Consider the following 59,457-nt stretch of genomic DNA (forward strand, 5'->3'; position numbering starts at 1 on the left):
TTTTTCTTTGTATTTGAATTCAGTGTGCTTTTAGTCATTGCATAGAATTAAGTGGTACTTGTATATGTCCAGTGGTACCAAGTACTTGTATGTGTTCAGTGTGCTAATCTGGAGAACCTGAAATCTAGCTAGATTTGTGACTATTTATGGGCATTTGATCACAAGTCCTGCTCTGGTTCCTTGGAGTCTTGGACCATTTGAACAACAAAATGGAAGAATTGTGTCTTTTTTGGTCAGCAAGATGGAGTTCAAAGCAACCCACATTTTCAGTGAAGGTAATGCAGTTGTGGGCAAACTAGCAAGAATGCTCTACTCTCCCAATGCTTGGTGGTCACATGTACTCGGTTTAGATTTATACAAACTTTCGTAGAGTTTTTTTTAAGTGATAGACTTTCATAGTATTAGTTCATGCTTCATGTATTCTCTCTAGTAAAGTTCATGGTATTGGCTTGGGGGATGTTTACATTAATGACAATGTGAACATCCCATTTGAGAAAAAGTTGAATCAAATTTTAGCCACTTGCATGTAGATTTCATAGATCCATAGCGGTTGTCTTCTGGTTGTTTGGATGCAAACTAGTTGAGGTGTCCATGAAACAGTAACTACACAAACTAATAAAAGGCACATTAGAGCCAGTGGACCTGAGTCTTTGTTTTCAAACTGCCCAATTAATAATAATATTAGTACTTCTGATTTCTCAACAAAATTTAAACTATGTAGAATGTCTCCCATCATATTACTTGTGTTGCAAATGATATGATTAGTAGGTCTATGTTCTTGCGAGGTGAGGTCAGAACCATCTCCCCCCCACCACCAAAAAAAAAAAAGGAAAAGTAATTCAAACGAATTGCAGCTTATCTGATTTTCATTCTTCAAGGGGAAAAGAAAAGATAATGAAACTTTCAGCAAATCTGCTGGTCTTTGATGGTGAGACTCTATATGAACGTCTAGGTCAGACTCCTAGAAAGCCTTAGTGAGATTCTTATGAACCCTAACACAATCCATAATCAATTTGCAATTAACTTTACAGAAGAATTAAATTACTACTCTTGGGTCACTGTTCATAATGCAGAACAGCAGCCCATACTTTCATCACTAAAAACCTTACATCCACATATTTTTCGAACCCTTTCCCTTCCAGCAAATCCTACATCCTAACACTAAGCTTCTCAGACGTCCAAGTTGTAGCTGCTGTCCACATTCCAGATTTTATTTTTTAACTTAGTTTCTGGCCATACCATGTTCCATCTTGTTCTCACCCTTTCTCTTCTCCCCTTAGTTGTATGACGGTGTATGACAAAGAAGAAATCATATACAGAACAGAACTTCAAAAAATAATAATAACAACAATGAAAAGAGCCCTCTTAGTTGTCATGAATGAGAGGGGATTAAACAACTGTCTGCAAGTCAATTGAAAGAACCAATTGAAAGTGGAGTTAAACTTCTGCATAATTCAAATAAAACCAACCATATTTTCAATTTATATATTAATGTTGTTGTCAACACTGGCACTTCAAACTAGGCAGCCCCTGAGTGTGAGAGACAGAGTCCATATCAATCCATATTGTTGAAAGTCGGAAAAATTAGGTGGCCCTTATCTCATAGTAAGTGTAGCACATAAATGTGCATTAACGCATTGCCCCAGTTCTGGCAGTTGATTGTGCATATTTCACCAGTTGACCTCATACAAACCCAAATACAAACATGATTTACATAAACTAATCTCAAATTATATATGAATTTAGTGAGAAAATATGTAATTAGATGCTCACATCCCATGTTTGGTTTGATTGTGAAGCACCACTTTACTAGTAGAAGACATACTGAAGAATAAATTTGCCTATCTTTAATTATAGTTCAATATTACCATTTATTCAAGACGTACGACAAATTATATTATAGTTAATCTTAGTTTTAATTATAGTTAGTTTTTATAACACATGACACGCACTTATTGTATTGAGTGAAAGTGATGACGCTAGATATTATGGTGCATTGCATGTACATAATGTCATAAACATCATATGATTTCCCTATTTTTGTTCACTCTATAAATATATTTGTATCCTCATAAGTACATAGATAGAAGTAAGGCAAATAGGAGAGGAACATAAACCAGAAATGAAAGCAAACACAGTAATCAGTGTTATTCTCTTAGCATTGCTACTGATCACCCAAACAATCACAGAAGCCCAACACAATCCCACACCCCAACACCAGCAATTAGGCAGAGAAGAAGAACAAAAGAGATCAAGAAGCAGTAGAAGCAGCAGAAGCAGAGGCAGATCAAGTTCTAGAAGAAGAGGCAGCCATGGTGGAAGATCATCAAGATCAAATTGTGACCCATTATTCCAATTCCTATTTGGAACCTGTGGCCAATGGCCTTTTCCTACTTACCCTTCCCCAAATAACCCATTTGCACCAACACCAAGACCATCTCCAAGGCCACCACAAATCCCTTCTCCACCACCTTTACCCCCATTGCTACCTTCACCACCACCACTTCTACCATCACCCCCACCCTTCATTATTTCTCCACCGCCATCCTTGCCGCCACCAATTCCTCCACCGCCATCAGCGCCGCCACCAATTCCTCCACCGCCATCAGCGCCACCACCAATTCCTCCACCGCCATCCGCACCTCCGCCAACTGCTCCACCGCCATCATCGCCGCCGCCAATTCCTCCACCGCCGCCGCCTTTAGTTCCTTCACCACCTCCACCATCTCCTCCACCACCAGCACTCCTACCGCCACCAATACCATTCATACTACCACCACCACCACCAGAAATGATAGAACCACCCACACTTCCATGGTTGTCACCTCCTGATGCTGTCCCTGACCCAGCACCCTTTCCACCATTAGTACCTACCACACCACAGCAACCAGATTTCAATCTTCCTCCACCCACACCAGACTTATTACCACCACCAGTTGATGATCAGTCCACCCCATCACCACCACTTGTTCCAATATTCACATCACCACCATCTGGTGATGATCAGCCTCCACAGATTCCACTACTACCACCCCAAGATCCATTTCCATTTACACCAACCCCAACTGCACCAACTGAAGATCAGCCTCCACAGATTCCACTATTACCACCCCAAGATCCATTTTCATTTACACCACCTGCACCAGACATTGGTGATGGTGGTGTGATTGATCAGCCACCATCTCTTCCCATTCCACAGTCACCAGAAATCTTTCTGCCACCTCCAATTCCTGAAGTGCCCCAAAATACACAGGAACCGCTTCCATTAGCATCTACACCACCAGCACCGGATGCAGGTTTCAATGAGGCATTGGAGCAGCCATTAATGTCACCCCCAGTTCTCCCTTAAAATTAAGAGCTAATTAAATTGTTAACTTTCTCTGTTTCTTATATATGTTTTTTTTTTTCTCTGTTTCTTATATATGCTTGTTGAGTCGAGTTAATTGAAATAATTGCTACCAAATGTGAATTACATTTTGTTTTGTAATGTATGAATATGATATCGCTTTAATTTTGATCATCCATTGTGTCCTTGAAAAAACTTAGATGATTATATATATACTTGCACAACTTGCCTTTGCATAATTCTATTTTTCTCTGTTGGACTTTCCTGCCTTATAATATTCTTTCGCATTATTTTTATTTTTGAGTTATGTAATTGGATATGATAATATTAGAAGGAATTGAAGGGAATGGAATTGAGTTATTGTTGGACTGACCTACTTTACCAAATATGAGAATGCAATTGATTTCTTAAACTTCCAAAATTTGAATCAAACCAGCCTTAAAAGTGGTCGTCTTTGTAATTTATATTTTCATTTATAAATATAGATATAAAGAAATAGAGAAAATTACAGATTAGGTCCACTTATTTTATACCTAGTTCAATTTTGGTCCATAATCTTTTTTAAGTTCTGTTTTGGTCCACTAATTGTTTCATTTGTTCAGTAAAGGTCCAGATTTGTGAATTTAAATCCTTTGGGTTGTGTTTTCTTCAATTATAATTGAACTATAAGTTATATTTCATCATTTCTTAGTCATAAAAACAAATTTGGAGTATTATAATCTAAAAGAATTGAGATTGGGTGAAGTTTGAAAAATTGGCAGTTTCGGGTACCCTACTTTGGGGTCAATTATCTTGAGTTTTAGAACTCCAATTTGAATGATTTTTATATGGTTGTAAAGAAGAAATACATAGCTTTAAAACAAGTATATGTTCGCTGAATTTGGGTGAGATTTGATAGGATAAAAAGCATGCCAAATTTGAGAAAACAAATATGGACCTTTACTGAACAAGTGGAACATTTAGTGGACCAAAACAGAACTTAAAAAAGATTGTGGACCAAAATTGAACTAGGTATAAAATAACTGGACTAAATCTGTAATTTCCTCAAAGAAATATATTCATCATTTACCATATAACGGAGAATTTTATGTTTAACTATTGTTGGATTAGAATTTTATACTTAACTACTTTTGGATTAAATCCACTCAACTATGTCGGATTAAATCTAATAAAAATTGTTTATCATGTTACAAACAGCCTAGAATGTTATATATTAATTAAGCCCATGGATTAAGCGAAATAACTTATAAAAAGAAGGTAAAAAAAGAACTTTTTTCCAGATTGCACTCTATCTTATCAAGTGTACTGAAGAAGCGTGAATCCTCCGAGGACAGCTGGGGTCAACACACTTGCAAAGGGACCCCCATTTGCTCCCATTGTTTACCCTATGCAAAATACCCCAAAATAAATCACTCATGATGACATGGTCATAACTCATAAAGAACCAATGGTCAATATTGTCAAAACCAGACCTTTCTACAAAATAATATGCCCATCACCAGATTCACCACTAGGTTTGAATTCCAAAGTCCAAACCCTTCATTGTATCATTCTCTTCATCATAATAAATTAATAATTTGATTAATAGCCAACTGAGATTGTTAGGAGAAAGTGGATATATGCTATATATGTTGACCGAAAATTGAATCGAAAAGTGAAAATGTAAATCAAAATTCATTTACTTCCACAAACAAGTTGAAGCTGTACATTCTTAAGTTTTAACCACAAAATGCAAGATTTTTTTCTCAACTGTATCTTATATATACTATATTGTGTATTTATGTTGCTTTTTTACTTTTTATATAAGGAAAAAATGTTTTCAAAGAAAGAAAGGTACCTTGAACCCTGCATACCCGACGTGGCAAGAATGGTAATGATAAATCTTACCTTGTATTATTGCCATTCTTAAAAATAAACAATCCAAAAGCGACATTCCAAAATGGAAATCTTTGCCATTTCAAAGTCAAAGACTACAAATGCGCCCAACAAAATAATTTGTGGAACATTTTCACATTGTGATGTAGTAAAATCCAATTAAAAGATGGCATATGTTGAAATTTGATGATAATTCTTTTATTTTTTAAACACATGTCACATTGTGACGTAGAAAAAATCCAATTAAAAAATGACATGCGTTTAAAATTATAGAAAATTAGGATTAAATACCAAATGTCAATAGTTTTTTAATAAAGCAGTAAAATACTAATTTTTTTTAGTTTAGGTACTAACCTAGAGTAAAACATTTTGGATTAGGTCACAAATCAGTTTGTTATACAGTTGTGACTGTTGAACATTTACAGTTGTAATTGTCGAACAGTCACAGTTGTGACTATTTAAAATTTAGAAAAAATCTAAATTTTTAAGGGTTTCATACTTTTGATTTAGGTTTGGGAGATGAAATCCTGTAACCCAAAAACTAAATATTAAAGTTTAAGCCTTGCAAATATTGAAAAAACAACAAATCAATAAAAAAGTTATGACTGTTAGATAGTCACAGTTCGATATAACTATGTTTTTTTAAGTTGGTACCTAAATTGAAATTTAGTACCTAAAGTGAAATGACATAAATGTTTTAGTAGTTGAAATGAAAAAACATTATAATTTGGTACCTAAAGTCAATGGACCTTTAAAATTAACGTAAATTTTTAGGCATAAATTCAATTTAGACACATAACTATATAAGCTATTTCAACGGGGTCCATGAACTTTAAAATATTTCAAATATACACCTGATCTATTATCTAAATTGAAAAATGAATTTATGTCCATTGATTCGTTGAGAGATCAGTTAAATGATAGCTTGGCTTTTGCTGACCGGGATTACTTGACGACGTGGTGCTATCTCAGCAAACATTTCCCGCCAAATGAGCGACACGAGCCCACAATTTAATAATAATAGAGAGAGTGAGAGTTTGTAGGCCCGTGCCAGGGGTTAGGTGGACCCGTGTCACTCATTTCCCGCCAAATGAGCGACACAGGTCCACCTAACCCCTGACACGGGTCCACAAAGTCACCATCTATTTCTCGCTCGTTGAACACAAATGAGATATTTATATTCGAATTTGGGGGAAACGTGATATTTTTTGGAAACTAAATAGTCAGAAGAGCGTTCGACGAGTGAGAAAAAGGTGATGGGTGTGTGGGCCCATGTCAAGTGGACATGTGTTGCTCATTTGGCAGAAAATCTATGCTAAGTTGGTGCCACGTCGCCAATTAATCCCCGTTAGCAAAAGCCAAGCTGACATTTAACTGATCTCTCAATAAATTGATAGACGAAATTTTATTTTTTAATTTACATAATAAATCAGGTGTATATTTAAAATATTTAAAAATTCGTAGATCCTGTTAAAATAGTATATATAGTTCCGTGTTTAAATTAAATTTATGCCTAATTTTTATATTTGTTAAACACATGTCATCTTTTTAAGTGGACGGTTCTACCATTCAACACTGTCAATGGCCAGTCACACAAGTTGTATGAGTACCCAGCCACCCACAAATCCAATGTACCTATCATGACCCCCTGACTAAAACAAAAAAATCTACCAACACCCCAAACCCCATCCTTCTCTCAATTGAGTTTTTGCAAATCTCGAAAGACTTGAAGTAATGGCAGAAAAAGTTGCAGATTTGCCAGAGGAATGCTGGGCAAACATAATCAGTCAAATTGACCAACACACTCACTTGGACTCACTCTCTCTGGTCTCCAAGCAATTCCTGTCACTCACGAATCACCGTTTATTCACTCTCAAACTCTCTGACCCAACAGCTCAAGCAGTCCTGCCTCGTCTTCTTCAGAGGTTCAGACGACTCAAGCACATAGACCTCGCTGAGTTCCGCGGTGAATTGAATTCCCTTCTGTATCAAATTGCGCGTTCTGGGTTGGACTTGGAATCGCTCAACGTTTCCAATCAAACGACTTTTCCAGCTAATGGGTTACGAGTGTTGGGGTCCAAAATGACGAATTTGAAGCATTTGAACTGCTCGAGAATCAGCGGCTTACAGGACTGTCATCTGAACGAACTAGCCCAATCATTTTCATATCTCGAAGAGCTTGACATCAGCTACTCTAGCATATCTGATAAAGGAATCTTTTCCTTGTCGTCCAAGCTCAAATTGCTGAAGAAGATCAACCTTTCTGGTAATGACTTTATCACTGATCAGTCCCTTGTGTCTCTGTCTATGCACTGTGTGTTGTTAACCCAAGTTGTGATTCACTTTTGTAACTTCATAACACATAATGGTATAGCTAAGCTGATCCGTGACTCTGGTCGCTTGAATTCTGTTTCGGTTTGTGGAATTGGGGTTCCTTTGGCTAGTTCAGGGTTCAAAGACTCATTAGTATTCTCGAAAGCCTTGTCGACTATTGATTTTTCGGATTCTGATATTTCGGATGAGTTCCTGTATTCAGTAGCAGAGGCACAGTTCCCTTTGAAGAAGCTCATTCTTTCTAATTGTACAAGCTATAGTTTTTCTGGGATTTCATTTCTGTTGAGACGGTGCCAGTTCCTTGTTGAGTACTTAGATCTTGAAGGGGCATATTTCCTCACAGACAAGGACATGGCTGAGATATCTTGGGTCCTCCATAGTATCACTTATATAAACCTTAGCTTTTGCAGTAGGCTGACCAATATCACCTTGTACCTCCTCTCGATAAGCTGTCCGATTTTAAATGAGATCGAAATGGTAGGAACAGAGATTGGGGATGAAAGCCTTCAAACCAATTGTGAGAAGAACCTTGGGGTCATATCTCTAAACTTGGCTCAAAATACTTCAATGGGCGATTTCTGTATAATGAATTATGCATCTGTCTTTCCCAATTTGGAACTGCTCAATTTGAGTCATTGTGTGAACATTACAGAAGAAGGCATTGTGGAAGTTCTGAAGAGATGCTCTAAGATTAGGCATTTGGAGATAAGCCAATGTAGTGTGATGAAGAATCTTTTGATAGGCTTTGAACTTCCCAAGTTGGAGGTATTGTGCGTAAAGGGATTGAGAATTGATGATTATGCATTGGGTATGATTGGGAAAAGATGTTGCAGGCTGCTGCAATTGGATTTGGCAGGCTGCTTGAACGTGACGGCGAAGGGAGTGAAGGAAGTGGTGGAGAACTGCAAAGAATTGAAGGAGATAAATTTGAAGTGGTGTAATAATGTCAGTGCTGATATTGTTCCTTGGATGGTGTTTTCCAGGCCTTCACTGAAGAAAATAGTCCCTCCTTGTGGTTTTGTTCCTACTGAAAGCCAAAGGAACCTTTTTTTGCGCCATGGGTGTCTTATTTGTGAGGACTAGCTTTTACATGATCAAGCATTCTCTTGCACACAGAATTTGTATTTTTCTGCATCTTATGGTTTTAACTCAATAAATTATGCAGCAACTATGTTTACTGCCAATGGAAATTGTGGACGATGCTTTCAGATGTTGGTATTAGTTGTATCTTGAATCTTGCTATTTAGTTGTCTTTGTTGTATCACACAATCAAGCATAGATATATAGTTATCAAAACAGGACACAGAATTTTCATCTAAATTCTCTTCAGAAACATGCAATTCCTCACATACAGTTTAGGAAAATTACTTCAAATTCGCACACATTTCTCACAAATTTTGTTCCCATAGCTACCATGAATTTGGATTCAATTGCAAGAAATGGTTCAACTACAATTAGATTTAGGCAGTTTACTTATGCTAAAAGCAGAGCATCCCAAATTTTAGCCACTTGCATGCAGATTTCATAGATCCATAGCGGTTGTCTTCTGGTTGTTTGGATGCAAACTAGTTGAGGTGTCCATGAAACAGTAACTACACAAACTAATAAAAGGCACATTAGAGCCAGTGGACCTGAGTCTTTGTTTTCAAACTGCCCACTTAATAATAATATTAATACTTCTGATTTCTCAACAAAATTTAAACTATGTAGAATGTCTCTCATCATATTACTTGTGTTGCAAATGATATGATTAGTAGGTCTGTGTTCTTGCGAGGTGAGGTCAGAACCATCTCCCCACCACCCCCCCTCCCCCACCACCAAAAAAAAGGATACACAAAGAAACAGAATGGTAATGCACGAGGTGAAATTAATGGAGCTCAAAATCTAGGAACTTCTCTATTTTACAATTTGCAGTATCTGCAATTGGAAGAGGTCCGAGAGGATACCAAAACAAAAGGAAAAAGAACATGACTTTACAATAAGTTTTTACCAACACAATCCATTGGAACAAAATACAGCAATGGTTGCGTTAGTTTGGTGTTGTATAACTTCGGAATTTAACAATCATGTCTCAAGAGAAATTTGGACCAAAAAAAAAATCTTAACAGAAAAATACATAAGTAACATATTTATTCAATTTCCTTCCCTTACAAAATTGGAACAAAGTTATAGTTGACCAGACAAAAACCAAAATGCTGAAGAAACAGAGACCAAAAAAATGTCTGACAGGTCTAATTCCTGTAAGCTGACTTGCCCTTCTTTCTTTTTGATATGATTGGCCTGTCCCTCTTGTTATCTGGCTTGTCCCGGAGGCCAAGTTTAGAGAGAACAAGGCAGTAAGAATCCCAGTCAGTTCTTCGAAGATATTTCAATAGCTTCTTCCTGTTCTGCACCATTGCTTGAAGACCTTTAAGAGAATGCTTATCCTACAGAAAATAAAGAAAATAAGCTGTTACTTATGGTCACAGAAACTTGTAACTGATTTAAAAGGTTAAACCCACCCATGTTACGCACATGTTTAACAAGTCACAACCTAGAACACATTGAGCATATCCCAAGTTCATAACAATCCAAAAGACCAGCTTATGGATTTCCTTGAAACATTCTCCATAAAACATTACAACTTCTAGGTTGTTACTGACCCGACCTCACAGAAGAAATTGCAAGCTTAAGTTGTGAGTTCTAGGTTCAAATGTCACCTTTTTGTGTAAAACTGAAGATAGATGTTTGATCCTAGTTGTGAGTTGTGCCACTGCAAGACAGTCAGGAGAAAAAGGTTAATAAACATTCACAACAAGTACAACATATAGCAAACATACGTTAGGGAATGGAAATGCTCAAAAGGAAAAATAATTCAAACGAATTGCAGCTTATCTGATTTTCATTCTTCAAGGGGAAAAAGAAAAGATAATGAAACTTTAAGCAAATTTGCTGTTCTTTGATGGTGAGACTCTATATGAACGTCTAGGTCAGACTCCTAGAAAGCCTTAGTGAGATTCTAAATCATACGGTATCCTAGCATTCCTATTTTATGAACCCTAACACAATCCATAATCAATTTGCAATTAACTTTACAGAAGAATCAAATTACTATTCTTGGGTCACTGTTCATAATGCAGAACAGCAGCCCATACTTTCAATTTCCTTTCCCAATTTGGATCTCCAAACCCTCTCCCACTTCTTACATTACTAAAAGCCTTACATCCACATATTTTTCGAACCCTTTCCCTTCCAGCAAATCCTACATCCTAACACTAAGCTTCTCAGACGTCCAAGTTGTAGCTGCTGTCCACATTCCAGATTTTATTTTTTAACTTAGTTTCTGGCCATACCATGTGTTCCATCTTGTTCTCACCCTTTCTCTTCTCCTCTAGTTGTGTGACGGTGTATGACAAAGAAGAAATCATATACAGAACGGAACTTCAAAAAATAATAATAATAACAATGAAAAGAGCCCTCTTAGTTGTCATGGATGAGAGGGGATTAAACAAGCAAGTCAATTGAAAGAACCAAATGAAAGTGGAGTTAAACTTCTGCATAATTCAAAAATCAGTATGTGCATGCCAAATATAAAGATAGAACACTTGTATCATAGAAAAGAAATTCAGAAAAAAGCATTGCTCTACAAATAAATAAGTGTAATGAAACTAAAATCAAAACCTATACCTTGAACTCGTGCAGAACCACAATCTGATTCTGACATTTTAAATTCATCTCTAACTTTGGCAAGCTCAATTTTCAGTTTTTCTGCAGACGACATGTTATCTGGATGGAAATACTGCATCAAACATATTATTAAATATATTAGTCACCAAAGTACAGTACAATTACTTCATGTAAGAACTACAACAATTCAAGCATCTATAAGTGCACACCAAAATTTCTGAGAAAGAACATGAGCTATAGACAGATAGGATACAATATGAACTTAATTTTACCTCAACTAACAAAATATATATCAATGACAACATCAAGACCAAAAGTCTGAGTTACATCTTCCAAGAAACGTAGCAATGCATCAATGTATATGTAATGACTGTCTCCATTTCTATCAGGATAACATATGCAATCTTCAATGCCCAGAAACTTTTAAATTAAAAAAAATTCTGAAACTTCATTCCATTTGGACCCTTATTTATAGTAGTTCCATATCCAAGATAAAAGAAAAATCAACTAGAAAATTCACAAATATCATCTTTTCAATTCATTAATGAATTTTTTAGATTGTAGGTTGTAATTTTTGAGCCATTCCGCTGTACACTACTTATGTACTAGGATCATGTGTACTTTGAGAAAGACGAAAAAAGTTGAATTTCTAAGCCTTACCTAATTTTTTTTTTCAACAGCAAAGGAACAAATATTTGACATAGTATATATTCATGCTATAGTCATAATACCAAAAAAAAATCCAGCAGAGCTATCTAATGATCATATATAACATCTGTCTTCTTACCATATAAAATCTCATAGTTTTTCCTATAACCTATTAGAAACTTGCAAGAACTTCAGTTTTTTATGATTAAAAAACGTATCTGATGAAACTGATATTATAAAGATACTTATACGGCTTACATTTAACCCTTTTGAAAAAAGTAAGCACCTGCCCTATAATTCTCCTCAAAGCCACATTCCTTTGGATATAAAGACAAACTGGACCTGGAACGCATAGTTTAAATTAACTAATTCCACCAAACTTGGAGCAAAACAAATCATCTAATGCCATTGATTGCATCATTATTGAAGCAAAATATGGCCTCATACAACTGATTAATGCCACTGATCACGTCAATGTTTAAGTACCAATATGGATCACAAAATTTTGAAATCTGGTCAACCAATCAACAAGTTTGAAAACTCTATAAAAACTTGAGTAAAATAATAGAGTTAAATTTTTAAAGAACTTTACATCAACATTTATAAAGAAGGACAATTTGAAGATTATTTAGTTCATGAGGCCACATTAGCAACACTACCATCTACTGTTCTGCACATTGTATAAATAAACCATGCAAGAGGTACACGCATTTTCAAACCATGCAAGAGTTACATGCATACTTTATAATGTGTATATACAATTTACCCACACAATAAATAAATTGTTTAACATATTTTGGTTGACTAATATTGAGTGCAACATCAAATCAAATGGTGGGGTATGGACAATTTAGTATCGTAAATTCAAGAATCTTGCGAGAATTCACAAGTGAGGCATAAAGTTAACAAAAAAGCTATACTTGCCTTTTCAACCAATTCTTCCTTTGGAGGTTGCAGCATAAAGTTAGGAGTTCGACCTAACTGGCCCAAGATATCAAGCCTCTGGACTGAAACAATATAATCGATCAATAATTTCATAAGACAATCTCTTAAAGCAAGCAAATCAAATATGAAACTTCTATGGGGTGAGGTACTACAGAGCATTGAACAAACATTTCAGACACTGGTAAATTAAAAGTATAAAACCCACAAACTAAATTTATTAACTCCCTTTCTTATTCTACATTGTGATAAACCCAGGATTTTTCTTTGGAAAGAAACCAGGAAATGATCCCAGTCCCCCAGAAGCTATAACTTGAGCCAATTGCCATGTTTTCAAAGTTTAATCTAACTGGGGATAAGAGCTTATATGTTTCAGTTGGGGAAGATAACTATTTATGCTGCATAACTAACTTTCTGTATAAATAAAAATCTTCATTTGTTACATTCAAGCTAAACAATAAGCTTATAACTTCTATACACTGAAAAATTCAAGTTTTACTCCACATTGTCAGCAAACAGAGCATTAGACTTGAACTTGTCATAAAGCCTGAAATGGAGACTATGCTATCTTCTTTAAAGTGATAACCAAATATTGGAACCAAATAAGAATATAAGATGGTATATCAAGATTCAAGTGGTAAAACAATAGTTAATTGTTCTGTTGAATAATTAGCGATACAGAAACATGGCTACTATGTAGCAAGTAGCACTGAAGTTTTCTTCAGTAAATCACTTTTGTAGCAACCATTTGAAAAAGTTCAAAGAGGAAAAAAAAAAAAGAGAGAGTACTCATTACTCTAGGCCCTTTCATCATTTCAGAAAATTAGAAAGGTTCTCACCTAGAAATGGGAGGGGCTTTCACAAAACTTCAAAATGCAAGCCTCACAAAAACTCTAAATGTCAAAATGATAGGTACTGATATCTTTTCACAAAAGAAAGAATTAGGCATCCTTTTAATCACCTATTTGCTTAATAGATCACTCATTTTACATTTTCTTCATCTTATCAAGAAGGCATTTGTTTTGGTCCCAATTTTCATCCCATTTCATAGACTACAATTTCTCAGCAAACAAACTGTATATTTCTATAAAAGTGAACCATTCAAATAACATGAGAAATTACACATATAATCAACCAAAATATCACAAAACTGCTTACTCACTCGAAGTTTTCATCGCCTTCTCCTCGTCGGCTGTCTTCAACTTCGCCAAGCTGTCCCTCAAATCTCTAAACGAAATGCCGCTGATGTTACTCTCAGTCTCCTTCTCTTCCATCTCCCTCAACTTCATCAACCTCTCATTCAACTCCTCCAACGAAAACCAGTTGTCCCCCTTGGGCTCCGGCCTCAACTTCTTCAACTTCTCCCCCAACTCTTCATGGCTATACATCTTCACAAACTCCGTCTTCATCGCACTTGACCTCTCCCCTTCCTTCTTCCCCATCAGCTCCTTCCCGAACACCGACGCCGGCAACGTGTCCGTCCCACCAATCACATTCGGCTTCAGCTTCAAGCTATTGGTAAATGCGGATAAAGACATTGGGTCCCCAACCTTCCTCTCGTTCTGCACATTCGAAGTCAGCCTTATTTTCTTCAAACTCTCTCGAATCGCATCAAAAGAGAGCTCCCCACTGCTCACACCCTTTTCAGCATTGGAGTCCTCAGCCTTGGCAAGCACATTTCTCTTATACAGCTCCTGAAAAGAGATGTGCTGCTGCGAGGGATTTGGAGCAGTTGAAGACTGTTGCGGAGGTGCAGAGTTTGAGTTAGTCTGGTCTGACACAGAGGTTCGGCGCCTACTCTCCGCGAGCTTCTGGCGGATTTCTTCCAAGGAAGCGACTTTGGAGGGTCTAGGAGGAGCAGGGTTGGAAAAGGAGGGAGTTTGAGAAGTGGGTCTTCTTGTTTGTTGTTGTTGCCGTTGTTTGAGGCTGGCCTTGACATCGCTGAAATAGGAAGAGAGGGATTGGGGATTTGGGTCAGCTGGGTCCGCCGGGTCAGATGGGTCTCTGGAGGAAGAGGTAGAGAAGAGGTGGACGAAAGATGGGTTGGTTAGGGTTCGGTGTCTGGATCTCCAAGAGGAAGAGGTAGAGAAGAGGTCGACGACAGATGGGTTGGTTAGGGTTCGGTGTCTGGATCTCAGTTGGAGAGCCATTGTTGTCGAAACTGAGGAAAGCCTAGGTTTTGGAATTTGAGGAAGACGAACATGAAGAAGGAATCGGGGTTTACTTGGGTTTTAGGAACCGGGTTTTGTTGGGTTGGACCGGGTCTGTTTATGGGGAGCGGTTTTGCTAGGAGTACTACTTGGTTGGTTCATTCGGAAAAGAGAAAAATTTTGTGGCCAAAAGAAGAAAGAAAAAGAGAAAAACTTACTAAAAGACTTAAAACATTGGGTCACGTGAAACACAAGGCCAAAGTTTATTTTGTATGCATTTCATCTAAGGAGTGAAATTTCAAAAATTTCGGTGAAATTTTGTCAAAATTTTCGTTTTTTTGGGATTCTGAAATTTTATCACATAACCCTTAATTTTTGGTAATTTTTCGGCGAAATTTCGATCCCCCTTCAAGTGCATTTCTATGAAATTTCGACAAAATTTCACTGTAAATTTTGAAATTTCGCTGTACCTCATTACTCGGATCTCTCTCTCTTTTTCATCCACACACTCAGATCTCTCCTTCAGTTCTTCTCTCTGTCTTCTCCCCTGCGCAAAACATTTCTCTCCCTTTGCCTCCTTCTCCGACGTGACTCTCTCTCTCTTCACTCTGTCTTCTCCGCCTGCGACAGCCCCTTGCTTCCTTCTCCGGCGTGACTCTCTCTCTCTCTTCACTCTGTCTTCTCCGCCTGCGACAGCGCCTTGCCTCCTTCTACGGCGTGACTCCCTGCAAAGTCTGCAACTTTCTTCCCCGGCGAGACCCCTGCAAAGTTTGTACTACAAATCTAAACTCAGTTAGTTGGATACGTGTATGTTGAGTATTGAATTCAATTTGCAGTTTTGAACTGTGATCTACATTTTTGGCTTGTTTTTGCCTATTTAGATTCGGGATATTGGTAATTTGTGGAATGCATAACAACATTTTCGCAGTTTGATGTGAGTTTGAAGTGGGTTGTGTACTAAATTTATGGTTCTTCCTCTGAATAGTCGCTAGGGGTCAGTCTGATTCGGAAGTGGATGTTTCTGACTCTGTGGAAGAAAGTCTGGAACTTTTTTTTTTTTTATTGTTTTTATGGCATGCTTCTGAATAATTTTTTGAAGTAACGAATCTGAATGTTTTGTGTAGTTTCAGTGCATTTCTCAGTTTGTATGTATAGTAGTATATGAATTGAAATTTGTTTTGTCAAAAAGCTTGATTCTATTATCGATTTTGTTCATATCATGCTATATAATACAGGCTGTGGTGGAGAAACTGGAGATATTATAATGATTTTATCAAATAAATTTATCACCTTTTTTATCACTTATTTGGTAATATAATGATTATACAACCACTTCTTAATTTCTTATAGAAACAAATTTATTTATTTTATTTTATTTTGCTATGGTCGGGATTGTTGCTTCTTGTTCTATAACAAGGTTGAGGAGGCAATTAATCTTATATTCTTATCTAAGAAATGGATGATTTGTTTTATTAGATTCTTTTATTTCTTAATTTATTTTTGTGAAAGGATTTATTGTTAATTAAGTGTTCCACAGTTATTAATGTATATTTGATTATGATTTTTCATATTTGATTGTGATTGTGTATTTTTGTATATTTGATTGTTATTATGATGATTGTGAATTTGTGATTGTGTATGTCTTTTGTTATTAGGTACTAATATGGACAGTGGAGGAAGAGTACGTGATTCAGCTTGGGAGCATACATTTCCAAATCCGGCTAGTAAACAAGGTTCAATATGCAAATATTGTGGCCTTTTAATGAATGGTGGTGGAGTGACAAGACTGAAATACCACCTTGCAGGTATGGATCCTGGAAGCAATGTGAAACGTTGCACTAGTGTCCCACCAGAGGTGAAAGAATACATTGCAAACACCTTGAGATATAAACAACAACAAAGGAACAAGAAAGCACAACAAATAGAGAGATTTAAGCAGAACTTCGTGGAGAAGGTCATATAAACTTGAGTGACAGTGACGACGACGATGATGATGATTATAATGATGATATGGGGCCTGAAGAGCGAAGAAATTTTCGAACTGCAATTCGACAATCCAAAGCAGCACAATGGGATAGGGAACACCTACATAAAGTCCCAAATAGGGGACAATGTTCTGGGTCTAGTAGTGGTTCACAGTTGAGAAAAGGATCAAGCATGAGGGAATCACAACCAACACCCCCAGTAGCACCAAGCCTCTACAAGTCATCTAAAACATGCCAAAAGAGTGCTAAAAATCTCTTTTCTTGAGGGTCAATCAAAGAGAAGATGCAGGGCTTGATAGCCAAGTTCTTCATCTACGAAAATGTTCCTCCTTCAAAAGCAGCATCTCATCATTTAAAAAACTTGGTGATAGAATGTTAACAGGCAGGAGAAAGAGTGGAACCTCCATCACCCTATCAGATACGGAATGTATATTTGGAAAATGAATTTAATGAAATGCAAGAGCATGTCAACAACTTGAAGAAGGATTAGGCAACTTATGGTTGCACAATCATGTCCGATGGTTGGACAAGTTGTCTATTATAAACTTCATGGTATACTCAAGAGGTAAGACTATATTCCTTAAGTCCGTTGATTCTTCAAATTGCATAAAGGATGCAAGATATATATATATGGGCTACTGAAGGATGTAATGGAGGAGGTTGGACCGGACAATGTTGTTCAAGTTGTCACTGACAATGGTTCCGCATATGTCGCCGTAGGGAAGAAGTTAATGAAAAAATATAATGTGTACTGGACGTCGTGTGAGGCACATTGCATTGATCTCATGTTCGAAGAGATTGGGAAGAACCAGTCGGTTGCTAAGGTGATAAAAAAGGCTCAAAAGATCACAAATTTTATTTACAACCATAACTGGTTGTTGGCAAAGATGCGTGAGATTTGTGGTGGAGATATTATTCGTCCTGGTCCCACTCGATTTGCTACCCACTATCTTGCATTGGATAGTTTATATCGAAAGATGATTGGGTTGAAGCAATTGTTCACTTGTACTGATTGGGGCAATAGCAACTTCCGACGAGGAGAAGCAGGACAACAGGTGGAATCCATAGTACTTGATCACTCATTTGGGCAACAGGTGCTTAAGATTTGCGGTTTGTTAGAACCTCTATACCTAGTTTTACGTGTTGTCGATACAGAGGTGTATCCTACTATAGGATTCATTTATGAGTTGATACGTCGTGTAAAGGAAGAATTATTACTTAAACACGGTGCACGGTGGGTGGTAAAAATCATCGATGATCGATGGTTTAAAACATTACAACACGATTTGCATGCAACAGGTAACCTAAATATGTTTAATTTAAATTTAGTTCCGCATGTTTTTTCATTGATCTAAGTTATCTAACTTTAAATTATTGTTACTAAATATGTATTTCAATATTTACTTGATGCAGCCCACTATTTAAATCCTCGCTACCAATATAAAGAAGGCGTGGCAAATGATGGTGAACTTATTCGGACTGTGCATAATGTATATAAAACATTAGATCCTTATTCAACAGAAGTTGCCCAATTTGGAAATGAGGTGAAAATAACTTGCCATAACACTTTAGTTTACTTTGTGAAAATAACTTGCCATAACACTTTAAAAAATTTAATTGTCTTAAGTTTTATATTTTGATGGATATTGTATGATTTGTATCTAGCTAACTTATTTCAAAGATGCAAAAAGAATGCTCGGAGAGCGAGCTGCAATTGCCGCTAGATCAAAAATGTCTCCTAATGAGTATACACCGTACTTTTATTAGTTAGATCAATTGAATGGTTGAACTTACACTCATAATTTTGTACAATTCAGGTGAATGGTGGATCATGTATGGGACTGATGCGCCTACTGTAAGAAAATTAGCCATTAAAGTTCTTTCACAAACAGCGTCATCATCCGCTTGTGAAAGAAACTGGAGCACTTTCGCTCTCATACACACCAAGCAAAGCAATAGGCTTTCTTATAATAGGTTAGAAAAGATGGTCTATTGCTACTATAATATGAAGCTTGCAATTCGAGACAAACAAGCTGAGGAAGATCGCGTCGACAACTATGATCCGCTGGATATGTTTGAAAATTGTATGGGGGATGATGATGCAGAGGAAAACCAGCTTTATCAGTGGATCAGACCCATCCATCTAGATGATGACGCAGACAATCCAGATCCTGATGTTGCAGCCCAAGCACGCCAAGAAAGTATCAATGTGAAAAGAGTTCTTAATGAGGAGGTGGGCCCTACTGAGAGTTTTGAGGAACTTATGCGAGGTCCAATAAATCGCAACGAAAATGTTCCCACTAATCCTTCTCGATCAGGCAACTCTGACACAGGATCAGACACACCTACCAACAGTGAAAGTAGAGGTGGTGGTGAGGGTGGTGGTGGTGGTGGTGGTGGTGGTGGTGGTGGTGGTGGTGGTGGTGGAAGAAATGAAGATAACACTGGAGATGATCAATACGATATCATTCGATTTACTGGCGAAGAAAACTACACCCATACAACACAAGATGAGGATCATGGGAGTAGGCGTGCAAGACGGAGAATTGGTGCCATTGGAAAGGACTACAATCCCAAGAAAAAAGGTAATGTGGGTATGATACCAGAAGAAGATGATTCGTTATCCACCACTTTTGGTTCTATGAGGGTAGCATATGATAATTACAATTATGGGCAAAACCCTCCAATAGTCTACCCACCATATCCCTTTTACTTAGATGAGTCTGGCAGTAGCTCTTCAAATGAGTATGGCTATGGGCAAATCCCACCACAAATACCACCTCCTGATCCATACGGTTGGCATGTTGGGAATTATATGCAAAGTTATGCTGGAGATGTATCTTGGGATAATTATTCTTCGCAATTCACCTACTCTGGATATGATAATACTGAAGACAGTGAAAATTTTGAACCTGCTAGAAACTCTATGTGGTATTGAATACTTATTTAATTCATGATTTAAAATTGTAATATAAATAAATTTGAGGTGTTATTTATATAATTATTAATTAGTGACCCATTTTTTTAACAGTATTTACCATCAGCGCACATTATATTCATCTTATATTACATAAAACTTACTATATAATTTGGTTTCTTCAATGTTTTTTATCAATATAGTAGATAATATGTCAAATAAGCATATGGTCAAGTTTCATTCAAAATTTCCGTATTTTGATAGCAATTTCCGTCGTTTTTATCTAATTTTATCGAAATCGAAATTTTAATCGAAATTTCCACGAAAATTTCTATCGAAAATTTCCTCGAAACCGAAATTTTACTCCTTGATTTCATCAACTCAATTATATTTTGTCAAAAACAGACCATATGTGTGAGTCGTGTGACAAGTGGGTATTTGGACTTCACTTATTGTGATGTTGATCGACGAATTTCTCCTGAAAAAATAAGAGGGCTGCTATTTGCACTCCCTTTTTTTTCTTTTTGCAAATTTTTCTTTAAAAAAAAAAACACTTAGAAAAAGACTTTATATCTCATTTCTTTTTTTTTTTTTGCACACCCCTCTTAAACAAAAGAAATGAAAAAAAAAACAAACACCCAACACACACACCTCATCCCGACCACGCCGAGCAACCCACCACCGTCGAAGCCCACCACTGCCGGCGACCACCCCACCCCCTCTGCTCTCTCCCTTTCTCTGTTTGTCCAGCCCCTGCAATTTTTTTTTTTGTGAAGATTTTGGTTGTCTGCGGGGCGAGAAGAGAGAGGGAAGGAGAGAAAGATGAGGGGCTGGCTTGGGGGGAGGCGGCAGGGACAGAGGAGCCGAAGAGGAGGGGAGGGCTCAGGGGGAGGTGGTCGGGGTGGGGGAAGAAGAAGAGAAAGGTGCAGGTGGGGGTGGGGGTGGGGGGAAGAAGAAGAAGAGAAATGGTGCAGGTGAGGGTGGAGGAAAGAAGAAGAAGAAGAAATGGTGCAGGTGGGATGAGGATGAGGGAAGAAGAAGAAGGAAAAAAAATGGGGATGGGGATAGGGTGTGTGTGTACGGGGGAGGGGGAGGGGGGAATGGGGTGTGTGGGTGAGGGAAGGAGAAAGAGAGGAAATTAAAGAGAGGTAAAGTGGTCTTTTTCTTTGGATTTTTTTTCTTTTTTCCTTGAAAGGGTGTGCAAAAAGAAAAAAAAATGTGTGCAAATAGCAGCCCTAAAAAATAATCACATGGTTTATTTTTGAAGAAATATAACACGTTAACACAAAATGTTTATATACTATAATAACACAAAACAAAATTCTTATCCTAAAATAACACAAATCTCAAAGTTTAAGTTCTTTTGATAAATTTCTCTCTTCAAAAAACACAATTGATTGATTGGTTCAATCTGAAATTGTGCCAACCTAACTCAAACAGTCATGTTTGAATTAAAGGGTTAGGCTCAAATTTTTTGGTCTATATAGATAAGGGTGGGCATGATTCTGTTAATCGAGCTGGTAGGTTCAAATTGGTAACTAAATCAGTAGGTTTGGTATGGTTGTTTTGCTAACCGTAACCAAATCAATTAAGGTCTTAACTGATAGGTTAAGTTATATGAACTTATTAGTCTGGATTAGTTCAATTATTAGTTTTAACCGACCCAATAGCCTTTAAAATAACAAAAGTAAAAAGCCCAAATTTATATAGGTTTTTAGGCCCAAAATTTATATATTTCCAATGACCGCGGCTATTCTGACCACCTTTACTTTGTTCGCCATCCACAAATTTGAATTTTTCAATTTATGCTAAGTTGATTACCCTAATATGACACAAAATACCCCTAATTTCTTAAAAAGACCATCTTTACTCTTTAAACCCACCAATCAATCCTACCTTATCTCGTAGAGATCGAAAGTTTTGGTCGGTGCTTCCATTCGTCGTCGCTTCCTCTGTCGCCGGTGCTTTCTTCCACCGCCGATTCCTCTGTCTCCAGTGCCAAAAAAAAAATTTTGGACCCAAAAATTTTGGGTCTCAATATTCGACGGGAAACTACTTAATATATCATATATATTTGGTGGCAAACTACTGAATATACTTATATAGTTCGATAAATCACTACCAAATGAAACAATAAAAAAATGATATGTTTATTCGTTTGACAAGTCACTACCGAAATATATATGTTTATTTGGTGATCATCTACCGTCAGTACTGGTTTACCAAATAAAAACGCTAGCTGATAGTTTTGAAACACAAAAAAGTTTATGAAAACTAAAAAAAAAAAAAAAGACTAAACTTTCTTCATTTGATAGATGACTCCAAATTGTTGTTATGGGTGTCCATTAGTCAAAAGTAGGTGATTTTGGTACAATGAGATTGTTTAAAGCAACAATCTGTGTCTAGAGTTTTGGTTGAAGAGGATGAAGGTTGAAGATGGTGGTGGTGGAAGAAAGTGAAGTGTTGTTTGAAGATGGTGGTGTACGTGGGTGGAGCCAACTGGTGGTGGAAGAGTGTAGGGGGATTAGGGAGAAAACAGGTTCTAAAAAAATAAGATGTCCTTTATAGTTCATTTGTTATGGAATATATATGTCTTTTATTAAATTAAAAATAAGTTGTCAACTCAGCAGTTTAGGGTAGTCGAAATAGCGCCAGTCATTTCTAATAGACAATAAAAGGGCTTTAGGGCCTAAACAAACTTTAGGCTCATTTCCTCAAAGATTCATATATTAATTGCATACTCCTACTAACTGTTAAAATCCTACATTCCACAAAGTCACACATTAAATAAATAAAAAAAATACAAGACCATATGCATTAAAATATAATATTATATTAATAAGGATCAGCCAATTCAATTTTAGCCATCAGTATTAAGTATTAACATTTCAAACTAGTTATTTTGGTTTGGTTTGGTTACTTCACTGATCAGTGAAACAAAACAAACCAAACAAGACCTTAAGTTTTGGTTCGGGTGGTTTTTGTTTAGGAATGTCTACCTTTGTCATGCATTATTCTTTTGATCTAACAACAACGAATCCAAACTTGAAATTGAAATACCACTAAATCATTAGTTAACTACTTAACTGATAAATTAAATAGATGAAATTTGTTCAACCTGAGTTGATAAACTCGAGTTAAAGGCTACGCAAAGTATCTTTGACATGAATGCGCTCAAAATTCTTAACCTTTTGTTTTTTGCCAACAAAATTCTTAACCTTAACTTACTATTAACTTAATAATGGAGGATCAACATTACAATGTTTTCCAAACATTAGATTTAACGTCCATAGAGTTTTTGTTTAGAAGTAAAAGACAAAACACTAATGAAAATGGAAAACTTGACTCCACCTTATCCTGTTACTCTTGCTGCATACACAAATACCACTTCAACCATGTGACTATGTCATGTTCATTTAGTAATTTACCCATCATACACAAATGCATCAAATGCAAAGGCATGGAATTAAGGTAGCATAAGGCACATAGTTTATGAACTTATTTATGGTATTATTTGTTTTTATGAGATATAAGTTGTGATATTAGTTTAGACAGTCCAATTAATACGAGAGACAACACATTTAAAGCTGATTGTGTTAAATCTAATCATTGGATGTGTTATCCCTCACTTTTCACTCATATTTTGTCACTTATATTAGCCGGATTGTTAGTTTAGGCATGATCGCTCTAGATCTAATTAATTAATAAGTTAATACGAGACTAATTAACTATCATTTTGGGCTACCATGCAGTGTATTTCATAATATGAATCGTTCATTTTTAAGGTCCTATTTAAAAAATTATTTTTGCAAACAATCCATCAAATTGAAAATTGTTTAACCATTTGATTATAATTACAACTTTTTAAAAGTTTTTATCGAAAAAATTGTGTTTGTTTGTATTCGATCATAGTTAAATGACTAAACCGCATCTAATTTAGTTAATTTTTTGGAAAAATATAATCTTTGAAATGGTGCCTATAAATAAAAAGTTCAGATGATGAAATTACATTATAAAGCGAGAAAAAAGAGAGTAATTAGCTTCTAACTAATTATGCTCATGTTAGTTTAGTTCCTTCTTATGAGATGGCGGGCTAGAGCAGCCCAAAAATACAGCAAAAAATCACATCAAGATGGACAATGACAAAGGGGACCTTACCAAGCAAGCCGAGGACCAGAAGCCACTAGCCATTAACCCAAAGTCTCCTTTAACGGGCTTACCAGATGAATGCACGCAAGCCCATTTACTGCACCCACCCATTATACCCACATAGCCCACACAATCATTCACACGCGTGACACGTGGGACGTGTGAAGCAAATGTCAAGGACTCTCAAACTTGGATTGGAAATTTGGAATTGGAGTGGGCACTGGGCAGTCAGTCAGACTCGGTCAGTCACGCTCTTCATATATTACCAACTTAATTTTCATAAATCTGATCTCCACGCGCTGTGACAGGCGCGTCTGAGTTTGCTTCTTACAGTGGGAGTGGGATGGTTGTTGACATGGCATTCATGGAGGTGAAGATGGGTGGAGAATTTGTTGCAGATATGGAGGTTTTGCAGGGGTTTTAGCTCAAATAGGGAAAAGAGAAACCAACCAGAACAAACACCAGACACCTACTTAAATGCATTGCTATGATTTCGAACAAAAAATTGCATTGGTCCTCCAATTAATAAACAATGTCATTAATGCAACTGTAGTATTTTTCTCTTTTTTTTTATTTGTCATTGTAATTTCATGATTCAAAATTTCAAACTATTAATTTTTTAAATCATTATATAAATATATATTTACAAAAATTAACTAAATAAAAAATTATTTAACCATTTCATTATAAATTTATAATCAAATAAGATACTCTTGAGAGTTATTTGTTTGTCAAAAATGATTTGAGACGTTTGGACACTCTTGTTATTAACTTTCTGTTGCCATAGCACCATCTGATTTGACTTTCCAATATCCATTTTCCCCTATTTCTTTCTTTTTATTTTTTATTTTTTTGGAAAATACCAGATATCTAGTTACACACTTACACCCTAACTACCAAATTTGAGGACTTGCAATGTACCATGGGCATGCATTCTTACCATGATCTGTGTTAGGTGTCATTAAATTGAATCAGATCTACTAAGAATAAGAAATGTGCATGATTGCAATCAATTATTACCTACCAGAAAAGAACTTTTTATAACAGTACAACTGTACAAGTACAAATACCAAATGGTTTTCACTCTGTGTACACTTTTTTCTATGGTTTGTTTGTTTCTATTTTTTATATTTATGGAAATGGCAGTGTTATTTGTCTAGTGTTAACTAGGTTGATATATATATTGGCAAAAAAAAAAAAAAAGTTGATATATATATATACATGCTCCTTTTGTTGAGCCGTTGAGGTATACCTCAACTTATTTATATTGAGATATACTCTGTTGGGGCCCACACGAGTCGTTTTGTGTCGATCGGAACTATTCAATTTTTACATCTCCATAGATAGATCATCATTACAAAAAATTAGTCAAATCGGAAATCATTTGCATATCTAACTTTGATCAAATAAATGGACGAATCAAATATTTTCGATGAAACCGTTAATTTGTTTTATCAAAGTTAGATAGACAAATGATTTTCGATTTGGCTAATTTTTTGCAATGATGATTTATCAATGAAGATGATCCTTGCGAACAGTTCGGATCGACACAAAACGATTCGTGTGGGCCCCAACAAGGTCATACATCAACATAAATAAGTTGACGTATACCTCAACATAAATAAGTTGAGATATACCTCAACAGAAGGAGTATATATATATATATATATATATATATATGAGATTTTGAGTTTGAATCCTCCAATCTTCAATATCTATTATTTATACTCATTTTTATCGTGTTAACAAGTTGATTACACTAATCCAATACTGTCCACATAGTTGTTCATTTACCATTTATAATGGTGTTGCTGCTTGCTCCCTTTTAGAAAATATATTAACTTTCAGTTGTACCAATTTGAGCACTCAACTTAACCAAGTTGATTATTTGAGCACTCCATCTTAGAGGAAAGTAGCATTTGAGTCATGCAGTTAGTACAAGTCAAATTTCCATTAACATTGTTTATGTGAAGACCACTTCTCTGGAATTCCTTCAACATGAAAAAAATCATATTCATCACAATTTCATTTGTTAATTACATCTTAGACAAAATTCATATGTGAAGAATACTTGCCTAGAACTCCTTCAACATGAACAGTATCATAGTCACCACAATTTCATTTGCTAATTACATCTTAAGAGAAAAGAAAAAAAAAACGTGTTTTTTAATTCAATTTACGGCCAATAAATTGATTATTAAATACATACACTAAAAATCTTTAACAAAAATCTAAAATTTACTCAAAACAAATTATTCTTCTGTTCTTTTTTAGTGTAACTATTACCATGATCACCACCAACGACGTTGATGACAAAAATGATGCTGGACAAGATTATATAGCATCGTGATAGTGACTAAAATGACCAACTTTGGGTGTTGGATATCCATTGTTGTTAAATCAACTATGACTTATTTAGTTTTTTAATTTATTTATTTTAAATAACCTGGCATAACCCAAAATAAACATAGCAATGAAAAAAAGTAATTAATCGTATCATGTTATATCATATAATTTGTGTAACTTGAGGCTCATTTAGAATAAAATAGATTATAATATATTGAGGATATTATATATTAATGGCTTAGGATGCTAATTTATTTGATTTCGGGTTAAAAGTCACATGGGACTTCTAGCTCTAATTATTAAATGTATTTATTCTTAAACTTGAATTTCTGAGTTTGAAATCTCATGTCCTCCAATATTTAATAAAGGAGAACTTATATTTAGGTCATTTAATTTAACAATTTATTGATTAAAGCTTTATGATTTTTAAAATTTTAACTAAAGTCCAATAATATTGTAACTATTTCATATTACATAATATTGGTCTATTAGTTTTAATTTTTTCCACACATATTAGGTGTTGAGCCCTTGATAGTTATTTTTGAGTGTTCGATAATGCATTTTTACTTGTCTCAAGTCCTGATTTTTCGGCTTTATATTAGATTTTAACTTTGAAATTTTGGATATGCCCAAAATCTCAGAGTTAAAACCTAACATATAGTCTCCACAAATCTCATTTTATACTCTAGAAAGGTATGAAGTGAATTTATACCTTATACCTTTAAAAAATAAAAAAATAATGACATATTTCTTGAACAAAGCAACGGCCAAAAGACTTTATTTAGAACAAATAAGGGCTTTATTTAAAAATAAAAAAAGTCATAAATGTTTTTTTTTCTAAATAAGAAATGTTAGAAGGATTAAATTCTAATTTAGAAACAGGTTAAATAGGTTTTACATTTCATGTTATTTGATTAGAACAACCTAATTGGTTAGTTATTAAAGGAATTACAGAAATCGTGTGGTGTTATTCGATTAATAAGCGGATCATCCTTGTGTTGGGTCATTGCCACAAATACAATTAGTGAAACGAGTATGCAACTTGTGTCTGTATGAACTCAACGTAAAACCTAAATCTCAACACAATTTCGACACGACCCGCTTGTATGAATTGCAGTCCCTAATCGTGACTCATGAGCTCCCCACACCCTAAGCCACATCATTAAGGGCCCGTTTGTTTCACCTTCTTAGTAGGGATTGGCTTAGTTAAGACCCTAAGCCCATGTTTGGTGAGAGTAGGATTAAAAAAAGAGGGGCTTAGTGAATCCCCTCTAACTTAAATGAACCTTCTTAGATGGGCTTAGTGAAACCCATGAGAAAGTGGAGGTTTAGCTAAGAACCTTCTTGGCTTGTACTAGCTAAGACGCACCCCACCCGAGCAACCATCCCCAGCCCGTCCTTCGCTTCTCCCCCCCCAACCCAGCACATCCCCACCCCACCCCCCAGCCCAGTCGCACCCCCCCCACCCAGCCCCCCAGTCGCACTCCGCCCACCCAGCTCCGGCCCCATCGCACCCTCCACCCAGATCGTACTCCGCCCACCCAGCTCCGGCGGAAAGCAGAAGCAGAAGCTCCAAGTGAACGCACACTTGATCGGGACTCGACCATCAGGAAGGACTCGCGATTTCACATGGGTTCAGGCCTTGTCAGTGATGTTCGAAACTCACACCCTGGTCATTGCAGCGAAGAGGGTCTCAAAGTGGGATGACAAAGTTGATGCTGTCATGGTGAAATGGGATGGTGAGGCTATTAGCATCCCCACCGACGGAGAGGCCGAATGGAGGACTCATGGGGACGAAAGAGAGGTAATCATCGAAAGAACAGACGACACAAACAACGTAAGAGTCACGGTCTCAGGGCTCCTGGAAATGGACATAAAGGTCAGGCCTATTGGAGAAGAGGAAAACAGAGTTCACAAGTACCAAATACCAAGTGATGACACTTTTGCTCACTTGGAAACACAGTTCAGATTTTCCAATTTGTCTGATGAGGTGGAGGGAGTTTTGGGCAAGACTTACAGGCCTGGATATATTAGTCCAGTCAAGAGAGGAGTCCCAATGCCAATGATGGGTGGGGAGGACAAGTACCAAACCCCATCTCTCTTTTCACCTCTCTGCAAGGTTTGCAGGTTCCAAACAACTACTCAATCTCAATCTGGGCTTGCACAGTACTGATAATCATCAACATGGGTTTTCTTAATTGTTTTCATTGATCAGGTGTTTCATTTATAAGCATCTGGTTTTTGGGTGACTAATTTAATTAGCATAAAAACAATATTGGAATTGTTCAAAAAATTCAACAGTAAATAAGAAAGTTATAGCATTTTAAAAGTGGTCACCCCAATTCATTGCATTGAAACTATTTTAAGAGATTTTATAATTTAATTATTTAGGTCTTCAAACTAAATTGAAATTTTTTTATAATTAATATGTTTAATTATTTTAAAAATTAAATATGGGGATTTATGATTTTGTTTCAAAAATTAATTTTCCAACTTGTTAGTCCTGCACTGCACCAAACATAGGACAAGACTATTTTCATTATCCAGGTTGTTAGTCCTGCACTACACCAAACATAAAGGCAGTTCTTAGCTAGCTTAGTCCATGCCAAGCTAGTCCATGCCAGTCCCGATAGCTAGTCCATGCCAAGACAGTCCTGTGAAACAAACGAGGCCTAAGTGAGAGCATCACCATTTTCCACTTCTGTCCTTCAATTCCCCCCTCTCACCCTCAGCTCAAAAGCGCGTCCGAATAAACAATCCAAACCTACAAACCCTATCTGAATAAAACAATTATCTATAAAAACCCAAAACAAGAAAAAGGAAAAAGCCACGCGAGCAAGGCCCAACAGTGCCACGTATGCAGAGTGTGGTGGCCCACAGAAAACACACAAATAGAGAGAGAAAGAGAGAAATCCACACAAAGAGGAAGAAGTGGAAGGGGCTTGTGGCTTGTGACTTGTGAGAGTTGTTGCGAGAAACACAAAAAAGGAAGCATCAACCACATATAAAAGCATCCCCCTCGTTGTAATTTATATTCTTCTTTCTTTCTTTCTACACACACAACCCACATAAAAGATTTTCTCTCTCTCTCTCTACCTCTCTCTTTCGCCACCCTCTTTCTCTCTCTACACAACCAACTAGAAAAAGAAACCCAAACAAACGAAACGCAAGCACATACAACGCCAACACTATGGCCACTGCATCAGCTACTGAAGACGACGATTGGGTCAACCTGGCCTTCACCCACGACGCCGTCGTCGCCGACCTTCTCCTCCACCTCACCCGCACCGAGCCGCCGCCGCAGCCACTGTCCAAGCGCAGCAGCCTGCACACCCTCCCGGCTCTCCAGCTCGACTGGAGCGTGCGGCAGAGGCGCTCCTCCAAGCACGTGCCACGTCACCACCACCTCCATGTGGACGACAACGACGCCAACAAGAAGAAGAAGGGCGAGCCCGCCGCCAGAGCCAGCCCCACCACGCCGCTCTCCTTCAGCGGCGCCACCACTTCGGTAAGCGGCGCCGCCATCGACGGCTCGGAAGAGTCCAGCAAGCCCCCCAAGCCCATCGACGCCGCTAGATCTAAGGTCTGTCTCTGTCACTGTGGCTTTTGTTGTGTCTGACTCATTTGGAGTCGGGTCGGATTCGTGGGTCTGGGTTCGGTGTCGTGTGTTTTAGTGGCTTTTTAATGACGAAAATACCCCTGGAAAGGTTGGATATTTACAGTGGAAAAAGGTTCAGTTTTCGGGACGAGTCAGATGGGATAGATTTGCCTGGCCTTGGGCACCTGTCAGATTCCAACTGTTCGTTTTCTTTCCCATGCCCCATTATAGCCCCGTCCGTATGCATGGGGATGCTTCGTGGCCGCCGAGGCCAATTCGGTCATTTTGCTGACCGGACCGGTCCTGTATTCGCCGGTCGTGTTTGGACTGGCTGTTGTCGTTTTACCACTGTCAACATCTTTCTGGACCGAAATGCCCTCACCGTTCCCATTAATTGACCTTCCATTTAAAAAAATCGTTCGATTTTTATTTCCCTTCTCAGTGAAAATAGGTGACTTCCGTTCAACGCAATGAACGCATGGATTCAGAGAGGACTCGATGACACTTTCACGTTTTGTTTTGTTTTGTTTTGTTTTTTTTTTCTCATTTATTTTCCGCTCCCTATCACGCTTTTTTCATTCGGAAAGACCAAAATACCCTTTTGTTGAAGGGCATTTTCGTCATTCAAAAAAGTCTCAGCCAACCCCAGGAAATGTCCAACACTCTCCAACCCCAACTCCTAGTGTCGGAGTCAACACAGTACCCCATTGGCATTTGGCAGGTTTTTTTCTCAAAATGACGCAACTCTCCTCGCTAAAGTCAAACCGTACTCAATGCTTTAAGGGCATTTTGGTCAGAGAAATACATCGTCACCTGCTTTATCGGTGGCGTGTTTTCGTGGCAAAATAGGTCTACGTGTTCAGTGTGTGGTTTGGTGTGGTGCTGGTAGTGGTTGTGTGTGCAGCAGCGTAAGAAATGGTTAGGTGTGGTCGGCCGCAGTTTGGCGTTTCCTGCGGGCGCATACTAAAAAGCCAAATCGACGTCGTTTCTACGCCAAATAACACCCGGGGAGAGAGGCGTATTAAAATAAGACAAAAAAATATTTGTCTGTTATTGTATCTGCATGACAGCTTGATCGGCAACCCTTCTTTTATAGAAAGCTTGGATCCAAAAGGCTGTTGTTCTAGCTTGAATGACAGCCTGGCATGTTAGGGTTTCAATGTTTGGTGGGGTCCAAAAAAGATTAGAATTTTGAGTCAAATAATATATATATTTTTTATATATATATGGGATTGAGAGTTGAAACTTGAAAAGATTTTCAAATGGGACAAGTGCTTTGTTTTTTGGGGTATCAAATAGTGAGAGACACTGTAGAAGTGGCTCTTGGGTGGGAAGACCACCTTTGTCACCCAAATTGTTAATGATACAACAAGCTCACTTCTTGTTCTTTGGTATCAACCAAACTCAGAAGGCCTTATCATTATCAACTAACATTAGGGCCATCAAGGATTTTATTTATTTATTTTCCTTTTACCTTTTTCCTTTTTCTTTGGGTTAAGAAATGAAATGAAATCTCTACCAGTATGTGTGGGATGCCCATTTGAAATGGTCTTAATGTGAATACATGACCAGTGAAGCGCATGTTGTCACGAGCAAGTCATGAGAGACCCTTTTTTAGGCCTTGGAGCGTTGAAAATTTCTGGATTTATTGCTGCGTGGACCATGTAGTGACTTCCACACAACCACATGTGTACTTGGGTTCATGCTCGCAGGGTTTTGCTTTCTTGTATTTGTTCACCTCTAAATTTAAAATAAACTTTTACCTTTGTCTCATTATGAAACGGTGTTACCTGCACATGCTTATTTTGTTTTATAATTTTAAGCTGTTTGAGAGCCTTAGTTTCCTAACAGTGAAACTTGCTGAAAAATGCTTTGTTGACTAATTTTGTTGTTTTATGTTGGGTGTGTGTAGGTTTCTGTTAGAAATGAAACAACCACTTCCAAGAGGCCAAGAAAGAAGAAGGTAAATTTATCATATGTATTCTTTCCACGAGGGACGATATTCACGAAAGGTTAATGACATATTGTTTGAACAAAAAGAAAGTCCAACAAAGGATATTAATGTGTTATGGCTAACAGATATCTTACCTTAAAGTCTTAAACCACAACTGCCCAAGTACGATTAATGTATCATGGACAGTGCATACACTATATAACATATCTTTGCTTCTTAGATCATAAAAAAGTCAAAAGAAAATGACCTTGATTGGGCTTAAATTTGGGATCTTTAATTTACTGCATGTACCAAGCTTTACCTTTGGAATAAATAACTCAGTGGTTGCAGTTACTCTTTCTTCTACGCGCAACGGCATACCAGTAATTTCTATGACTGATTTCGTAGACTACTATTGCTAAAACTAGTATTATAGGAGGTCTAGTTTTGAATGATGTAACCAGTCTAATTGTATGTCTGCCAGTGGAATTTGTTGTTGAAAAGTAAATGGGAGTACATCTCATTCTCAATGTCACGTGACAAACTTGGACGAGGCACCAAAACTAGTATACTTAGTTCTCTATGTAAAAGAATTTTGTGGGTCGAATGTATGAAAAACCTTACTGCCATTACCTTGCCATTTGCTTGAGGAAGAAGTGTTTTAAGGCTATGCATTTCCCCTCAACTCCCCTGTTCTTTCTTTTGTTTGTTTAGATTCATATCTCATAGTGTAGTAGTGTAGTAAAGATGTTCTCATGGCTGCATGCAGACATTAGCTGAACTTAAAGAGGAGGAGAGTCTGCTGTTGAAGGAAAGACGAAATTTGAAAAATGTATGTGTCTCTGAGAAAAGATACCTATTCCTTTCATCTTCCTTTAAGAAAAGATACCTGAATATTGATTTCTTAAATCATCCTCTGAGCAGGAACTGGCAACTCTACACCTCACTGTTGAGAAACAGAGGGCCGCAAACGAAAGCTTGAAAAAAATAAAGGTGAAATGCTACTACTATACTCTTTTAACTATATATATGTGTGTGTATGTTTATCACCCCTGCATAATTATATCCAACTTAAGATGCATTTGAATTTTTGTGAAACTTAAAGTGAAACCAACTGATTCATTTTTGTCTCATAAAAACAATTCATTTTTGTATGTGCATATATACGGATGTTATTGTGTAATAGACCAATTGTTTTACCTAGTTGATATATTTGGGTCAATACATGATAAATGCAACATGGTTTAGTTGTCATACCCAAATCACTTTGCATGTTTTATCAAATTCTCAATTTGATTAAATATGACTAATTATCGAAAACTAGTCCAAAGATTTTGTTTATGCATGGCATTGCACATGGTCTGACAAGGGTTGACTTGACATTTGAGGAATGCCCAATCTCCATTAGCTAATGTATGCTGACATGAGGTGCTGATTGTGCAACCTAATGGCGTTATGTTATCTTAGATTTTTATTTAAATGAGAAGCTATGATAGTCAGAGAAAATGCAACCATTGGAAAATAAAGGCTTCCAATGTGTTTTTGTGAAAAATTGATCCTTGCATGTTAAAGAGTTAACATCACTGAAAGCATAGGATAATATTTATGCCTAAAATGTGCTGATTTTCTTACCTTTTTTTGGGTAGATTTCACTGTCTTAGATGATCCTAGAACTTCTAGTCATCTCAAAGGAGTGATTAACGTCTCCATTTTTGGGGCCTTTGTCGCATCATTTACGATTGCAGATGTCAATGTCGTGAAAGTTATTAGGTAGACTTGTAGTTGTGTCTGCTTAGAGTTGTTAATTTGATACAGATCAAGTATCAGAACATTTTTACATCAGTGCAAAACCTTTCTCATTCCCTTATTATCACATTCATATAATTGACTTAAAGAAGTCCACATCGCTAGGTCTCAGAATTTATACATCTGGACATTATGTATATATAATGTATGCATGATGTGGTAAGAATATATTATAGACAGGTACAACATGGATTTTAACAGTGGTTTCCTGTTTCGTTACAGCTTGATTTGCAGTTGCAGCAGACGACGATGAAAGTTTCGACTTCAGCTGCATCTGGTGAAGCCGTTTGGCACCAACTTAAGCAAGTAAATGCAGTTGGTGACCCTACTACAATCATGCCAACAAGTGTCCATTGCAATTATCTGAGCGCTTCACAAAGCTCCCGTCCACCAAATGTTTCTTGCAAGGTACAAGAAGTTGGCAGCAAAGAAGCTGCCTTCCCACTCCCTGATTTAAACCTTCCATTTGAAGACGATCGTAACTCTGAGGTTTTATATGGAATGAGCTGAGAAGATTCAAACGTATACTAATATTCAGTCTTTTTCTAATTATGCGGCATCAAGATCATCATCAGCAACATTTGGCTTAATAAGATATAGTTCATCCATTCATCCTAACTGTGTTGTAGGTTGACAGACTGAAAGTGTAAGTATAAAAACCAGTTTACCGTGACCGCTTCATGAAGTGAATGCGGATATTTGTTGCTTCATGCATGAAAGCAAAGCACTGAGGGTAGTGTGTAGAGAACTAGAGTTCCTAACCCATTAGTTAATACATTCTTCCTTTTTCTGGTTTCTTCTATATTTGTCTGAACTCTGAAGTCCTATGGGGATATTGACTGCATAGTGTAATTACTCCATAATTAATTTTTTTTTTTTACTCCATAATTAATTTTAATCTCAGCCTACTTTGAAAATACCGTTGGTTCTTGTATTTTATGTTATTTTTGGTCTTTGTTGTCTGTACCTTTTTTGGGGTCCTACTCCCTCCACTATAATATTATTTCCCTTGGTTTCCCAATGGAGTTATAGATCGATAATAGATGGTCTCATTTTAATTGAAGGGCTGAGATTATTTTGGAAGATGTTTGTTAGGGGCAAGTTTGAAGGGTAGGTTGCTTTAAATTTCTGAAGGGGTAACAGTTCACACGTATCTCCGCAAGATGGGTTTGTCAGTATGCTTTTTTATTAGTAGGGGGTTGGCAGACTGCTGCATATAGATCTCAAGCTCCAAACTCCTTATTTTTTACATTTTCTTCTTCTGAATACAAAAAGACTATTAGTAAAGTATTTTTTTTTGATGCATTGTTATTTCCCAAAAAAAGAAAAACAGTACATATAAAAAAAACTTATATATGAACAAATCTTTATGTTAGTAGTGGAAAAGTGAATCCATCAAAATTTAAGAGCTAAAAATGTGTTTATATGTCATGCAATATTAGTATGATAGAATTCTTTTGGATTCATAACAATATTATTTGTTGAAAGCCTGAATAAATTAAAAATTATATATCACTATCAGGTGTTGTAGAATAACCATGAAGTGAGAGAAACAAACACGTTTACCGTCCTATTATATATATATATATATATATATATATATATATAGTTCTTAGTGATGGATTATTTCATCATACTTACAAGGTAACTTTAGAAAACTGACAATATTAGTAAGTGGAGCCTGAATAATTATATATATAATCGTAACTCGTTATCGTAGCCAAGAGGCACGACTAAAGCATCGATCCACCACTCAACTACCAAGCCATGGAGAAAAAGTTTTATAAAAAGAAAAAAGAAGAAGCCATGGACATAGTCATTTGATTGGTAGTATCAGAGTCAATACCGTAGAAGGACACATACATTTTCCTCGGAATATTAATTGCAATTGTGGATGAGTTTGAAGAAGAGGCATATTGCAATAACCACCATGAGTGTATTGATTTTGGTTATACTTGCAATTAGTGTTGTGCAAGCTACTGACCCTCCCTCTCCCTCTCCCTCTCCCTCTCCATTTTCTTCCCTTCCTGTGCCTGTTGTCTCTTCCACTGGATCACTTGATTTTGTTTATACCCAAGAATGCTTTGAAAGGTATAAACCACACTGTGACGTGTACAAATTATGCGAGGCCAATGCATACATCCATTGTTTGAAGTCAATTATAATAGAATGCACTAAGGAACTCAGCGAAACCTCACTTGTGCATGGTTGTACTTTTGGTTGTGTAGAATCAATGGGCCACAATCTTGGATATGGTACTACTACTTTCTTGCCTTTTTCTTAACTTCTCAAGATGACTTTTGCTGATATTATAAATATGCCCAACTCATTTCATGTTTTCACTTGATTCTTTTAAGAATTTATAGTATAAGGCAAAACTCTAGCTATATAGAAAACTTATTCTGTATAATCATAACACGATGACATTGTGTAACTAATCAATGTGTTATAATAATATGTTCAATTGTTATAGGAAGAATTCACTATAAGGATTTAGAATGCTTTATTTGTTTTCTTAGTAAAAAATTTAGTAATATGCCTGAAGATATTTAGATCTAAACTGAAATTTTTTATATTTTATTTTGCTGGTAATCTAAACTGAAAAGTTGATGTTAAAAAGTTAATTCAATTAGTCCAAGGGAAATTAAAAACAAAAATTCATTTATTTGACAAGGAAGATACATTTTCACATAGTGCAAAATTAGAGAGAAAATTAAATGAAGAAAAACAAAAGGTAAAAATCACATTCTTATGGACATTTCTAATTATGCAGATGCAATGTGGAGACAGTTGTGTAAAATGATTGCAAGAAGCATAGAAAAATGTCGGAGGAAGGGGACTACTGTTCACAAGTTATGGTTTGGGAGAGAAGCTTAGAGAAGAAGACACTTGAAATAAACTTTTATTCAACTTCTCTCAAATGGCATATTTAATTACATAGTCACTTAAACATGGTATGTTTAATTAACATGAACTTTACTAGAAAGAGTACATGTGCATGTATATGACATGAAGTACCAAGCAATTGATGAACTATTTTTCAATTAATTGAAGCCCGGAGGCAACTTTATTTAATGAAGATAGTGAAACATGTACAGGGGAAAGATTGAAAAACTTGCAGAAAAGAAAGAAATTAAGCAAAACAACAACAGATCGATTCCTGCAAACTAAGTGTTAAATATAAAAGATGGAAGCCCAAATATTTAACAATGTCTGAAAGGAAAGGAGGCATGTAGTCCCCCACCACTGCTAGTGTTTGGCAGAGTATAGCATCAGCTAGCTTAGTGGCTTGCCCACAGCTGCATTACCTACACTGAAAATGTGAGGGTTGCTTTGAACTCCATCTTGTTGAGCAAAAAGCAAGCAATTCTTCCAGTATTTTGTTCTAATGGCCCAAGGAACCAGATCAAGCAGGACTTGTGAAATGCGATCGATAGAGCTAAAATTTAGAATATAATATGAACAGTATATAGATATTAATTAACAAAGCCTTCATGACTTTTCTTAAATACCATATCAGTCATTGAAATAAATTACAAACCTCGAGGCTCTAGGTCTCTCTTTCTTTATAAAATTTTCCAAATTGGGATAACAATAGGCTTACAATATTTTAACTAAAAAGATTACCCCATTTGCCCCTTATAAAATACTTACTGCTAGACAATACAAGTACTTCTTAATTCAGCAGAATTTCTATGCAATGGCTAATAGCACACTGAATTCAAATTTAAGAAGAAACTGAATTTAATCAATTTTTTGTTATCAAAGCAAGAGAAACAATGTTTTCGATCAAGGCCAAAAGAAGACCATGTATCATGATTCTCTAACAAAGTGACCATCCCCCAAAACCACATACTGTCATGACAGTGGTGGAGCCAAAAAAATTTACCTGTGGGGCACCTTAGAAAATATATATTAAAAAAAAACAAGTTGAAACTCATAAAATAGATAAAAATAGAGGGTTGCTATTTGCACACCCTCTTTTTTCTTTTTGCACGCCCCTTCTGAAAAAAAAAAAAAAAAAAACTAGAAAAAAAAAGACCACTTTGGCCCTCCCCTCACCCACACACCCACACACCCCATTCCCATCTTCCCCCCCCCTCCCCCCCCCAACACACACCCCATTCCCATTCCCATTCCCATCCTTTTTTTTTTTTTTTTTCTTCTTCACCGTCAACCTTGGCCACCGCCAACCTTGGCCACGCCTGCCATCGCTGGCCACCTCCCCGCGAGTAGAGACCACCAGCGGCTCTCTCTCTCTCCTCTCTCCCTTTCTCTGTCTGCCTTCAAGATCGGCGACCACCTCTTCGCAACTGCCTGCGCGCAGCACCCAGCCCGCTGTCCTCCCACACGCTGCTACACCTCTGCCCGCAACACCTCGTCTTCCACCTCAAAGCCCAGAACCAGCCACAATTAAAAAAAAAAAAATTCAGTTCGGCAGGTTCGGCGGACCAGTGCCGAACCGGGCTGTTTCGTTCGGCAGTCATCCGCCGAATATAACAGGATTGTTCGGCGGATGAGTGCCGAACGAAACAGCCCGGTTCGGCACTGGTCCGCTGAACCTGCCGAACTGAAATTTTTTTTTTTTAATGGTGTTCGGAGGGGAGGAGAGGTGGTGCTGCGGAAGAAGAGAGAGAGATAGGAGGGTGGTGCTGCGGGGAGGAGAGAGAAAGGGAAGTGGTCGATGAGGGAAGGAGAGAGGGAGGAAGGTGGTCGGGTGAGGGAGGGGGAGGGGCTGTGTTTTTTTTTTTTGGTATGAGTTGATGAGGTGTGGTGGGTGAAGGGGTGTGTAGGAGAAATTTTAAATTTGGGGAGAGAGATAGGGGGTGTGTGAAATGTATAAAATAGGGGTATTAGGGTAATTAGAGGGGTGTGTTAAAGAGAAATTTTAAATTTTGAGAGAAAATAGGGGGTGTGTAGGAGAAAAGTGCATGTAAAAAGAAAAAAAAGGTGTGTAAATAGCAGCCCTCTAAAAATATCAATATTGGTTGATAAAATTTTTGTTCATAACCGTTACAACTGTGTAGGAGTTTTTATTTTGAGATCGTTGCATATGAAGAAACCGGAGATGTAGATCGATCCCACTTACTAGTAATGACATGATCATATATACTTACTATTAACTAGTAATCCTCAGAGAAAAAAAAAACTATTTACTAGTAATTTAGCAAAAAACAAACTAGCCGTTCGATGAGAGGCCGGAGATCCATTGGCTGGGCCTCTGCTATTAACTCTTATAAATAAAGAAAGACACACGCCCACACACACACACTCACTTGAAAGTTGAAACACTGCTTAATCCTTAAGCCGCCATTTAGTCATTAACCCTTCATCAGTCTTTCTCTTCAAGAATAGAAACCAGTCACTCTTTCTCTCTCTCTCTCATACACTGCTTAACCCTAATTGCCCTGTATCCAAGAAACCATAACTTGTTTTCTCTCTCTCTCTCTCTCTCTCTCTCTCTCTCTCTCTCTCTCTCTCTCTCTCTCTCATACACGCTTAACCCTTAATCACCCTAATTGTCCTGTATCCAAGAGACCATAACGTGTTTTCTTTCTCATCGACCAATGGCTTCAATGGCTTCTAATTGTGTGCCAGTGGGTTTCCTGTTCCGGCCGACCGACGAAGAGCTCGTGAGGCACTTTCTGTACAACAAGGTTGTAGCTATGATGAACAACACACCGCCACCCCAAGAACCGTTGGATATCCCTGAGGTAGACTTGTTCGACAAGAATCAAGAGCCCTGGGAGATTTGGGAAAAGCTGGAGGGACCGAACCAAAGTCAAGATCTTTACTTGTTCAGCAAGCTCAAGAAGGCCAACCCCAAAGGCTCCCGCATCGACCGCAAGGTCGGGAAGGGTACGTGGAGCGAGGGCGAACCGGCCAAACTGGTTTACCTTGGAGACACCGGGAACGCCATCGGCCGGAAGAGGAAGTTCCGCTACGAGAACAAAGGGAACAAAGACCACCACGCTCGCTGGTACATGGACGAGTATAGTCTTCTCGCAGATGATGGTAACACTTTTATGGATTGTGTCATTTGTCGTCTCAGACCAAACGACAGGTCGTCTTCGTCTGGAAACAACAAGAGGAGCAACACTTCATCATTGTGCCAAGAATCTGATCATCGTGAGAAGGGGAAGAAGCCCAGAATCAACAAAAGAAAGGCAACAAACGTACAACAAGTACCAGCGGTGGGGCATGCAGATCAGAACGACGTCTTGGATATTGAAAAGGAATTAATGGCTTTGATCGACTTTGATGAGGATCAGGTGGTGGCCAACTTGGAGGACTTTCAGGCAAGAAACGTACAACAAGTACCAGCGGTGGGGTCTGCAGAGAACGACCGCCTTTTGGATATTGAAAAAGAACTAATGGCTTTGATCGATTTTGATGAGGACCAGGTGGTGGCCAACGTGGAGGAGTTTCAGGCAAGAAACGTACAACAAGAACCCACGGTGGGGCCTGCAGATCAGAACGACCGCCTCTTGGATATTGAAAAAGAACTAATGGCTTTGATCGACTTTGATGAGGATCAGGTGGCCAACTTGGCACTGGCGGACCGGAGCCACCCCCCTCACCTCTAATTAATTAATTTTTCTTTTCGATTTTTCAATTATTTTTGTTAATATATTATGACATAAATTTTTTAAATAATTATTTTTGGCATAAAATATGAAATAGTTTCTTGTGTAAATCCAAGTGAATAATTATATATATTTTTTTTCAATGGTAAAAATTGATTCGTTTTGCTCATTTTATAAAAAAAATGCTTATTCTTATTGGAGATACTTGATGATTAATTACCTTAAGAACAAGTTAATTCTCTTAATTTTTTGTTTGTGAAAGTAATTCTAATTATGTAAAAATGATTTTTATTGTTGTGAATATCTTAAGAAAAACAATTGTCCATTTAAAACAATGAAATTATTATACAACAATGAAATAAGATGCATAAACATATAGTCATAGATGTGCGCTTGGACTTATTAGAAAACAAAAATAGGTTTCTATGTGTCATAGTGAAGGTCAGTGAAGGCTCATTAGAAAAGTGTGACATGACCATTTTACCCTCAAATAGCAAAAGTTTTGGCTCCTAAACTTTTGATATATGACCATTTTACCCCCAATATACTCTCATGCGACCCCTCCACCTCCACCTCAAGGCCAGCCGGCGATTTCTCCGACGACCCCCTCTTGCAACACCAACGACATCACTGGCCCCAAGAGCGCAGGTTTTGGGAGAGGCACCCCCTCTTAGTCCAAATTTCGGCTGGTGAGGGTGAGGTTAGGGGAGGCAGTGGCGAAGACATGGTGGGGCCCTAGGGGCAAAGGCGTCAACCGACCCCTATAGCTTTTTTTTTTTTTGGTTAATGATATTGAAGATGTTTTTTTTAGAAAATGTTGACCAGTCCAGCTACTTTGAGGGACAACATATCCACAAGTGAGGCTTCAAATCCAACCCTTGGATGTGTTGTCCCTCACTTGTCCTTTATATTGTGTTCCTCATACTAGCCATTATGATATATTGACAATGAAGTTAATAAATATAGTACAAATTTGGATAGATTTGTTTAATCTCGGATTGATCATTTTGAGGTCTCTTCTATCCATTCAAAAAATGTATATGGATTGTATGAACGTAACATATTGGTGGAGGGGGAGTAATTCATTGGTCCTTTCAACTGGGCTACATCCCAGTGTGAAATTTTATAATTATAATAGATTCATATGAGTTAGGCTAAAGGGGGGTCAATTGGCTGATTGGCTCAATAACTTTTTCTACTTATCTTTAAGCATATAATCAATATTAATATTAGATGTGTTTTTTATAGATTGCTCTTACGAAGTTTGGTGAAATTTTTTGAAAATCTAAAAATATCATTTTTTAAATAAAACTATTAAAAGTGTGTTAGAAAACATATATATATATATATAGTTAATAAAGATGAACAAATAACTTTGGATGTGAACAATGTCTATAAATTACATGTGCTAATTAATAATTCCACAAAATTGTGCAATATTTTTGAACACTTTAAATGTGATTTTGTAAAGAAAAAAGAGTGATTGTTAACTTTTACATGATAAGTTGGTCATAATAAACTTATTTTTCTAACTTATAATAATCAAATATAAATTTGTGTCTCAATGAAATAGCATAAAAATTACCAATGTAAGTGCTTTCAAAAAACATTATCAATGTAAAGAAAAATTGATCGACTTGATATGAATAATTCATTATACATATATATATATATATATATCTATCTATCTATCTATATAAGATATTGGAAGAAATTAAAAAAAACTATTGTTAATATACTAGAAGTTTTTTTTTTTGTTGTTGAATATACTAAGAGTTAAATCTCGCCTCCAATGAATAAAGTTCCTAGCTACGCCACTGCAACTTGGAGTAGCATACCAATGTGTTGATCATAAGTACAGCTGCCTCATGATGATCAACATTATCCTCAGATTGCTCAAGTCCAACCTTTATACTACTTAATTTGGTCCTCCCACGTCGATTGTTTTTTAGCTCTCATTTCATACTCTCTCATTTACATTGTAATCACTTATTATTCATAGTGAAAACCTCCAAACCACCAAAGTGGATTTAGCCCGATCACAATGATCGTGGTGAACCACTATATAATGTGTGTTCTTGTGTGATTGTGCTTTTTATCATTTTTTCTCTCATTGCCCCAATTTATGGCACCAACACACGCACTTACGATACTCAATGAACGTACGTAGAAGGAGAGATCGATGATGCATGCCTAATTTTGATAAAGACTACCTGTAGAGAAGTAATTAGGTGAAACATGAATATATTGAATCTGGACCAAAATTAATAGTGATATCAATCAGTGTACTAATTGATTTTAGGGAAAATTAGAGTTTAGTCCTTTTAACATTTCTTATTTAAAAAAAAATCTTATGACTTTTTTTTTTTCAAATAAAGTCCTTATTTTTTCTAAATAAAGATTTTTGACCATTGCCTTGTCAAATAAATATGTCATTATTTTTTTATTTTTTGAGGATATAGGATATGGGTTCACCTCATACCTTCCTAGGGTATAGAATCAGGTTTGTGGAGGCTGCATGTTAGGTTTTAACGAGCCCAAAATCTCAGAATTAAAACCTACTATAAAGCTGACAAACCAGGACTTGAGAAGAAGTAAAAATGCACTGCTGAACACTCGAAAATGACCGCCAAGGACTCGGCACCTGGTATGTGTGAAAAAATTAAAACTAATGGATTATGTAATATGAAATGGTTACAGTATTATTAGACTTTAGTTAGAATTTTAAAAGTTATAAGATTTTATTCAGTAAATTGTTAAATTAAAGGATCTAAATGGAAGTTTCCCTTAACTTTATTACTAATTTGTGCGGTTCAAATTGCTCTAAATTTGCCAATTAATTTCACCAAATGCAGTTGCTCATTACATTTTTCCTCTAATTTTCCAAAATAAAAAAGGTAGCTAGTTATATAAAGTCGAATCCCAACACATGCAACAACATAACATTGTGATCTCTAGCTGGACCCAATATTCTTCGATTAGAATTAAACAATATGTGCATTCTAATACACTATACAGTTAACACATATTTTCTCGTTCCTTTGTTTTTTCTAATATCACAGTATTTCTAGCTTTCTTAATTTTATTGGGTTTATCTTGGATCATTGTAAAATCGAGATGTTTGCCTCCCAGAACGTCAAGTCTCTTAATGCTATTAATTTTTGTTCTACTATCATGTGCCACTACAACAAAATCTGGCATATCTACAGGAACTAAACGGCTACATATTCTATCATTAGTGGCGGAAAACTAAAAAAAGCTGCCATGAAAGATTGCGAGCGGCGGATATCACCAGAAAAAAATTCGTCTATAATAGTATTTTTTTAAAAAATTTGGTCAAATTATCTGAAAAAAATAAGTATTTTTGACATGCAAGCGCTGATGAGGCAACGCATTGCGAATTCACAAGAAATACCCAAGCCTAAGCACCACAAATGATGATTTATGGTGGACCAATCCGTCATAAATATTTCACAAGTTTAAAATTTAATTGTGTTTGTTTCTACAGGGGTTGTTACATTTTTAGCATCCAATTAAACTTGCTCTCATTTCATGATTTTCCTCATTCAAACCTTTACCACATCAATATAACTGATCTGAATTTATTAGCATTCGTGATATTCCGTATGACTCGGCCCAGAATACGATTAATCTGGCATGGGATACATAAAAAAAAAACAAGCCCAAGTTGCTTGAAACACTATAAAAAAGACTTATTTATTTTTTTTATTAGACTAGTGGGCTAAAATTCTTAGAAGAGGCATATATTATGATGGGCCCTAGGCGGTCACCTAGCCCGTCCACCCTCAAAGTTGGCCCTAGTCACATGGTTAAAAGACTGATTTGTATGAACATATAAAGTTGTATTGTAGATTTTTTCTAAAAAGTTGGCTAGTTCGATCTCCTTATTTACGACAGTGATCGAATTTTCATTTGAACAATTAATAATTTTAGTTTAACTAACCAATTAAATTGATTTCATAGTAATGACTAATGACTCTTGGTAGATGGCTAAAGATCGTGCACTCATATATCGTTGGAGGGCTAGGACTTCGTATCGCAAGAGATGTTGGGTAAGCCAACATTTGTAGACAAATTTATTGATAAGTGGTAACTGGTAAGCTTAATTGATAAGTGTATGAAGTGTGCTAATAATAAATCATAGCCGTCGGGCTAAGCTTACCAGTTACCACTTTTTCTTTTTTTGTTGCCCGAAGGCTGAGCTTAATTTATTGATAAGTAGTAACTGGTAAGCTTAGCCCGACGGCTATGATTTATTATTAGCACACTTCATACAGTTTTGGTTCCAATAATAATCTTATGGTCGTTATTCTTAATTATGCAGAAGCAACAAAAGTTGATATATTTGTTGACGCCTGCTACGACAATTGCAAGGGAGATTAATTAACTATAATTTTCAACATTAATATATATTCTTCTTTGTGTCAAACAAAACAAAAATATGCTTATCATAGACTTAATTTGTTGAGCAATCTATTTAGTCTTATAAAGTTTGTTGATCATGCACTAGTCTAACATGGGTTGAATTAAGCGTCTAAGAAAAATATATGCATACATATATACACACTTATAGACTCTTTTCACTTATTTGTTTTAAAAAAAAAAACATGAAAATATTTATTGAACTCAAGAGGATATAGTGCTTAAAGCACCAAAACAGAACAGAAGAAAAGAAAAGATACACACAAACACGCGATATAATGTGGTTTGGCAATGTGCCTATACGTCCACGGAGTAGCTTGAACAATTCACTAAGGTAAAATCTCACTTTCACTCTCACTCTCACTCTCAATCTCATTCTCATTACAGAGTACAAATTAATTAAACTCTCAAGTTCTCTCTCTAAATGGCTCTCACACAAGATGAATAGACTCACACCAGAATCGCTACTGTAGACTTTTTTCAAATATGCTCATATAGCTATTCCCCTCAAAAACTACGTTGAGACAAAGTGGTGATTAATACAAACTATGTGGAATAGCAAAGGTCATCATAAATGAAGAGATAAGCTAGATGTCCAAAGCATGCTAAAATATTACGAAGCCCAAAGATCTGCAGTCCAAATTAATAGTTAATTTAAAATTTCTAAATTTTTTTTATAATTTTCTTGAATATATGATATATCTTATAACTTAAATCGAAGCTTGAGTCTAATACTCATAATTAGGGAAACACCAAGCCACTCTATCTCCTTAATTAGCTAGATGTTTAGAGGCATATATGGATTACTCCTCAAAACATACGTCGCATTTACGTGACACTGCTAAAGATATATAGAGCCTTGATCACACAGTCACACTTGAGGGCTAACTGTTTTGGTAACTTCATACCTGAGGGCTGCCATGGCATCAAGAGAGGAAGGGGAGGGGAACAGTGAAAAAGATAAAGCAGATAGTTTATTTTCTGTTTGTTTAATATTTGTTTTAAAAGAAAAGACATGTGTAAGTATTTTATTGGCCCATGTGAATTCGGGTGAACATGAAAGTATGTCCACCCTACTGGTGGACCCAAATATTGTCCTCTTTTTTTAAGTGTTATTAAAAGTAGGGGGATGAGGATCCTCTGCCATACTGTTTGGTACCAGGCTATACCAGGCTTTTAATCTAGCCATTAAAAAAAATTATGTGGTTGAGATTACACCATATTTTTTAGGTCCAATTGTTTTAATTTTAACCATTTTTTTTCTCTTTTAATAGAAAAATGAAAATTTTTAAGGCTGCCGAAAAGAGTGGAGAGGGGTAGGGTATAGGGGCTGCTTCGGGGTGGAGGGCTAGGATGGGGTTGCATCAAATCCTTTTTACCATGTTCTTTATTGGTTTAAAGGAATAAACATTTTTTTGTTAAAAAAAGAAATAAATTTGGACTTTAAAAATATGGTGTAATCCCAACCATACAATTTTTTTAATGGCTGAGATTGAAAGCCTGGTATAGCCTGGTACCAAACAATCTGGCAGAGGATCCTCATCCAAAGTAGGGGGGCTATTCAGACCACCCAAAACCACTTAAGTTGACCACCCCATTAATTTTTTGCCCCATTTTGCCCATTTTGCCCCTGCATAAAAAAAAAACTCACCCCTCCAATTTTGGTCGGCCACCCCTCCCCGCTGCCGGCGCAACCCCACCCCTCCCAGCCGCCGGCGCGACCCCAACCCTCCCATCGCCGGTCGACCCTACCCTTCCCCATGGCCGGCGCGACCCCCCCACCCTACTCCCGATCTCCCTTCTCTCTCTCTTCCATCTCTCTGCCATCTTCTCTCTCTCCCCTCTCTCTGCCTCCCTCCCTCACCGGACACCATAGGTGGCCGGCGCGACCTCATAGACCTCCAAATCGGGGATGGGGGAGATCGACGCAACCCCATAAACCATGGTGGTCCGGTGAGGGAGGAAGGCAGACAGAGCAAAGAGAGAGAAGATGGTAGAGAGAGGGAAGAGAGAAAGGAGATCGGGGTGGGGGTGGGGGGGTCGCGCCGGCCATGGGGAGGGGTAGGGTCGACCAGCAATGAGAGGGTTGGGGTCGCGCCGGCGGCTGGGAGGGGTGGGGTTGCACCGGTTACCCATGGTAGTCCGGTGAGGGAGGGAGGCAGAGAGAGGGGAGATGGGGTGGGTCGCGCCAGCGGTGGGGAAGGGTGGGGTCGCGCCGGCGGCGGGGAAGGGTTGCCGACCAAAATTGGAGAATGGGCAAAATGGACAAAAAGGGGCAAAAATTTAAGGGGGCGGTCAACTCAGTGATTTTGGGTGGTCTGAATAGCCCCCTCTTAAAAGTAATGGGTTTTAATAAAGAGTGGGTTTTAATTGTACTTTTTTGGATTCTTTTAAAGTGCATGGGCGTGCCACCGGCCTTTAAATATTCCTGGGCCGGAATATAGAGAGAATCGGCCTTTCGGCCCGAATTCAACTTCTTTCTAACAATTATCTGGCCGAGAAAACCAAACTTGGCCTAGGTTCTTTTCTTTGCCTAAATGATCTTAAGAAGACTTCATTGTGTGTGCGTAATGAGATTTGAAATTAAAAGTATTTTGTAAACATAAAATAAATTAAAGATAACTAGAAAACTAGATCTAAAAAGATAAAAACTAGATTTGAAATAACGAAGAAAAGAAACGACTGAGAATAGTAGATCTATACATGATAAATGCTGGAAATAGACTTAATCTTGAAGAAAACAAAAAGAAACGACATAACCTGAGACATAAAGACTTAAAAAAAAAAAAAAAGGAAATAATCACATAAACAGGAAATAAATGCTCAATAATGAAAATATCGGGATCTTGACCCATAAACCATGATAAACAAAGCACTTTTTTAGGAAATCAATAGTCAAAGCAAAAAAGAATTTCAAAATGCATTAAATAAAGTCAGAAAACCTATATTCATGGAGAAAGGACAAGGAAATATAATAAATAAAGTTGAAAAAGTACCAAAGCACAAAAGAGTACTTAATGACTTTTTAAAAGAACAATTTTGAGTCTTGAATGAAAATTGAAAGTTCAGAAATAGTACAGATCGATGACGAACAATACATGAATTGTAAACAGGAAATTGGAATAAAACTATGGGTTTTTGTGTGGAGGCAATGACCCTTTGTACTATAGCATTGATGCTTCTTTATAGTCCTCAAGGCTGAGGTAGGGTTTTAATCTCTGACGTCCACGTGTAAGGCCTGAATATGTGATGCCAAGATATTTTGTTTTATGCTGACGCCAGCCCTGGGTTAGGTCATGAGCTATCCTTATCTTCAGATGATGCTTGTCCTTATCTATTGTTGTGCTGGCAAGGATAGAAGTGGATTGAATTGATTCGATCCGGCCAACCAAACTCATTATTTTCGATGATCATATGTGGAATGATTTGCCTTCCGGTGATTATTTTTCCTTCGGCCTAAAAGTATGTTGGGCCGAAAGAAAGGAATAATTTTGACTTGTGTTGACTTGGCATGGCACGTGACAGCTTGTGACTTGTAATCCAATTAACACGTGGAATTTTCAAAAAGGGTATCAACATAATATTATAAGAGACAAACAAGGAAATAAATACATAATTTAAATCAAGAAAAATATAAAAAGATGACATATTGTCACGCCCCAACCGGGATTAAGAATTAATCTCGGATTAAGGTGTGAATAACACTCTAATTATAGAATTAACTTCTATAACCAGAATGTGATAATGGAAAATAAAATTAATGGAGATAAACTTCGTACTATTCTTGTGCCACAACTAAATTCAAGCTTAATTTACAAAATAAGTCGTACTTTTGTACATTACATCATTCTTAGTTTCAAAATCAAAACAAACTCCAACTTGGTTCATGCTTAATCACCTTATTTTTTCACGTCTCAATCCGATATTAAGAATTAATCACGGATTAGAGTGTGATTCACACCTTAATTCGTGATTAATTCTTAATCCCGGATTAGCGCGTGACACATATAATTATAATACATAAAAATTAATGATGTGGAAAGGATTAGATGCAATGCAATCAAAATTGAAAAAGCCATAAGGATTTAATCAAAAACTTATAGGGACAAAGGAGTACATCCTAATTTTTTCGGCTTTTCATATTAAGTATAGATCATGATAAATATAATTTGGTGAATAAATTTTGTGGCTCTAGTAGTACTCATTCATTAGAAAATTTTACTTTCTTTCTCCTTAAAAAAAATATATTTTTTCGGAAAATCGGCACTGATCCTGCTCTCTCTGCAAAGAAATACAAAAAAATATCAAGTTAATAGATCAAACAAATCTAATGATTCGCAAACCGGTCAAGTTGGGCATTTAATTCCTTTTTCTTTTCTTTTTCCGTAAAATGATTGATTCGCAAATCAATATGATAATGGCAGAGGAAGAAAACAAAACTAAAAAAAAAAAATTTTAAAAACCTCCACAGTATCCCAAGCGTCACCTTTGCCTAATAAAATTTGAATTCCTTCATAAATGTTATGTCCAAAGAAAAGCAGACCCTTCTATATGTTTGAAAGGCATTTTATAGAATAAATCAATTGCTACACTATCAACTCAACCAAATGACAATTTTTTATTGGGTGATTTAGATATTACTTCATTAAATTTTATTTTTTAAGAGTCTAACACCATTACTTTTTTTAATAGGTAAAGTCCATATTTAAAATCCTATTCCACGAAGGATAATAATATTTCATTAATTCCTTACTATTTAAATTACGCTATTATGTAATTAATATTTGTTTTAAAATGTGTCATTTTTTTTTTGAGTTAGAGGAGGGAGATCGAACTTGAGTGCATTGTGGGTAATTCTACGGCCCGTCTAACTGGCCAACCCAACAATTGTGTCATTTTTTAGATGCCATTATTCTCTCATCAGAACCAAAAAAAAAAAAACATATAATTATTATAAAGTCCACTTTTGGACTCTTAATGATAGTTAAACCAACCTACTTTACTCATATCCTAACAAAGTCTACTTAATTAGTTTGAAACCCATTTTAAAAAATTTGGTGGTTCTCTCTCTCTCTCTCTCTCTCTCTCTCTCTCTCTCTCTCTCTCTCTCTCTCTCTCTCTCTCTCTCTCTCTCTCTCCATCTCCATCTCCTTCTCCAATTGAACCATCGTCGTTCGACGAGTAAGGCCGATGACACCACATCCATCGATCTCTCACTTCGATCTCTTCTCTGATCTCTGTCTTTACTCTCTCTTTCATTGTCCCAAATCTTCTCCTACCTCTCTCTAGCCAAATACGTAATTGTTTGGTCTTCCAAACTGTGTAGACAAATACAGTCTGTCAAATAAAGGGTAAATGATGTTGACAGTAATATACTGGCTAAACAGTTTTCGATTTGGCTGATTTTTTGTAAGAGTGATCTTTGAATGATGACTTAAAATATGAACGGTTCAAATTATTGAAATTCGTTATTGGGTGGGTAGGTGAGCGGGGAATTCTTCGCTCTATGGTAAACGAGTGATCATTACTGATATATATATATATATAGATGAAGTATGTCAAATAAAGAACCTACAATCGAGAATTGTCTGTAGGTTCATTATATATATTTGTGTGTAGGTGATTTGATTCATGTAGGTTCTTTAATTGTTATAGGTTATTTATTTGACTGTAAGAATGTATATAGGTTCATTATATTGTAGGTTCACTAATATATAAATGAATTCTTATAAAGACAAAGTACATTGTAGTACATTTTGAAATTGTATGTTTCTTAATACATATTTATAATTTAATTGGTGGTAAGTTCCTTATTGCATATTTCTAATTTAATTATGTAGGTTTTTTATTAGTCTATTTTATATACGTTACTATTTATAGATAAACTAGCATCTTCGCACTCGCTCCCGCGAGTGCAAGCTGCTCTTTTTATTGCGCAAATACCGATATTTTGGTAAGCGTAATCAGTTTAATAAATAACAAAAAGTAAATTTGAGAAAATTAATTAAGGAGAAAGAGGCGGCAAACCAATTCTCCTGAGTGATAAAGTAAATTTGGAAAATAGATAACCGACCATTGGATTTAAGCTGAAACGATTTTAGTCATTCGGACTCAGAGATAATTCAAAAACCGTTATGTTTTATTATATAGATTATTTGGAGTTTGTTTATGTTCGAGTGTTCGACCATCACCTATAAATAAATATCATTTTTTACTTTTCAAGGTCATTTGTTTCTAGAATAATTAGTGTGGTTATTTATTATTGCAGGATCACTATTATATATATATCAATATTAAAAGCACCGAAATTTAAAGAGCAATACTAACTGTTTTAAAACATAAATAATGAAGAGAACGAAACATGTAGTTGAATCTAAGAAAATGTTGACTAGAAAAAAAAATTATATATATATGTATAAGTTAATAAGTTAATACGAAACTAACCATACTTTTGGGGCCACAACAAACTAATCTTATAATTTGAGCTATCAATTATTTAGGCCCTACATCAAAAATCATCATTCCAAAAAATCAACTAAACCGAAAATCATATAGTCATCTAATTGAGATCAAATAAATAGACGATCAGTATTTTCGATAAAACATATAAATAGTTATTATTATAATCAAATGGCTAAATGACTTCCAATTTTAGAGATTTTTTACAAGGATAATATTTGAAGTAGGACCTAAAAAATAGACGGTTCAGATTTTGAGATTATATTGTGCAGTGGGCCCAACATAGTGGCTAGCTTTGTATTAACTTACTAACCATGCTTTTGGACCCACAACATCACTAATTTCATAGTCCGAACCATCAATTATTTAGGCCCTACTTCAAAGATCATTATTGTAAAAAATAAACTAAATCAAAAATCATGTAGTCATCTAATTGAGATCAAATAAATAGACGATCAGGGGCATAGAACTAGTTGTTATTATAATCAAATGACTAAATGACTTCTGATTTTGGAGATTTTTTACATGAATGATCTTTGAAGTAGAGCCTAAAAAATAAATGGTTCGAATTTTGAGATTAGTGATGAGTTGACAACTAGTCAAAAGATCTAACGTATGAAAAAAAAAAAAAAAAAAAGACATGGGCTTTAATTGGATAAATATGAGTTTGAACTTTGAAGGTGGTTTTCCTAAGTTACTATGTTTTATTTTGAGCTTATAATTTATTTTAGTAGTAGAACAATAGAACATTTGTCCTCGCACTTCCGAATGGATCCCCTTCTCATTTCTGAAATCGAAAAATACATGTTCATTTTAATCTTGTATTCGATTAAAACATGATATGGTTTATATTCATTAATTCAACATCATGAAGAGAAATGCCAGTAGACCAACAATTAGTTGGTGTTTCAAAAGAAATTTTGCAAACCAAAATAAACGTTTCAATTGAGGTACGGAAGTTTACCAAAAAAAAAAACCGTATTCTTTTTCAAATGCATGAATTTGTAATTTAATAAATATTATTGACAACGCCTACTACTGTTATAATTGACAATGCCTGTAATAATCAATCAACGTTAAAGGAACAAATTCTCCTAGCTAAAATTTAATACACAATTATATTCATGATCGATAATGTCACAAGGAAGATGATTTTGATTAGCTATGCTATATGTTTAAAAATATACAGAAGAAAATTTTGATTACAAATTAATGCTCAATTAGTAATTTTGAATCTTAAGAGACAAGAAGAATGATTTTATTAAAATAAAAGAACTAATTAGAGATACACCCATTTTTTAGGCCCAATTTAATATTACCTTATCTTTTGATATACACCTATTTTTTAATTTGCCAGATTATCTATTTTTCTGCAGAAAATTCATTTTGTGATTTCCACTTTTACCCTTTAAGTTGAAAATAAGTATATTTTAATTTTGACAGTTAATGTCTTATTTCAATGTACTGTCATTTAAAATTTTTATAATTAATTATCATTAATTTCTAAAGTTGAATATTATGACTAATGTTAATTCAAAAAACATTTGTTACCAATAAAGACATTCAAAATTAGGAGTAATAAATGCCACAAATCATGAATCTTTAAATATTACTTAAATTTGAATAATGACATCTTTTGTAAATATCCACAAATTCATACCTAAACCATTATCTGACGTGAAAAAAAAAAACACTCACACACATTTATTTACCTATTTTAAAATAGAGTATTGAAAATAGAGGTATATCTAAATGATGACCCAAAATAAAAAGCTAAGTGATATCATGTATATTAAATATTGAAAATGTCAATTTTTCCCCTAATATTTAGATTCGTAGAGGCAACAACCCCTCACTATATAAAGTTATAAACCGTGAAACTTCTTGTATTCAACTTTCCAAAATAATATGTACTTTGAAGTGAGAAAGAGAACCATGAGAACCCTACTTATTGAATATGTGAGTATAATTGTGATGTTTATAACAATTATACTACTTGTGCCTAGTAGTAGTGCTGTGCAAGCTGCCTATTCTCCTATCACTGCTCCCTCATCTGCCTCTCTTTCTTCCTCTCAACGTCCCCTTACATCTCTATCTGATGATAAACGTGTAACCAGAGTTATCAACATGACCTGCGTCCTAGAATGCAGAATACAGTGCAGATTGACACACATTTGTGACCCCCCTGACTTTCTGGAGCTTTGTTATGATTTATGTTTAGAAGGGTGCAGTTACTACAGAGAAATTGATATTCTAGACTCGTCAAGCATTACTACTCATGAGGATGACTGCACTTTTAGTTGTATACAGAGGTCCCTAATGAAGGTCAATAAAGAATCTGGTAAATACATAATTTCCGTACAAATATATATACATGCTCATCTATGTGTATATATAGATATGCATGCATATTGAAAGGTATATAGGACATCTCTAAAGAGAATTTTTGCCCTCTTTTTAAGAGAAAAGAGGATGACTTTGTGGTGGTTCACCAAACATTGGGGTTCCATGTCCTAGACCTTCCAATTTTTAGTTGCTTCTCCTTTTACTAATCATACAAAACAATCAGTCAAATTAGAAAGTGTATAGTCACTTGATTATATATTAGCATGGTTATGTTAGTGTTTACTGTAAGATTGTGTTTGTGTACTTATTGAGCGATATATTAGATGGACAAATAGACGATTCGGAATATTGAACCATATTTAGGGTCATCTTGTATCTTTTATTAAGAAAACAACACTTTCTTCATATAATTTTTAATAAATATCATATTGTCAACATATCTTCTATATAATATTGTTCAATTTAATACTACTTATTAAAACAAAAGTCCGTTAATTAATGATCCAAACCGATAATCAAGTATTATAATATAACATGCAAACATACAAAATGAAGATTTAAAAAGTAGACCGAATCGTTGCATTACGTTGTAGGGTGGTCTCAAATATGATTTCCACAAATTTTAAAGTTTGTTATGTCTATCCTAGAGAATTGTTGCGTGTCGATGTTCACAGTGCTTACTGGAAGAGAAAAAAAAAAAAAAAAAAAAAAGCACTGCGCATTGGATCGTCTAATGCTTTTTAGAGATTTTATATATTCTTAAGCAACCAAATGAACCAACCTAACTCAAGCTAAGATTTTCTTTTTCTCTAAATATAATTTATGTAATAAAGTGGTTAGGTGAGGCTATAATGGGTAACCTCTTACTAGCACACTTATTACAGTTTTGGTTTCAGTTGATGCTAATTAATCTCAAAGGTCATTTATTATTTTGCAGAAACAGTTCCCGTTGAAGAATTGGAGGACACATGCCGCGACAATTGCAAATGGGATTAATATTGATGTGGAGAGACTTTTCATTGAATTTGAAAACCAATTTGACATGCACAAAAAGCGAAAGGGTCGATATTTAATTTATATAAGGTCAGAAATATATCAAACTATATATCAAATTGAAATGAATTCCGAGAGGAAGGTGATCGACCCCACTTCGCCGGGTTGTTTTTGTCGTTTAGGCCAAATAAAGTCGTTTACAAGCTGTAAATGTTATTTTACTATTTTATGTTAAACTTTGTTATTTTGCAATTAGGATTCCTTTTTCTGTTTGAACTTCTTATTGAAGTTAGGTTTGTAAAACTATAAATATTCTCTTTTCATAGTTGTTCATTTTAAAATTTGTTGGTTTTAGGTACTAAATTTCAATGTTATTTTATTTTAACTACTAAAATATTTATGTCATTTCACTTTAGATATTAAATTTCAGTTTATGTACCAACTTTAAAAATCACAATCTTTTATTGATTTATTGTTTTATTTTTCAGTGTTTGCAAGACTTAAACTTTAATGTTTAGTTTCTAGGTTATAGAACTTTATCTCTTAAGCTTAAATCAAAAGCACTAAACTCTTATAAACTTTGAATTTTTATGAATTTCAAACAGTCACAACTGTATAGCAAACTAATTTATGACCTAATTCAAAATGTCTTGCTCTAAGTTAATACCTACACTAAAAAAAAATTAATATCTTGCTGTTTTGCTGAAAAACTATTAATATTTAGTATTTAATCCTAATTTTCTATTTATTTTATTATTCAGTATTTATTCAGTACTTTTAGGTTTTCGCTGTATCAATTATATTATCGTAATATGCAGTATGCTCTAACATCTTCATGAAAGAAACTTTTTTAAAAACAAATTTAGTAATTTATGGTAACGTGTTTCCAAGAATGTGAATAACATGTTTCCAAGAAACAATGAAGGTTTAGTTGAAGAAGGCGGCTTTATAGGACAATTCCATCAGCAAAGGTTAATATGTTTTTTGGCAAAGTGGGCCACATATTATGGGTGGAGGCCTTGCACAATGTTTTCTTTTAATTACTGGTCGGTCAAGGCCCAAATGATAAGCAAACTAATTAGGAATAGCATTTGGGCCTAGAGCAGCCTAAACCATCAACAGAAATGGAGACACATCCAACATATATATGAAGCCCAAAATTAGTATACCCTCAGCGGCTCAGCCTAACTCAGCCCACCCCAACTCAACCTAAATATACAAAACAATTTTTTTTTTTAAATGTTAACCTTGTATCACTTTTTTTTTTAGGCCAATAACCTTATCACATTTGAATTTGGCTACATGATGATCATTTTTGTTCTGTAGTTTGGCCCTTATATTACATTCACCCTATATTTTGTTTTTTTAATGTAGTTTTGGCCATGAGCCACGGGTTGAAGTTAGCAAGGGAATTAAGCTGGGTTTCTTCAATAATGTTGGAGTCTGATGTCTTAGCACTAATCTCTCGACTTCAAGCGGTTGATGACGATTTGGCCTCTCATGGGCACCTCTTGGATGATGTTAGGGAAGCATGGCGATTATTTGGTTCTTTCAAATGTAGTTATGTACCGCGTCTTTGTAACACTGTTGTTCACTCTCTATCTGGTTTTGCACTTAATTTTAACATTATTTTTGTTTAAAAGATGAGGTGCCTCCATGGCTTGAGCCTCACCTTCTGGTGAATGTCATTACTCCCTGGTCCCTATAATAATACATCAATAAAGTATTTCTCTAAAAAAAAAAAGAGTAGAAATAATTCGTCTATCAATCATACGTATGTATATTGTATGAGATATGAATAGATTAGACCGTAAAAATATCTAAGTCTATTATTTATAAGAACTTCATAACTTTTAAAAATACACAAAAAGATAAGAAATTTCTGGAAAAATATTCATGTTCAGCCTAGTGCGTTCAAATGATAAAATTTGTTGGTGTAAGTTGTGCAAATATAAATATGTACAACTACACAACCAGAAAATAGTCTGGTGAGAGTGAGAGTGAGCTCTTGAGGTTAGCTCAAGTAGTAAGAATAAATGCGGTTAGTGTTAGAATTAAGTTAAATTTAGAATTTGATTGTTTTCGATATAACAAAAATTAATTACGAATACAACTGTAACAGTAATTTGTTTTATATTATTTCTAGCCGATGAAATTATTTACATAATTAATAATGAGAATATTATATTTACCCTTTTCGGAAGTAATTATTGATATATAGCCAATGGCCTATCAGTCAAAGTACTATCAGTATCAATGATGCCTATTAATGTCACAGTCGCTTGTTTCAACACATTTAATAAGGCCAAACTAGAACTGGCCGGGTTTTAGACTTCAGATTTCCCATATCAAAGCATTACTCATACGATGAGTAGATTGGAGAAGATGACGTATCCGCATCTTATCAAAGCATCTCTCTCTCTGTCTCTCTCTACAGTAGAAAAGTAAAATGGAGTGTGAGTTTAACTCTAGATTTCCCTGTCGAAGCCAGAAAACCTCCATGGTTCACGTCTTCAGTTTCTTCCACTCATCCACCCACTTTTCATGGGCGTCTTCTTGAAAGTTGAAACCATATATAGAAATAAGCTAGACTTCTTTTTACTTTTCCACAAAAGATATGTTGATTATGTGTGTAAGAAAATTACAGATAATACAAAATTATCATTTATATAATTATCATTTGTGACAACATAATGTGAAAGCGACAATATTAATTAAATAATGTGTAAAATTATTTAGATGTTATTGCACTCCTCCTCAGGTGTTAGTGCATGAAAGAATGTGAGAACTTATATATTTTGAAGGGAAATAAATGTAGTAAAATACCCGAATATATAAGTTCTACAAACACTTTTCCTTTCAACCCGACTTTGTAAGAACAAATTATACCCACTTGCTGTGACATTTAGTTTAATAACAAGATTATAAGCTATGACATTTGGATAATATACCATGCTTATAAGTTGTAACGCTTCCAATATAAGCCGATTTCATTGAAGGAACGTCCTATAAACTGGATTAAAAAGTATAGATTATACTAATATTCAACATGGTCTGCTACTCTGCTTCAGGGCCGACCCTGAGAGTATGTGGGCTGAGATCGCACAGGTCCTGAGGTCCTAGCGTAATATAGAGGTTAATTTTTTGAGGAATTTTAGTTTACTAATTCTAGGAAAAATATAAAAAATTATCGATTACAAAATACTTACATTAACTATAGTGTCACTTTTAATTTGATACATGAATTTCAAAACTTGACAATTAGGTACACAATTTTTGCTCTGCTTGACAATTAATTACATTTTGTTATCTCTTCTGTTAGATCCGTCGTTTTTTGCTTATGTTTCCATATTAAATGCCACGTGACATAAATGAGATCCATATTTTCGTATTTCGGATTCCAGCTTATTTTTTCATGTCCATTAGATGGATATTTCAGCTTACTCGATCTTATGTCTAAAATACTCATCTAATGGACGAAAAAGAGTAAGCTAGAATCCAAAATGTCAAAAATATATGTCCCTCTAGTGCCACATGACATTTGTTAACATGGACATGTAAGCAAAAAACGATGGATCTAACCAAATGAGTGTAAGAAGGTACATAATTGTCAAATTGAGCAAAAGTTGTATACCTAATTGTCAAATTTTAAAACTCATATATCAAATTAAAAGTGACACTAGATAACGTAGGTATTTTGTAATTGAACCAATCAAAAAAATACCTCTTTTATATTGTTTCAAGAAACTTAAGCTTGTTTTATAAAGTAAATCTCAAACTAAAAGTGAACCTTTTATATTTATTTAAGTTATATAACTTAATTCAACATAATAAAGGTAGGCCTCTACTTAATTAATATTTTAATCATGTTCACAATTTCTTAGATCCTAAGAGCGGCCTGGTCTACTTGTTCGAATCAATTTGCTTCTAGTGTTTGAACATTACCATCCAGCATTCCAACGTCCACATGATATTTTGTGTAAACTTATATGCGAAACCATCTCTCAAGCTCATTTTATATATAATTCTTACTAGCAAAATTAGAAACCCTCATTTCAGATATTAAAAGGTGGGATAATGTTAGGTACTCCGTACTCGCACTCCAATTTTAACTTTTTGGATTCCAAAATCAAATATAATATGTGGTTCAAGAAAACAGTACCGGACAAACAGTTTCATTTTTACCAAGACCATGAAAAACAGCAGAAAAATATTAATTTATACATATAACAAAAAGAAAAAGAAACATTTACAATTACAATTACGAAAATATGTAGCTAGGATTTAGAGTTCACTATTTGTACTTGCATTTGCTGGGGGTCCTTTCCTGATCCTGAGATCTCAGTGTCTGCAACAAAATAGTGCAGAGAAAAAGGTCACCTATTGGTTATTGTACTTTTATTACGTACTCAAAGGTCTACTGTAAGAGTTTTAGACCATCAAAAACGTACTGGAGCTCAGTATCATCAGCACATCAACTGTGCGTTCTTTAGTAATTCTGTAGAAAACTTAAGAAAAACTGTACCATCGAGTCCAAGTTCCTGTCAGTCCGTATTAAAAAGATCTCTCTGCAAAATCAGAAATACTTCCACCACACACAGTAATTAATTGCTTGACTATATATCACAAAACTAATCTTAAGGTCACTTAGGCCTTTGACAAAAACTAAAACACACGCTTAAACCCAGTTCAAAAATACAAAGAACATCAAAGATGCAAACTGCAAAGTACTGCAAAAGTTAATTAGATGCTGGATGTTAATGTTGACTGTGAATCTGAACCGCACGTTCAAACAGAAATCAATCCAGTCGTGTGTTGCACAGTTGCAGCCTTGCAGGTTAGTAATACAAACACTTATGCACGCATTAGCTTATATATATAATTATATAGATATATAGAGAGAGAGAGAGAGAGAGAGAGAGAGAGAGAGAGAG

General features: G+C 35.8%; 4 protein-coding genes across 4 annotated transcripts; 3 read left to right on the forward strand and 1 right to left on the reverse strand.

Moving 5' to 3' along the window:
* Window positions 1-2,741: 2,741 nt before the first annotated feature.
* Window positions 2,742-3,349, forward strand: LOC147286957 (uncharacterized). Its single transcript, XM_086240857.1, has one exon. It carries the CDS (start codon window positions 2,792-2,794, stop codon window positions 3,347-3,349), a length of 558 nt encoding a protein of 185 aa, XP_086096983.1. The 5' UTR covers window positions 2,742-2,791.
* Window positions 3,350-6,854: 3,505 nt separating this feature from the next.
* Window positions 6,855-8,817, forward strand: LOC147286958 (RNI-like superfamily protein). Its single transcript, XM_086241891.1, has one exon. It carries the CDS (start codon window positions 6,956-6,958, stop codon window positions 8,636-8,638), a length of 1,683 nt encoding a protein of 560 aa, XP_086098017.1. The 5' UTR covers window positions 6,855-6,955; the 3' UTR covers window positions 8,639-8,817.
* A 600-nt stretch (window positions 8,818-9,417) lies between these two features.
* On the reverse strand, window positions 9,418-15,083 carry LOC147286959 (S15/NS1, RNA-binding protein). The gene is made up of 5 exons (XM_086240398.1): window positions 13,974-15,083; window positions 12,794-12,876; window positions 11,222-11,333; window positions 10,255-10,307; window positions 9,418-9,981 (listed from the first exon to the last, which is right to left on the reverse strand). Exons 1-5 carry the CDS (start codon window positions 14,959-14,961, stop codon window positions 9,787-9,789), a joined length of 1,431 nt encoding a protein of 476 aa, XP_086096524.1. The 5' UTR covers window positions 14,962-15,083; the 3' UTR covers window positions 9,418-9,786.
* Window positions 15,084-29,410: 14,327 nt separating this feature from the next.
* Window positions 29,411-34,603, forward strand: LOC147286960 (uncharacterized). Its single transcript, XM_086241150.1, has 5 exons — window positions 29,411-29,941; window positions 31,869-31,919; window positions 32,659-32,721; window positions 32,814-32,882; window positions 33,918-34,603. Exons 1-5 carry the CDS (start codon window positions 29,549-29,551, stop codon window positions 34,203-34,205), a joined length of 864 nt encoding a protein of 287 aa, XP_086097276.1. The 5' UTR covers window positions 29,411-29,548; the 3' UTR covers window positions 34,206-34,603.
* Window positions 34,604-59,457: the final 24,854 nt, after the last annotated feature.

This window comes from Dryas octopetala, chromosome 4 (genome assembly GCF_963921425.1).
Source record: "Dryas octopetala chromosome 4, drDryOcto1.1, whole genome shotgun sequence".
Classification (NCBI taxonomy): Eukaryota; Viridiplantae; Streptophyta; class Magnoliopsida; order Rosales; family Rosaceae; genus Dryas; species Dryas octopetala.

Excerpts from the sequence above, each read along its gene's own strand:
- LOC147286960 (XM_086241150.1), top strand. The coding sequence starts at position 29,549 with ATGGCCACTGCATCAGCTACTGAAGACGACGATTGGGTCAACCTGGCC. Across the intron at positions 29,942-31,868 it reads TCGACGCCGCTAGATCTAAG|GTTTCTGTTAGAAATGAAAC; the intron begins GTCTGTCTCTGT and ends GGGTGTGTGTAG. Across the intron at positions 32,883-33,917 it reads AAAGCTTGAAAAAAATAAAG|CTTGATTTGCAGTTGCAGCA; the intron begins GTGAAATGCTAC and ends GTTTCGTTACAG.
- LOC147286959 (XM_086240398.1), bottom strand. The coding sequence starts at position 14,961 with ATGGCTCTCCAACTGAGATCCAGACACCGAACCCTAACCAACCCATCT. Across the intron at positions 12,877-13,973 it reads GAAGGCGATGAAAACTTCGA|TCCAGAGGCTTGATATCTTG; the intron begins GTGAGTAAGCAG and ends ATATTGTTTCAG. Across the intron at positions 9,982-10,254 it reads CTTCAGTTTTACACAAAAAG|GATAAGCATTCTCTTAAAGG; the intron begins GTGACATTTGAA and ends TATTTTCTGTAG.
- LOC147286957 (XM_086240857.1), top strand. The coding sequence starts at position 2,792 with ATGATAGAACCACCCACACTTCCATGGTTGTCACCTCCTGATGCTGTC.
- LOC147286958 (XM_086241891.1), top strand. The coding sequence starts at position 6,956 with ATGGCAGAAAAAGTTGCAGATTTGCCAGAGGAATGCTGGGCAAACATA.